The sequence below is a fragment of the Bos mutus genome, chromosome 29 (assembly GCF_027580195.1).
Source record: "Bos mutus isolate GX-2022 chromosome 29, NWIPB_WYAK_1.1, whole genome shotgun sequence".
Taxonomy (NCBI): domain Eukaryota; kingdom Metazoa; phylum Chordata; class Mammalia; order Artiodactyla; family Bovidae; genus Bos; species Bos mutus.
The window spans coordinates 26917660-26989748 of NC_091645.1; the positions used below are offsets into that span (position 1 = coordinate 26917660).

Sequence of the window (72089 nt, forward strand, 5' to 3'; positions counted from 1 at the left end):
ATGTGTATATTCAGTCACACTTTTTATTGTTATAAACCTCTGCCTCTACACTGGGCTTTTGTAGTTCTGTGAAGTTTGTTTGTTTGTTTGTTTGTTTTCTCTCTCTCTTCTTTTTTTTTTTTTCTCTTTTTTATAATTTAAATTTTTAATTTTTAAGCCCATTATACTTTTTCTATATGTATTCCTTTGTTTGCCTTTCTTACTGTTCTTTTCCCTTTGCAGTTAATCTTTAATGTGTATAAATCTTCTTAATCTACCTGTATTTAACTTTGCGTATTGATTCATTCTTTGTTTTCTTTCTTTCCTTTCTTCTCAACATATTTGTTAGTTGTTTTTCATTGCTTTATTCCACACTTGGCACCTTGCTTTACTTTTGTTTTCCAGTTTGTGCTTTAGTTACTTTTGTTCATAACTAATAAATATACTTTTTTATTTCCTTTGTTTGCCGGGTCAATCTATTGTGCTTTTTGTTGGACTGTTTTGACTTTGCTCATGGGTGTATACGTATATGTGTATATTCCAGTATTTTAATTATTATTTATCTGATTTTGTAACTTCCATTTGTTTGTGGCTCATCTTTGATTTCTCCTTTTTGGGTATTTGCTTTAATCTCATTTAATGCCATAACAAACCACTTGTGGAATCTTTGTTCCTGATCAGAGATTAAGCCCTGAGCCTTTGGAGTGGGAACACTGAATCCAAGACCCGAAACTACCAGAGAACTAACCCTAGGGAGAATCAAATAGTGAGAACTCACACAAAGGAAACCACTTGAATACAAGACCTGGCATCATGCAACCAACAGTAACACTCTGTGCCTGACACCTCACCTAAACAGCAAACAAAACAAAAATACAAACCCAATCATCAACAGACAGGATTACAACCTCACTCAGCCTTGCCCATCAGAGGAAAAACAAACAAAAAAAAAACAAAACAAGCAAACAAACAAACAAAAATTTCAGCACAAATCTCACCCTACACTAAACTTACACAAACCACTGGACCAACCTTAGGAGGGCAGAAACCAAAAGCAAGAAAGAATTCAACCTTCAAGACTGGGAAAAGGAGACCTCAAATACAGTAAATCCAGCAATCCCACTGCTGGGCATACACACTGAGGAAACCAGAAGGGAAAGAGACACATGTACCCCAATGTTCATTGCAGCACTGTTTATAATAGCCAGGACATGGAAGCAACCTAGATGTCCATCAGCAGATGAATGGATAAGAAAGCTGTGGTACATATACACAATGGAGTATTACTCAGCCATTAAAAAGAATACATTTGAATCAGTTCTAATGAGGTGTATGAAGCTGGAGCCTATTATACAGAGTGAAGTAAGCCAGAAAGAAAAACACCAATACAGTATACTAATGCATATATATGGAATTTAGAAAGATGGTAACAATAACCCTGTGTACGAGACAGCAAAAGAGACACTGATGTATAGATCAGTCTTATGGACTCTGTGGGAGAGGGAGAGGGTGGGGAGATTTGGGAGAATGGCATTGAAACATGTATAATATCATGTATGAAACGAGTCACCAGTCCAGGTTCGATGCACGATACTGGATGCTTGGGGCTGGTGCACTGGGACGACCCAGAGGGAGGTATGGGGAGGAGGAGGAGGAGGAGGGTTCAGGATGGGGAACACAGATATACCTGTGGCGGATTCATTTTGATATTTGGCAAAACTAATACAATATTGTAAAGTTTAAAAATAAAATAAAATTTTAAAAAATAAATAATAAATACTGTAGGCAGAGAAAGATTACACAAATGAAAGAAGAAATTAGAAACACTGAAGTACCAATAAATGAAGAGTAAATAGGCAAACTATCTGAAAACTAATTCAAAATAATGATAGTAAAGATGATCAAAAACCTTGAAAACAAAATGGAAATATGCAAGATCAATTAACAAAGACCTAGAATAATTACAGAATAAACATATAGAGACAAACAAAACAATTTCTGAAATTAAAAATACTCTAGAAGGAACTAATAGCAGAATGTCTGAAGCAAAAGAATGAAAAACTGAGATGGAAGATCAAATTATGGAAATAACCTCTGAAGAGCAGAATAAAGTAGAAAGAATGAAAAGAACTGAGGACAGTCTCAGAGATCTCTGTGACAATATCAAATGCACCAGCATTTGAATTATAAGGGCCCGAGAAAAAGAAAGCATATGAGAAAATTTTTGAAGAGATTAAAGTTGAAAATTTCCCCAACATTGAAAAGGAAATAGTCAATCTAGTCAAAGAGGCACAAAGATTCCCATACAGGATAAACCCAAGAAGAAACATGCCAAGATACACACCAATCAAACTAACAAAGACTAAACACAAAGAAAGAATATTAAAAGCAGCAAGGGAAAAGCAACAAGTAACATATAAACTCCATATGCTCAATAGCTCATCTTTCAGCAGAAACTCTGCAGGCCAGAAGGGAATGGCAGGATATATTTAAAGTACTGGAAGGGAAAAATCTACAACCAAGATTAGTGTACCCCACCAGAATCTCATTCAAAATTGATGGAGAAATCAAAAGATTTTTCACACAAATAAAAATTAAGAGAAAAGAATACCACAAAACAATCTTTACAACAAATGTTTAAGAGACATATATAGTCAAGAAATACAAAAGAAGAAAAAGATCTACAAAATCAACCCCAATTAAGAAAATGACAATAAGAACACATATACCAATACTAACTTTAAATATAAATGGATTAAATGCTCCAACAAAAAGACACAGACTGGCTGAATGGATACCAAAACAAGACCCATATTTATGCTGTATACAAGAAACTCACTTCAGACCTAAAGATACAAGGAGACTGAAAGTTACAGGATAAAAAAAATATATCCCATGCAAATGGCAAACAAAAGAAAGCTGTACTAGCAATCCTAATATCAGACAAAATAGGCCTTAAAATAAAGAATATTACAAGAGCTAACCAAAGGACCCTAAATAATGATCATAGGATCAATCCAAGGGAAGACATAAAAATTGTAAATATCTATGCACATTGGAGAAGACTCTTGAGAGTCCCTTGGACTTCAAGGGGATCCAACCAGTCCATTCTAAAGGAGATCAGTCTTGGATGTTCATTGGAGGGACTGATGTTGATGTTGAAACTCCAATACTTTGGCCACCTGATGCGAAGAGCTGACTCATTGGAAAAGACCCTGATGCTGGGAAAGATTGAGGGCGGGAGGAGAAGTAGATGACAGAGGATGAGATGGTTGGATGGCATCACCGACTCAATGGACATGGGTTTGGGTGGACTCCGGGAGTTAGACAGGGAGGCCTGGCGTACTGCAGTTCCTGGGGTCACAAGGAGTCGGACACGACTGAGTGACTGAACTGAACTGAACTGATGGACTCAACACAGGAGAACCTCAATACATAGGACAAACATTAACAAATGTTAAAAGAGAAATTGATGCAACACAATAATAGTAGGAGACTTTAACACCCCCCTCACACCAATGGACAGATCATCAAAACAGAAATTTAATAAGGAAACACAAATCTTAAATGATACATTAGATGAGATGGATCTCATAGATGTCTTCAGAACATTCCAACCAAATGCAGAAGAATACACTTTCTTCTCAAGTGCACATGGAACATTCTCCAGGATAAACCACACCTTGGGTCACAAATCAAACCTCAGTAAATTTAAGAAAGTTGAAATCATATCAAGCACCTTCTCTGAACACAACTCTATAAGACTAAACATCAATTACAAGAAAAAAAAAAAAAAAAAAAAAAAAAAAAGAAACACATGGAGATTAAACAATACATTTCTAAATAACCAACAGGTTACTGAATAAATTAAAAGGAAAATTAAAAAAGTTCTAGAAACAAACGACAATGAAAAAACAACAACTCAAACCCTATGGGATGCAGCAAAAGCAGTTCTAAGAGGGAAGTTTATACCAATACAATCCTACCTCAAGAAACAAGAGAAACATTAAATAGACAACCTAACTACACCTAAAGCAACTGGAAACAGAACAACAACAACAAAAAAAAAATAGTAGAATGAAAATAAATCATAAAGATCTGAGCAGAAATAAATGAAAAAGAAATGAAAGAAACAATAGTAAAGATTAATAAAACTAAAAGCTGGTTCTTTGAGAAGATAAACAAAATTGACAAACCTTTAGCCAGACTCATCAAGAAAAAAAGAGAGAAGAATCAAATAAACAAAATTTGATATGAAAAAGAAGAGGTTACAACAGATGATACAGATATACAAAGGATTCTAAGAGACTATTATGAACAACTATAGGGCAATAAAATGAATAACCTGGAAAAAAAATGGACAGATTCTTAGAAAAGTTCAATCTTCCAAGACTGAACCAGGAAGAAATAAAAATTATGAACAATCCAATTACAAGCACTGAAATTGAAGTTGTGATAAAAATTTTCCAAAAACAAAAGCCCAAGACCAGATATCTTCACAGAAGAATTCTATCAAATATTTAGAGAAGAGCTAATGTTTATCCTTCTAAAACACTTTCCAAAAATTGCATAGGAAAGAACACTTCCAAACTCATTCTACAAGGCCACCATCAACCTGATACCAAAACCAGACAAAGACAACAACAAAAAAAGAAACTGCAGGCTAACATCACTGATGAATATAGACGCAAAAATCCTCAACAAAATTTTAGCAAACAGAATTCAACAACACATCACAAAGCTCATACACCATGATCAAGTTGGGTTTATTCCAGGAATGCAAGGATTCTTCAATAAATGCAAAACAATAAATATGATACACCATATTAACAAACTGAAAGACAAAAACCATATGATAATCTCTGCAGATGAAGAAAAAGCCTTTTATAAAATTCATCACTGATTTATGGTTAAAACTGTTCAAAAAATGGACATAGAATGAACCTACCTCAACATAGTAAAGGCCATATATGATATGCCTACAGCAAACATTATTCTCAATGGTGAAAAACTGAAAGCATTCCCCCTAAGACCAGAAAGAAGACAAGGGTGTCCACCTTCCCCACTATAATTCAACATAGTTCTGGAAGTCCTAGCTAAAACAACCAGGGAAGAAAAGGAAATAAAAGAAATCCAGATTGGAAAAGAAGAAGTAAAGCTCTCAGTGTTTGCAGATGACATGATACTGTACATGGAAACCCCTAAAGATAGTATTAGAAAATTGCTAGAGCTAATCAGTGAATTTAGCAAACTTGCAGGATATGAAATCAATTCACAGAAATCACTTGCATTTCTACATGCTAAAAATGAAAAATCAGAAAGAGAAATTAAGGAATCAATCCCATCCCCCATTGCAACAAAAAGAATTAAATATCTAGGAGTAAACTTACCTAAGGAAACAAAGATCTGTATTCAGAAAATTATAAGACACTAATGAAACAAATCAAAGATGACATAAAAGGTGGAGATATATTCCATGTTCCTAGGTAGAAAGAATCAATATTGTAAAAATTACTATACTACCAAATGCAATCTAGAGATTCAATGCGATCCTTGTCAATTACAAATGACATTTTTCACAGAACTAGAACAAAAAAATTCACAATTCATATGGAAACACAAAATACCCTGAATAACAAAAGCAGTCTTGAGAAAGAAGAATGGATCTGGAGGAATCAAGCTTCCTGACTTCAGATTATACTACAAAGCTACAGTCATCAAGAGAGTATGGTACTGGCACAAAAACAGAATATAGACTAATGGAACAAGATAGAAAGCCCAGAAATAAGCCCATGCACCTATGGGTACCTTATTTTTGACAAAGCAGACAAGAATATCCAATGGAGCAAAGACAGCCTCTTCAATAAATGATTCTGGTAAAACTGGAAAGCTACATGTAAAGGAATGAAATTAGAACACTTCCTAACATCATACACAAAGATAAACTCAAAATGGATTAAAGACCTAATGTAAGACCAGAAACTATAAAACTCTTAGAGGAAAACATAGGCAGAACACTAGATGCCATAAATGAAAACAAGATTCTCTATGATGCACCTCCTAGAGTGATGGAAATAAAAACCAGAGTAAACAAATTAGACTGGATTAAACTTAAAAGCTTTACACAGCAAAGGAAATTATAAGCAAGGTGAAAAAACAACCTGCAGAATGGGAGAATATAATAGCAAGTGAACAACTGACAAAGGATTAATTTCCAAAAGACATAAGCAGCTCATACAACTCAATGCCAAAAAACAAACAACTCAATCCAAAGCTGGAAAGAGACCTAAACAGACATTTCTCCAAAGAAGACATACAGATGGCCAACAAACACATGAAAATATGCTCAACATTGCTCATTATTGGAGAAATGCAAATCAAAACTACAATGAGATATCACCACACACCAGTCAGAATCAGTTCAGTTCAGTCATTCAGTCCTGTCCGACTCTTTGCGACCCCATGAAGCACAGCACGCCAGGCCTCCCTGTCCATCACCAACTCTCGGAGTTCACTCAGACTCACATCCATCGAGTCAGTGATGCCATCCTGCCATCTCATCCTCTGTAGTCCCCTTCTCCTCCTGCCCCCAATCCCTCCCAGCATCAGAGTCTTTTCCAATGAGTCAACTCTTCGCATGAGATGGCCAAAGTACTGGAGTTTCAGCTTTAGCATCATTCCTTCCTAAGAAATCTCAGGGCTGATCTCCTTCAGAATGGATTGGTTGGATCTCCTTGCAGTCTAAGGGACTCTCAAGAGTCTTCTCCAACACCACAGTTCAAAAGCATCAATTCTTTGGCGCTCAATTTCTTCACAGTCCAACTCTTACATCCATACATGACCACTGGAAAAACCATAGCCTTGACTAGATGGACCTTTGTTGGCAATGTCTCTGCTTTTCAATATGCTATCTAGGTTGGTCATAACTTTCCTTCCAAGGAGTAAGCGTCTTCTAATTTCATGACTGCAGTCACCATCTGCAGTGATTTTGGAGCCCCAAAAAATAAAGTCTGACACTGTTTCCACTGTTTCCCCATCTATTTCCCATGAAGTGATGCGACCAGATGCCATGATCTTAGTTTTCTGAATGCTGAGCTTTAAGCGCTAACTTTTTCACTCTCCTCTTTCACTTTCATCAAGAGGCTTTTTAGTTCCTCTTAACTTTCTGCCATAAGGGTGGTGTCATCTGCATATCAGGTGATTGATATTTCTCCCGGTAATCTTGATTCCAGCTTGTGCTTCTTCCAGCCCAGCGTTTATCATGATGTACTCTGCATATAAGTTAAATAAGCAGGGTGACAATATACAGCCTTGACATACTCCTTTTCCTATTTGGATTAGAAGATGTTAAAGGAACTCTGTATCTAATACTTTGTCAAGGAAAGAAAGTTCTAACTATTTTTGTTAATGTCACAATCCATACAGATATATGTGTTTTTAACATTTACTTGAAATATGTGAAGTTTCTAACAGAACTGAATTAAAACTTGTCCCAGTCTTGGTACTTTTTATTTAGATTTTTCTAAGAAAAGAGAGTAATGCAAAGAATGTAAATGCAACCAAAGAAAAATTTTAAAAAAGAAAAAAAAGATAAGGAACGTTATGTAAATGTAGGCTACTGTCTGAGAGTATTGCTTTATTTGAAGCCTGAAAAAAATTAGGGGTAAAAAGTGTGCCAATGTCAGTGTGTTGGTAGAATTTGAGGAAGAGAGAAAAGTGAACAGTTAAGTACAGGTGTCTTCTAGGTCCTAGAGTCTGTGGTGAATTATCTTCAATTCATTATGACGGTTACTCTGTTGGTTTACTGCTCTGGGTGAATTGCAGTAGGAAGTAAATCAAGAAGGAGAGGTGATAAAGAAGAGAAGTCCATCAGCAGATGAATGGATAAGAAAGCTGTGGTACATATACACAGTTGAATATTACTCAGCTATGAAAAAGAATGCGCTTGAATCAGTTCTAATGAGGTGGATGAAACTAGAGCCTATTATACAGAGTGAAATAAGTCAGAAAGAAAAACACCAATACAGTATATTAACACATATATATGGAATTTAGAAAGATGGTAACGATGACCCTATACATGAGACAGCAGAAGAGACACAGATATAAAGAACAGACTTTTGTACTCTTTGGGAGAAGGTGAGGGTGGGATGATTTGAGAGAATAGCATTGAACGCGTGTATTACCATATGTGAAATAGATTGCCAGTCCAGATTCTATGTATGAGATGGTGCTCAGGGCCAGTGCACTGGGAGGACCCTGAGGGATGGTATGGGGAGGGAGGTGGGAGAGGGGTTCAGGATGGGGGACACATGTACACCCATGGCTGATTCATGTCAATGTATGGCAGAAACCCAGAGAAGGCAATGGCACCCCACTCCAATACTCTTGCCTGGAAAATCCCATGGATGGAGGAGCCTGGTAGGCTGCAGTCCATGGGGTCGCTAAGAGTCAGATACGACTGAGCGACTTCACTTTCTCTTTTCACCTTCATGCATTGGAGAAGGAAATGGCAAGCTCTTGCCTGGAGAATCCCAGGGACAGGGGAGCCTGGTGGGCTGCCGTCTATGGGGTCGCACAGAGTTGGACACGACTGAAGTGACTTAGCATAGCATAGCATGGCAGAAACCACTAAAATATTTTAAAGTAATTAGCCTCCAATTAAAATAAATAACTTAAAAAATAAGATAAATTAAAGAAAAAGGAAAAGAATGGAGAAAAGGCACTAAAAATCCTTAAGGTCTAGTTCAAAATATTTTATATAACAATAAAAATGGCAAATCCAAACTTTATTGATAACTTTTCACATACCAGGAACTGCTTTAAGGTATTTGTACACATCATACCTGATTGATCTCATCCGGTCCCTTGGCTTTTAATGTCATACATGCACCGATGATTCAGAAAATAATGTCCAAGACAGACCTCACCTCTGAACTCCAAACTCATACCTTCAGTTTCCTACTCAATATATCCATTTGGTCATATAATAAAACATCCAAATTAAAATATTAAAAACAGGAAACTGCCTCCTAAACCTGCTCTCTACCATGACGATTGATCCAACCTCAGGCCCATATCCTCCATCCTATCTCTGCCACTCTTTCTCAGATGCCTGTATCCAGCTTGTAATCCAGCCCCAATTTTTCCAACTACTTCTCAATATCCCCGTCATTACCAATCTGGCCCAAGCTATCATCTCTCAACAGGAGCACATTTTATCTTCTATCTAATTCCCTGAATCTCCTTCTTCACTCTTCCATGAACATTCTTGACAGAGCAACCAGAGCCTGAGGGATCCTTTTAAAAATACATCAGAGCATAGAACACTCTGCCTTCTGCAAACTCTTCAGCGTTGCCCCATCATACATGACATGAGATTCACAGGTTTTACAAATACCTGCAGCCACACACAGCCCCATTTACAGCCTCCACTTGTCTTTCAGGCTCTGTCTAGTCCAGCCTCACTGGCCTCCTAGCGTTCCTCCAACACGCCAAGCATGTTCTCTGTCAAAATCTTTACTCTGTGTTCTCTCTGCACAGAACAATCTTTGATTTTCAGATTTATCTAGACATACAACATTGTATTAGTTTTAGGTGTACAATATGATGATTCAATATATGTATATACTACAAAATTATCACACTAAGTTTTGTTAACATCTACCATTTCACCTACTTACAATTTTTTCTTGTAATGAGAATGTTTTAGATCCACTCTGTTAGCAACTTTCAGATATACAGTATAGTAGTGCTGCTGCTGCTGCGAAGTCGCTTCAGTCGTGTCCGACTCTGTGCGACCCCATAGACGGCAGCCCACCAGGGTCCCCTGTCCCTGGGATTCGCCAAGCAAGAGTACTGGAGTGTGTTGCCATTTCCTTCTCCAATGCATGAAAGTGAGAAGTGAAAGTGAAGTCGCTCAGTCGTGTCCAACTTTTCGCAACCCCATGGACTGCAGCCTACCAGGCTCCTCCGTCCATGGGATTTTCCAGGCAAGAGCACTGGAGTGGGTTGCCATTGCCTTCTCCATAGTAGTGCTAACTGTAGTCAAACATGCTATATATCATATCCTTAGGAATTTTATCTTATAATTGGAAGTTTGTGTCTTTTGATATCTTTAATTCATTTCACTCAGGATCATCTATTTTTAAATATTTATTTATTTTTAATTGAAAGATTTTTGCTTTACAATATTGAACTGGTTTCTGCCATACATCAACTTGAATCAGCCATAGGTATGCATATGCCCCCTCCCTCTTTGTCCTCCCTTCCACCTCCCACCTCATGCCACCCTATCCCACCCCTCTTAAGTTGTTAAGTGGCTGCCCCTCCACTGGTTCTCAAATTGGCTCCCATTCATAGAGGACAAAAAAAGACTGAAAATAGAGGCAGGTCACTTCAGATTGTTAGGTGGCAGGTTTAATAAATGAAGGAACTAATGAAGCTTGTCTGGTGACCACATGGCAGTAGATCTCCACACCTGCCCCCAAGAATCTTAAAGGTTTATTTAGTGAAATAAAGCAGTGAAAATATTATTGCTTTCAAATTGTCTGATTTAAGGCAAGAGTTTACTTAACTTCTTTCTCAATCTCTCAGTCAAGAAAAAAACAAAGAAAAAGTCAAGATATCTTGGAGAAAATAAGCACTTTGAAATTGGAGCCAGAGAAGACCAAATTAAAGGTGTTAAAGATGCCAAAGCCAAGAGGAGAAATGCAAGAGATACCAGCAAGAGACCAGTTATACTCGCCCTTGAGACATTGGAAGGAGGGAATAGATTGCTGCAGATTGAACATCAACAAAACAGGGCAGCAACACTGAATGGTTTCTCTAAAGGTGTCTGAACTACAGAAAGGTGGTTTTCCATTAATTGTTGTTGTTCAGTCACCCAGTCATGACCATCTCTTTGTGACCCCATGGACTGCAGCATGCTAGGCCTTCCTGTCCCTCACCATCTCCCAAAGGTTTCCCAAGCTCATTTCCATTGCATCGGCCATACCATCCAGCTATCTGTCTGGATGCCATGCCATTCATCCATCCATTAATAGGGGAATCTAAAATTCAGTTTGTAAAGACAAAGTGATTTTCACTCCTAAATGTCACTTGGGAATAGTAAAGACTGAAGCCAAATGAAACATCAACATCTTGAGAAAGTCTTTGATCAAGAGTAGATTTTAGTGTCTTGTTTCCTGAAATTCTGGGTCCATTAGAAACTATATCATTCATCAGATCTTGGATTGTTAAATCTTGTCAGATGACAATATTTGGCCAATGAGACTCTCTTCCCCGAACCACACTGGGACAAGAATGGATACAGGAAATCATTCTTCGGTAACTGAATTCATCCTTGAAGGGTTAACAGATCAGCCAGGACTCCAGGTCCCTCTCTTCTTCCTGTTTCTATTGATCTACATGGTCTCCATAGTGAGCAACTTGGGCTTGGTCATTTTAATCAGGATCAGTTCTCAGCTTCACATGCCCATGTATTATTTTCTCAGTAATTTGTCCTTCATAGATCTCTGCTACTCCTCAGTCATAATTCCAAAGATGCTGGTGAACTTCATGTCAGAGAAGAATTTCACTTCCTTTCCTGAGTGCATGGTCCAGCTCTTTTTCTTCTGCTTCTTCGGTATTAATGACTCCTACATGCTGACAGCCGTGGCATATGATCGTTATGTTGCCATCTGTAACCCCTTGCTCTACACTGTTACCATGTCCCACAGAGTCTGTTTCCTACTGGTCACTGGTGTGTATATAGTGGGGGCTGTTGGAGCCTCAATTCACACCAGCTTCATATCTAGTCACTCTTTCTGTGGCACTAATGTCATCCACCATTACTTCTGTGACATCCTTCCTCTTCTGAATATATCTTGTTCAAGAGACTACACCAAGGAACTTTCTGTGATGATTTTGGCTGGATTCAATGTCTTTGTATGTGCTGTAGCCATCTTCATCTCTTGTTGTCATCCTTCCCAGCATCTTGTGCATCCACTCAGCTGAAGGTAGATCTAAGGCTTTCAGTACCTGCAGCTCCCACCTTGCAGCTGTTGGGGTTTTCTATGGCTCCATCATCTTCATGTATTTCAAACCATCTACCAGTGGCCCAGTGCAGGAGAAGGTGGCCTCTGTGTTTTATACCACAGTGATTCCTATGCTTAACCCCCTTATCTACAGCCTTAGGAACAAGGATGTCAACAAATCCATTTAAAAAGTTCTGCATGGTGGGATACTCCCCAGGTCTGTGTAGAAAACAGTACTTTTGAAAAGAAATAGCACAAATAGATCTTGTGTTTTCTTTTAACTTGTTTTTAACAGTAATTATTTTCAAACCAAGAGCCATTTTAAGCTAAAAGATCTGAATAACTTATTTTCAATTACTGTTCAATTACTATTCCCAATACCAAGTGTCTTTTTAGTCTCCTAGCTACTCAAGAAACAAACTTCTTACCTACATTTTCACCCTTTGGTGTAAGCTTATAGGTATCTCAGAACTCTTTCTTTTTGTAATTTTTCTTGCTAAACTGGAAACTCCTGACCAAACTTTCTAAAGTTGTAATATCTAATGATAAGTAAATATGTAAATCCCCTTAGGTATTTGTATTTTAATACACAACAGAGTTTTAGAAGCAATATACACTCCTTTGTAAAAATTTTTAAGGAAACCTGTGAGTGCTGCAGTCATATCTGACTCTTTGCAACCCTACCCAGTTTCTAGTAGATAAGAAGAAACAGTATTTTCCTAAGATTTCTAGCCATTGTTATAACCATCAAAAATAAGATCCGTCTTGGGGTGGTCTCAAGTAGGATGGAGGTTGGGATGGGCATGGCCCAAAAAAACAAAATTGTTTATAATTTTAAATTTTCACTGAAATTTTAACTCACATATTTTCTTTCCAACTTACTGCATACTTTAAGTTGGATCTTAATATGACCTTCTTCTGGATGACTTCCTTAGTCAACCCCTACTTATTTTCTCACTATTCATAATAATTTCTGTGCCTCACTATACCATTATAGTTTACTCTTCCAGTCAATAAATCAATCAATTATTGATGGACAACTATGTGCCAGACAGACAAAATCCCTACCCTTGTAGGGAACAAATAATGAAAAAGAAAACATGGACTCTGCATATAAGAAGCAGAAATTTTAAAAGTGTGCTTTAAACAGGAAAAACAAGTGTCAGAGTAATGGAAGGTGACAAAGGGATGGTGGGGGAAGAGGGCAAATATCTGTAGGGCTTTATGGGAAAGTTTGAAAGTTTTGACTGTCCTTCTAAATGACATGGAAAACCACTGAGAGTGTGAACATAAAAAGACCTGATCTGATTAATGGGTGACTCTTGCTCTTTCTGCTGAACGGGCCTAAAAGCAATGAAATCCAAGTAACAAATATCTTACTATCATCTAATGATATTTGGCTTCTAACCATCACATTCCACTAAAATAAACCAAGGCTTAATGGAGAAATGGCAGATTCCAAGGTGGGATATCTAAAATTCAAGATGAGTCTAGAGAATCTCAGTATTTCCTAGAGGAAGAAAGTGCCCAATAGTTATGGAGATGTATCAAAGGAAAGAGCCCTATTGGACAAATTTAGGACAATTTAAATTGCAGAATGGATGGCTTATGAGATTCTAGGAGTCCCTCCTGATACAAAAATAACAACAATGACAATAATAAAATTTAAAATAACAGAAAAGGGGAAGCACTTCTTTACAGGATGACATCAATTAATGATATAATTAGAATGATATCATTCTATACCTATATAAATCTATATCTGATATAAATTTATATATATAAAGTATATATAAATATATATCCATCATATATTATATATTAATTTATATACTTATAATTATACTTATTGTATATAAAACATTTACATATATATTTATACATATAAATATAAATTCAGATTTAAATCTATATCTGAATGATACAATAGAAACTTATCAAGTTGCAATGACCATACTAATTGAATTAGGTAAGAATCATCAATGGAAACTAAAATCAATGGGTTAAAAGAAACTCCCTCTTAAGGGAATAAGAGCAAGAGAGACCTACAATCTTAAGGTATCATGTCGCAGATTACTCATTCATAATAAAGGGGAAAGGAGTACCTCTACAATAATAAATTTTAATGGAAACCTTTTTAAACCAAACCATTAAATTTAACATTAGCAATAATGGAACAAATTGATGTATTATGCCTCCTGCTGTGATTTTCTGAAAGAAATAACACAATGTCACTTAAAGTAGCCATCTGAGCCAAAGATGTTTAACCTGAATTTAATCACAAGGAGTTAGACAAATGGAAACTGAAAGATCTTCTATAACATAACGAACCATGTTCTTTTTAAATGCCAATATCATCAAAGACTGAAAAAGGCTGGGGAAAAGACTTTAAATTATGTATACTAAAGGGAAATGTCAATTAAATATCATGCTTAGTTAGCTCTTAGATAAAAAACAAAGCAAAAATAACCTATAACACACATTATTGGGGACAATTGAGGATATTTAAATGAGGGTTATGTGTTCATCAGTAAAACTGAGTCAATGTAGAATTTACTGAGTGAATAGTTGCATTATGATTGTATAGGAAAACATCTCCTTTCTTAGGGGACTTAAGCCAGACTGTTTAAAGTGTAATGATGGATTGCGAGGAGTCATTTTCCCAATGAGATGGCATTGTGTGCATGTGTGTGTGAGGGGCGGGGGTTTCCCAAATTAAACACAGTTCAGTTTTATGGTGACAATGGCCATGTTTTTCTTGTGTGCCTTTCTATCTCTAATATCTAGGGTAACAAATGACACACAGTTGTTCAAACAATATGCACTGAATGACTCAACAAATCTGAGAATAAGAGTGACAAGCAAGAATTTAATAAATGAAAAATAAGTACAGGTAATGTATGCAGTCAAACTCCTAGATGCATATATTTCTGTCTTCTGGGAATATCCCTGTCTAGTCTCTGTCTCTAGTTCAATATATTTCTTACACCTCTTCCTCAGTTTTCTCTTTTCTGCCTGAACAAATTGTTCTTATTCCCAGGTCACAATACAAGGGCTAGGCTGGAAGTGAAAGACAAATTGATACCCAACAACTGAGTTTCAAAAATATTAAAAGCTAACTTATTAAACACCACTTTATAGACATTACCTCATGTCATTCAGACAAAAGTCCCATGATCGAGAATCTCAATTTTTTAGGGTAAATAAATGGGAAATTTTAGATTCAGCAGAGAATAAGTTACTTATTCTCTGCTGAGTCTAAAATAAAGATCTCAGCTGATAAATGGCAAAAGAAGAATACTTTGCAAATTTATATATTCTCTGTTATCTTTATGAATATAACCATATTTGTACACTTTTTCCAAAAAATTAGAATTTTGATTTTTAATTATGTCTGTTTTTTTACTCTATTTTTTTATATATTTTCTCTGGTGCATTTTCTGATTTATTAATTTTTTTCTCATTTTTGGAATTAAGAATTTAATTTATATTCTAGTGTTTATTTTTGAGATATTATTTACATGCAGTGAAATGAACAGATAGCAAGTATGCAGTTGGATCAGTTTGAAAAATGAACACTCTGTGTAGCCTATACCCAAAAAAAGATGTAAAATATTTCCATAACTGAGAATGTTCCTTCTTGCCCATTGCTCACCCCCACCTCCAAATCACTACTGTTTATTAATTTTTAACCATAGCTGAGTTTTGTCTGTGGTTGATCTTCATATGAATTTAGGGGACAAGTTTTTCTCTCTGAGATAATTACCAGTAATCTTAGTTCATCCATGCTCTCTTCTGTTGGTACGAAAGCATGAAGTATAATATAAAATGTGCTCAGTCATGTCTGACTCTCTTCTCCCCCCCAACACACACACTGCAATCCACCAGTATGTGGTTCTTTGCTATAAGTACTGCATCCTCACAGCTCGGTCATGATATCAATATTCTCAATATTTCACTATAATGGCTTGGGGATAGGAAAAAAAAAAAAGCTTCCCTTGGAAGTTTAAAAATACCTCTCTTTCTGCCTTTCAAGATGTTGAATCAGTTAACATCATCTGTTTTCAAACACAACCTTGAATCCACTTATTTATCAAGCACTTTCAAAATTGATATCTTCAACATATTCTTTTTCGTTGTTGTTCACTAGCCCTCCCTCTTCTGCCAAATCCTGTTCCTTGAATACAAGTAAAATTTCCAAATATTATATTGGCTATGAGAAAATCTTATTGTTTGATAAAAATGACCAAAATGCCTCAAACATTCTCAGGTACAAATATATATTTTGTAAGTAACAGTGCCTTTTGTCTCTAGACGAGAAAAAGAAATAACACAGAGCTCATGACAATTTTCCTCTGGTTCACTTCTTCCTCTCCGTGGAAATCTCCTTTGTTGGGGTGACTACTTTCCCCTAAGCACCTTCCTCAGTGCATTCTTCACATCCTTGTTCCTTAAACTGTAGATCAAGGGGTTCAGCATGGGGATCACGGTGGTGTAGAACACGGAGGACACTTTCTCCTGTTCCATAGTATTGCTCGAAGTGGGCTTGAAATACATGAATGTTATAGACCCGAAAAAGATAACCACAGCCATGAGATGGGAGCTGCAAGTGCCAAAGGCTTTGGACCGTCCCTTGATGGAGTGAATACAGAGGATGCTAGAGAGGATGAACGCATAAGAGATGAGTACAGCCAGTGTCGGTGCCAAGGTATTAACTCCTCCAATAATAAACAACAGTATCTCATTAATGTGGGTGCTGGAGCAAGAGAGACTCAACAAGGGAAGAATATCACAAAAATAATGACTGATAACATGAGACCCACAGAAGGACAACATTGACATGCGGACAGTATGAACTGTGGCCCCAAATAAGCCCAGTGAATATACTACACCCATCATTATGGAACAGACCCTATGGGACATGATAATATTGTAATGCAGTGGGCTGCAGATTGCAACATAACGATCATACGCCATGGCAGTGAGAAGATAACCTTCTGCTATTACAAAAATAAGGAAGAAGTAAAGCTGAGCCATGCATTCCAGGAAGGAAATAACATTCTTTTCTAACACAAAGTTCACCAGCATCTTTGGAGTAATGACAGAGGAGTAGCAGAGATCAATGAATGACAAATGGCTGAGAAAATAATACATTGGAGAGTGAAGTTGAGAACTGATAGCGATTAAGAAGATCATGCCCAGGTTCCCCACCACGGTGACCACATATATTCCAAGGAACAGGAGGAAGAGTGGCAACTGAAGCTCTGGGCATTTTGTTAACCCTTCAAGGATAAATTCACTCACTGAAGAATGATTCAAAGTAGTCATTCCTTACAAGATATTATCTGCAGAAAGAAGTGAGACAAAATAGGTGCATTAGAGTTATTTTCTGATTCCCAAAGCAGCATGAAAGGTCCTATCTTGATTGGGTCCATCTTTCATCTGTCCCATGTCTTTGTCCTTTCCAGTGATCTCTTAAAAGCTCAAGGACATGGTACCGATCAACCTACTTGCAGGGCAGGAGTAGAGATGCAGATATGAAAAATGGACTTGTGGACATAGCTGGGGCAGGAGAGAGTGGGACGAATTGAGAAAGTAGCATTGACATATATACACTACCATGTATAAAATGGGCTCCTCTGGCAGCTTATCTGGTGAAAAATCTGCCTGCAATGTGGGAGACCTGGGTTCCATCCCTGGATTGGGAAGATCTCCTGGAGAAGGGAACAGCTACCCACTCCAGTATTCTGGCCTAGAGAATTCCATGGGCTGTGTAGTTTATGGGGTTGCAAAGAGTCAGACACGACTGAACAACTTTCACTTTCATGTGTAAAATGGATAGCTAGTGGGAAGCTATCCATTTTACACGTGGTACTGTATAGACATCAATGCTACTTTCTCAGTTAGTATAGCCAGCATTGTAGAGCCCATCCTGGCACTCTGTGATGACCTAAAGTGGTTGGGGTGGGAGGGAGTCTCTAGAGGGATGGGATATACATATAACTATCACTGATTCAATTTCTTGTATGGCAGAAGCCAGCACAACATTGTAAAGCAGTTATCCTCCAATTAAAAATAAATAATAATTTAAAAGTAATAAGAATCTACCAAAAAACAAAAACAAACAAGCACTCAAAGACAAAGACTAGAAGTATAGCCCAGAGCCTCAGTGCTAACACGCAAATACCTGCCCTGTAAGTCATAGCCTTTTCATTTTACTCCAGGCTTAAGCCAACAACTACCTCACTTTGAAAAAAAAAGCACAAACTTTTAATATCTAATTAGTCTTTCTTTAATATACTTAAAGGAATGTTGCCCATCCCTTTCTCTGACATATATGAATAAGAACCTTCAAATTTGGTTGAAACATGGCTTCTAATCTAGCTCTAATGAAATGAAAGTCATCCTTTTCAATATCTCAACCCATCTATATGAATCATCATAATATTCTCTGAAACTGGGAATCTAGAAACATAATAGACTTATTAAAGAGATTGTTTATACAAAAAGAAATTCAATCAGTGCCTTTAATCAATTCAGACTCCCACTTATCTCTCTATTGTTCTCTGGATGGAAGACTTTAGTTAAGCCAGGAAACTCTTTTCATCCTCTGTCAGCAGATGTGGTTAACAGAAATAAGGTGCCAAAGGCTGTTCTTAGGCTGTATTTTAAAACTTTCTTGTTCAAGGAACAGCAAAGAAGGAAGATTAGCTTTCAGGTATACTTCCTGAACCATCAACAAATCAGTGTTTTATCCCTGGCTCTTCCCTACTGTCCGTAATCAGAGGCCAAACTTGCACTGAACTTTCTCTCTCAAAGCTGTTATATCAGAAACTGGAGATTTATCCTCCACTGACTTAGTTTCCCCTAAAGAGGAATCAGAGGAAAGAGATTCCTGCTTTCAGTGCATGCACTCTTTATTACCTAAAGGAATCAAGCTTAATAACTTTCCATTGAGTGAAAAAAAAATCAATGGAGAAAATTTTCTGTACATAGAGTGATACAGAATTTGATTTTGTTTTGCATGAAAAATAAAAACAAATTTGGTTTCATCACAAGCAAAAATTTATAAAACTTTGCTTTAATTTATTTTCTCTCTCTACCTTCCACAACATGCTGAGGGTGCTCAATACATGTGTTGATTAAAAGGCTTAATTACACAGGGTCATTATCTTTGAGAGCACATGAGAATAAATATGTTTTGAAATTGCTTAGATGTGGAACCTAAACTATGACACAAATGAACTTATTTGTGGGACATAAACACACTCCAGACAGAAAACAAGCTTGTGGTTCCAAAGGGGAAGGAGGTAGGGCAGGGATAAATTAGCATTAGCAGACATGCACTATTGAATATAAAATAGATAAACAACAAGGCCATACTGTATAGCACAGGGAATTATATTTAATATCCTGTAATAAACAGCAATGGAAAAGAAAAATAAAGAATAGATGAGAAAAAAACATGGTTCTGAATTGAGAAAATTAGATAAAACTTAAGAAAAGAGAATCAGAGTTGCCAGGATAGAACTCAAAGTAACCAGATTAGCAAAAACCATGAAATTCAAACATCTCCAGGTAGATGCTCTGAATTTGTCCAAATAGAATTAAGACTGAAGGCGGTGGTTTTTGTTATTCAAACCAAATCAACACTCCATGAAAGGGAGAGGTGGGACATTTTGGGTTGAGATTCACTTTGGGTTGAGTACTACAGTTTTTAATAGGCTCACACATAAACTGACTAAAATTCTTTTTTTAATCCCAAATAATAATAAAATCATTACCAGTAAGAAGGGTTGTCCAGAGGTCAGAACCAAAAAAAGATTGTTTTCCTTGTCCAGATATTCCTGCTGATGTTGAGACTCAAGTTGCTGATCTGTCAAGTAAACAAAGCCCATTATTATATTATGCTTTGATGGAATCCAGTAGAATAAGAAAAGCAATATTATATGCATTAACTCTTCACTTGTTTAGAGATATTTATCTAGTAACTTACAATTTACCATGAAACTGAAGGTAAGTAAAAATACCTTGAAAAGTGAAAGTCATTCAGTCAAGTCCAACTCTTTGTGACCCCATGGACTCTATTGTCCATGGAATTCTCCAGGCCAGAATACTGGAGTGGGTAGCCTTTCCCTTCTCCAGTGGATCTTCCCAACCCAGGGATCAAACAGGGTCTTCTGCATTGCAGGCAGATTCTTTAACAACTGAGCAATCAGGGAAGCCCCAAATACCTTGAAGACACCAATATAAATGTCACACTATCATTTAATAAAATTTTTCCATTTGTCAATCCACTTAGGTTTCTCTTAGTGCCCTGTTATTCTTTTCCTTAAGAAATACTTCTAACAAACGTGGAGGAGATCAGAATGAAGTCAGAATTTTAAAAGGGGAGGGGAGACATGAGAAAGAAGCCTCAGGATAGCAAGAAGAGCAGCTTAATAGCAAAAAAGGAGGCCTCCAGAAGAGTGCTTAAAAAAACAAAAGGAAAAAATCCTCAAACTGCATAGATATATAGGACTCGAGAAAATTTGAATATATCAAAATGCAGATACATGCACAAAATACCTCATGTGCATAAAAATAATTGCCCTGAATCACCAAAAGAAAGTTAATTTTTAATATATTTAACTCAAAATGCCAGGGGAGCATGAAATGCAATATTTAAGTTTCCTATCAAAGTAATTCAGTAAATGAAACAAGAATAATGATATATTTACATATGTGAGATTTTTACTGGAAGTGAAATGTTATTATGCCAAATGAAATGAAAGTGAATAGCTACTATATATGTAGGTAATAGGCTTCTCTGTGGGGAGAGAAAAAAAGACAGTACTTTGTTTCCCTTTGAATTTCTCTCCCCCATAGCTAGTGGTCTAGGATGCTACTATTTTTAAACTTTTATAATACAACCAATAGTGCAGGCAGAAATGTGCCAGCTCCTATCCTTGGAGACCGTAAATGGAAGTAGGATCATTAACTACTCAAGGATGTAAGAATACTGCTCCTTATATCCTTCATCAAGTTACCCATAAAAGATTCAAAATTAAAATTTAAATATCTATACAGTATAAGTGTGCTTCCCTTGTGGCTCAGCTGGTAAATTATCCACCTGCAATGCAGGAGATGTGGGTTCCATCCCTGGGTTGAGAAGATCCCCTGGAGAAGGGAAAGGCTATCCACTCCTGTATTCTGGCCTGGAGAATCCCATGGACTGTAGCATTTGCATATGTGTATGTCTGTGTGTATGTGTCTGTATGCCTAATTAATTTTTTTTTAACTCTAAAGTTTTGTGTTCTTTAACGGAGATACACAAATCTAAGAAAACTCTTCTTGTAAAGGCCTACTTTTTTAACGCAGAATTATTTAGGGCAGATATTGATTTGCTATTTTCTCTCACTGAAAAATAACATAACACTAATAACATTTTCCTAAACTAATTTGTTGCAGGATCTGGAATACAGAGTTATAGTTACGGGAGAAATCCTGTTCTTATTCTTTCTACAATGTAACTTTATTTGAGAGAGAAGAATAAAATTGTCTTAATACCCGAATCTCAAATACTACTGGGAAAGTAGATGCCTGTCCCTTTAGGATCTGATGGAGTGGGTATTTTTGTCAAGAAAGTGGAATTCATAAAGTTTAATCTTTTGGGTAGAGAATGAAGCTTAATTCTTCATAGAAGTCAAATATTGTGGAAAGGAGATATTCCTGTTTGTTTCTTTATCCAAAGCAAATGTTATAAAATATCTGTATGATTTAGAACAAAATCTTTATTAATTTCAAATCTTAAATGCTATGATTGTATAATGACACACAGAGTCTGAAGAGGGGGCTAAGAGCACTTTGTATAGAGTCTGTGTGACTAAAGCAAGTCACTTACCCTCTCTGAATCTTTGTTTCCTCAACTAGGAAGAGTAACTATGAGGATAAAGACTTGTACAGAGATTTGAAAACTTTATAGCACTGGGTTACCATTTGTGATTTCTTACACTTACAAAACATATTCTGAGTTTACTTTACCTGTATATGCCAATGTTCCCCAAAGTAACAGGCACCCTTACCCATGTAATGAAAGTATAGGAGTGTATTCACCAAGAAAAGCATTGTTTGTTCCAGGATCTCATCAAGAAGGGCACTCTCTTTAACAATGAAAAGCAAAAAGTTTTTCAAATTATAATTTAAAAAGCAAAGCAGTCAGGAGATTCCAGGTGTTTCTACAGTGGCTTTGGGAGAACTCTCAAGAGTTTGGTGCACATTTGAGGCTATGAATAACGTAAAGTCTGGATTCAGATTTAAGAAGGAGCTGTTAGCCACTATATCAACTCTGTTCCTGCTGTCGTAGGAACAGATTGCAGTAAACTGCTCAGAAAAGCACTGGGAGCAACAGAAAGATGAGATCATTAAATGCTGGCAATCCCAGATGTGCTGTAATCCATGGGGTCACAAAGAATCCGATACAACTTGGCGACTAAAAAACAGCAATAACAATACAGCTGAGCATTCTGACCTTTTCATATCTAAATATTCTCACCAATTTCTTAAACTCTAACAATGACGGTTAACAGCCCAGTAACCTAAGTCTGATAATTTAGAGCTTCATTTGCCAGTTCTGCCTTGGATAGGGGACCATTTTGCTAGCAATTTCCATCTACATAAGAAAGATCATCTGGTGTTCAGTTGAGCCAATGTAACAGATTTCAGGACAAGAGGAATTTAAAACATTGGGCTCTGTGAAAACTGTTTAGTTCACTGGAGCATCTGATAGGAAATATTGAAACTGAATTGCAGATATTGGGTAATTAAATCAAGAAAATTGTCATCCAGTTTACAGACTGACTAAAAGCAAGTAAGTACATTTAAAGTTCAGGATTACCTTTCTCCAGGCAAAGTTTTCAGAATAATTGGCTTGTCTTGAAATGTATGTCTTTTTCTTCAGTCACTGAAAAATTAAATGAGTATAATATCAAAAAATAAAGAATAGAGTAACATATTGATTAGAGCTTTAATGACACTCTAGCCTCAGTCTTCCTAGAACCATATGTTGGTTTTACCACTTAAGATTTGTGTGATTTGGGACAATTATATCACTTGTTACTCAATGTTTTCATCTGTAAAATCTGTCTCCTAAGATTTTGTAGTTAATAGAGGTTAGTAAAAAACAAAAAAGTGGTACATATTAAGTACTGAATAACTATTTCATACTATTAACCTAATATCATGAACAAAAAATGATTAATTAGGCTGTTTAAATAGAACCAATCCAGACAACACTTTAAACTTTTTCTCTGCTGAGAAGTTGATATACACTCACCTTAAGATATTTATTTATTTACCTTACAATATTGTAAAGTAATTAGCCTCTACTTAAAATAAATTTTTAAAAAAGATATTTATTTATTAACCTTCAAAGACTGCATCTTGATATTGTTTGCAAATATTGAGATGGGGCTTAGAAATACACAACAACTAATTCCCAAAGGTCTACAAATCTCTCAAGATTTGGCCCTATGTGTATTAGGCAATCAATGAAAAAAAAAATCAAAAAAAAAATAGAAATTACATCTCAAAAAGATTTCATCACCCAAGGAACTGGTCTCTGTTAGTAAAACACAATAAAAACCAATACAATATTGTAAAGTAAATAATAACAATAATAATTCATGTTGATGTATGGCAAAACCAATACAATATTGTAAAGTAAATAACCTCCAATTAAAATGAATAAATTTTTATTAAAAAAAAATAAAGTTACCTGGGAGCTTAAAAAAAAACACACAATAATAATACATACATTGTCTTCTGTAATAGAATTTACAAACTGTTTCACCAAACATTGCTCTTAGCAAAAATTTTTTGTCTGAATCCACTCTAGTTGTTCTCAGACAGCCCCAAAGAGATGTGCTATCTAGGAAAGCTTTTGAATTTTTTCTACTTAGTAGTCCATCTGTTTTCTGTCATAAAATTAACAAGGGAACATAGAGTGTCAAGTATAGTTGTTTCTGGAATAAATTTAATTCTTTTGTGTAGCGTATGATTTCAATATTTTAATTACTTTGGGTCACCAGGTCAAATCTCAGCTTCCTAAGCTGTGAAATAATGCTAGATAATTTAAGTATTTCTGTAGCATAACAGCAAAAGTAAATTTCTAATGCTTCTAAACAGCGTGAAAGTCATTCAGTCATGTTCGACTCTTGTGACACACGGACTCTATACAGTCCATGGAATTCTCCAGGCTGGAATACTGGAGTGGGTAACCATTCTCTTCTCCAGGGTATCTTCCCAACCCAGGGATCGAACCCAGGTCTCCCACACTGCAGGTGGATCCTTTACCAGCTGAGCCACCAGCAAAACCCTCCATATAGGTTGCTGCTGCTGCTGCTAAGTCGCATCAGTCGTGTCTGACTCTGTGCGACCCCATAGACGGCAGCCCACAAGGCTCCCCCATCCCTGGGATTCCCCTGGCAAGAACACTGGACTGGGTTGCCATTTCCTTCTCCAGTGCATGAAAGTGAAAAGTGAAAGTGAAGTCGCTCAGTTGTGTCCGACCCTCAGCGACCCCATGGACTGCATCCTTCCAGGCTCCTCCGTCCATGGGATTTTTCAGGCAAGAGTACTGGAGTGGGGTGCCATTGCCTTCTCCATCCATACAGGTTAGGTTGCCTTATTAATAGTTCTTTCTTATACTATCATCTTTTGGTGAGCTCTTAGTGTTATTGTTAACAATTTGAGGGAGCTATCCCTCTAGTTCTTCTCCTCAAAAATGTTCACATAAATTAGAGATATCTATGTTTGAAGTTATGTTATAATTTATATGTAAAATCACCACAGAATTTTTGTGAGGACAAAATTTTAAAATTTTTTAAAAACTGATTTGACTTTTTTTATTGTTTAAAGGTTTATTCAGACTATTTTAAGCTATTTTTAATTGAAAGATTATTACTTTACAATATTGTTTCATTTCTGCCATTCATTAACATGAACTAACCATAAGAGGGGACATATGCACAGACTATTTTTTGAAATGAGGTTGTGATAAGATGTCTTTTTACACAAAGTTACTGGTTGTATCTGAGCTTTCAAATTTATGTAAAATTATTCATATTCTCAGTATTTTTTTTAATATCTGACATTTTAAGTTTGTAACACTTCCTAATACATGATTATATAGTTGTTATTCTGGTCACCATGCTTCTCCCTGCAGTAGGAGGGCCTGATCTTTGGGATCAAGGATCACAACAGAGCACATGAATGCCAAAGAATTGATGCTTTTGAGCTATGGTGCTGGATAAGACTCTTGAGAGTCCCTTGGACTGCAAGATCAAGCCAGTCAGTCCTAAAGGAAATCAATTCTGAATATTCATTAGAAGGACTGATGTTGAAGCTGAAACTCCAATACTTAGGCCACCTGTTGCAAAGAGCCAACTCATTAGAAAAGACCCTGATGCTGAAAAATCAAAGGCAGGAGGAAGAGAGGATGACAGAAGACAAGATGGTTGGGTAGTATCACTGACTCAATGGACATGAAGTGAAGGAAGTTCCAGGATATGGTGAAGGACAGGGAAGCCTGGCATGCCGCAATCCATGGGGTTGCAAAGAGTTAGGTACGACTGAGTGAAGGAAAAAGGAGAAGGTAAATGTTCTTCCCAATCAGGTAATGGCTAGCAAAGGGCGAGGTGATTTCACTAATGTTCCTACTCCGTATGGAAGGAAATTCTGAAAGCAGAGACTAAGTATCCCCTTATTCTCTTTTCTTGGCGTCCAAGTAGTCCCACAATATATTTTATAGATTAATATTCTACCAGTAAAATTGTTGAAGTTCTAATGTATCTGTTTGTTGTTTGTGCTACTTCCCACTCACACTGAATCATTCCTTTTTCTGTTTAAGTATTCAATTTCCCCTGAGAAAATCCCCTGCAGACTGACAAATGAGAAATTTCCACCCAGAGAAGTTTTGCATATTTTTCAGGCACCCCAGTATTATTATCTAAGATGAAGGAGCAATTGAATTCGAAGAAGAGAAAGACATTAAGCAAATATACACAGTTAGATATTTGGAATATTTCAGGGAAAAGTGGGTTTTGGGGGAGAGGGACTAGAAGGAGGCAGTATACCACGAGAAAATGCTATAGCTTTGATAGAGGCCAAATTATGAAAGGCAGTGTGGTTATGGTATTTATTTTGAAATAGACATATGCTATGCTAAGTCGCTTCAGTTGTGTCCAACTCTGTGCGACCCCATAGATGGCAGCCCACCAGGCTCCCCCGTCCCTGGGGTTCTCCAGGCAAGAACATGTTTTGATAAGATGTCTTTTTACACAAAGTGGGCTACACAAAGTGGAGTGGGTTGCCATTTCCTTCTCCAATGAATGAAAGTGAAAAGTGAAAGTGAAGTCATTCAGTCGTGTCTGACTCTTAGCAATCCCATGGACTGTAGCCCACCAGGCTCCTCCGTCCATGGGATTTTCCAGGCAAGAGTATTGAAGTGGTGTGTCATTGCCTTCTCCGGAAATAGACATACACAGCGGCTATTTTTAATTTTTCCATATTATCTTATTCTGATAATTTAATGTAACCTACAAATCTGTACATGGTATATTAGTTGATCACTTTTGAACAGATATAAGACAGATTTGGTAAAAATAAATAAAATGTAAATATCCTGGATGATAAATTTAGAAGCATTGGGATTTCTGAGATAGGTTTCAAAATCATCTTCTTTGAAATACATCAGTAGCATATTTCTAAAGCAACCAGCTATATTTGCCCTTGAGATATATTCTTAGAAATTGCTACCAGTGTTAACAAAACATCTCTAACTGTTCTAAAACTCTTTTAATTTCTTTCTGCTTTTCATTTACCCTCAATAAAATTCCTTGATTTATATTTCCCTAAACAATTTCTCTTGGGAATGAGAAAAGCAATATGCTTGCCATGTGTTAATATTTGAAAATAGTCCTCTTATTTCAAACAACCTCTAAGACAAATATTCACCTAATTCATTGTCATATCAAAATGGAATTGTTTCTTGTCAGGAGTTAACAAATACTTTCATATATCTTATTTATGCCTTAAGATATGAAACTGCAACCACTTTTTAAAAATTTAAATTTATTTATTTTAATTGGGGGCTAATTACTTTACAATATTGTATTGGTTTTGCCATACATCAACATGAATCCACCACGGGTGTACACGTGTTCCCCATCCTGAAACCCCCTCCCTCCTCCCTCCCCGTACCATCCCTCTGGGTCATCCTGTATGCGAGAGAGCAAAAGAGACACAGATGTATAGAACAGTTTTTTGAACTCTGTGGGAGAGGGAGAGGGTGGGATGATTTGGGAGAATGGCATTGAAACATGTATAATATCATATGTGAAACGAATCGCCAGTCCAGGTTCGATGCAGGATACAGGATGCTTGAGGCTGGTGCAACCACTTTTATAATGATTTTTAATAAATTCATGCTCTAAAACTACAAAAATAAAATATACATGCATCATTTATATTGACTTTCTGAAAGTTTTAAATAAAAATATCACTAAGTTTAGATGCAAAGATAGTGCAGAATTGTTAAGCATCTTAATTATCTCTTAAAACTTTATATTAAGCAATATATTCTTCATACTGAATGGTTGAAACACAAAGTTTTATGTTTTAGAAGCAAAAAATATCATAATGTATTTTATATTACAATATTAAGAGTATAAAACACTGAATGATTTCCAAACAAAAACTGCATCAACACCAGGAATACAAAGATGAAAAAACAAAAACAGTCTGAGTTTTATAGGATTTCATAATCTATTAGGGGTAGCAGAGAAATAATTATTTTTCAAGATTAACTGTGTCAGGTAGTATAATAGGGTTAACAAAGACTACTTAAAATGATGAAAAACAGACTGATGCTAGAGAAGTTGATAGAAAGAAGACTGTGAAAGGCAGCGTTCACCATAGTACTTATTTTCAACACACATCTACACTAACAGCCATTTTATATTTTTTCATCTAATAATTTATACAGACTAACAGAAGTTGGTAAAAGTTTTGCAAAAGTTAATAAAACCAGGAAAGAATGAAAGCAGTAAATTACAAAAGCTCTTGTTCACTGCTTTTGTTTCTGTGAACAAATTTGAAACTGTGTTCAAATTTTTATATTCTTTGCAGCCAAAGATGGAGAAGCTCTATACAGTCAGCAAAAACAAGACTGGGAGCTGACTGTGGCTCAGGTCATGAAGTCCTTAGCCAAATTCAGACTTAAATTGAAGAAAGTGGAGAAAACCACTAGACCATTCAGGTATGACCTAAATCAAATCCCTTATGATTATACAGTGGAAGTGAGAAATAGATTTAAAGGACTAGATCTGATAGATAAAGTCTGCAACTGGTTAGTAAGAGAGAAGTCTGGCTCTACACAGAGTGGAAATAAATTGAGAGATGACTCAGATTTCCTTCTACCTGGTTAAAAAGAAACAAAAAAATTGTCAACAAAATTATTATGATTAAACACAGAACCTTTCTCCTGTGACCAACTGCACAGACAGATACCCTAGTATATTCAAAATTCTCTCCTACTCAGAGTTTTTCCTCAGAGCAGCTTTCACATTTTTATTTCTCAAGCTATAGATTAAGGGGTTCATCAAGGCAACCACATTGGTATAAAAGAGAGAAGAGACTTTTTGCTCATCCAGAGATCCAGCAGAAGATGGCCTGAGATACATAAATGCACATGATCCAAAGGACAGAGAAACAGCAATGATGAAGGAACAGCAGGTACTGAAGGATTTGGACCTGCCCTCCGTGGAGCTAATGTAGAAGATGCTGGAGAAAATGAGACCATAAGAGACAAAGATGGTGAGACTGGGCACAATGTTATTGATGTCACCACAATGAAAAGTACCAGTTCATTGATGTAGGTACTTGTGCAAGAGAGCTGGAGCAAAGGGTGGACATCACAGAAATAATGGTTGATGGTGTTTGCATCACAGAAGGTCAGTCTCAGCATGCATCCAGTGTGAGCTATGACACCAGATAATGCCATCAAGTAGGAACCAAGCATAAGGCTGGAACACACTTTAGGGGACATGACAACATTATACAAAGATGGCCACATAGCGATCATAGGCCACTGATGTCAGCACACAGAATTCAGAAATGACAAAAAAAATACAGAAAAAGTAAAAATGCAGCTGAATCATGAACCTCATGTGAGAAATAATATTCTTCTTCAATGAGAAATAAATCAGAATTTTGGGTATAAACACAGAATAATAACAGAGGTCCTTGAAGGATAAGTTGAAGAAAAAGTACATAGGGGTATACAGATGTAAATTCAGTGCAATTAGGATTATCAATCCCAAATTTCCCAGCACAGTGACCATACACATTCCTAGAAACAGAAAGAACAGAGGGAGTTGGAGATCAGGTCAGTCTGCTAATCACAATAGAATGAATTTGGTCACAAAAGAGACACTTCCAGTAGCCATTCTTCTCAAAGGGAATCTGTGGATACAGGAGGAAAGTGTTCCATTAGAGAACAACTCAGCTCTTCCCACAAAAGATCTCATCCTACAAAAGTATATTTTTTTGTTGTTGAGTTGCTAAGTCATGTCCAACTCTTTTGTGACTCCATGAACTGTAGCCCACAAGGCTCCTCTGTCCACAGGATTTCCCAGGCAAGAATATTAGAGTGGGTTGCCATTTCCTTTTCCAGGGGATCTTCCCAACCCAGGGATTGAATCTGCATCTCCTGCCTTAACAGACGGATTCTTAACACTGAGCTACCAGGAAAGTTCAGCACTAAAGAGTGCACACACTGCGGATGCCTGACACTATCCCAACCTAGTCCCATAGAATCTGCCTTCACCTTTGTCACAATATGGAGTGATGTGGACTTGCCCTTAATTAGAGCTTTTATAATCTAAATATAGCAAAGGATATCACAGACAGCCTACACAGGGAAGACCAGTGATACCATACACAACCATACCTGCTGGGAAAGCCAAGGTAGAGGAGGGGTGGATTAGTGCACTATCATTCTACTCTCATCTCAACATTTCCTCATTCACTTGAGCTCTTCCCTCACCAGTAGAACCACAAGTAGTGACCCTAGCAACCTGGTGCTGGCTTCTAATGCACATTAGACTTCATGTGGTCAGAACCAAGAATTCTGTTTCTAATCCAAGAAGATAGTCTATGAGAATTAAGTAGCTTCCCTTGTCATAAATGTAAAAGAGTGAGAGCTTTATTCTCTTACAGGAAACTTCCTGACATGTTTTGAGCCCACTCATGTCTTGGAACATTCTCTGATCTCTTTCCAACAGATTCTCTCGGTTCACTTGAGTCTCAGAACCACACAAAATGAGAAAGATTATGCATATATTAGGCTCCCCAACTTTCATCTCAAAACAAGAAATAAGTATTGTAAATTGAGTTAGGTCTGTAAGTTGAATTCAGAAACACTCTTCTTAGTTCAGAAAACCACAGAGCTGGTTCCCTTAGCATTGATTGTCACTCTGTTGGTATTGAAAACGTAACTTCAGGTTCTTGGGGCTTGATTTCTTTGATTCTAAGAGGAGACAACCTAGACATATGCCTAGGAAATGTTTATGATCTAGTGTCATTTCTGATTTTATTAAGTCCTTTCAAGAAGTAGAAAAAACAAAGCCTTTAATTACACACTTGTTAGTAATAGACAACAGAAGATTTAATGTGAGTATAATGATGTAAAGCTGTTAGTTAAAAACTTGGTAGAAGCTTTCTAAGTCTCTTCCTGGAGTAAAGAATATATATATAAATGGAATAAGGAAATTATAGATTCCAGTGTGTGATCTGTCTTTAGTTCTTATAGACCTACTCTTCTACTCATTTTTGCTTTACTCTGGGAACTGTACATCCCTCAGGTAGATCCAAAGTGAATTCCCATCTCTTCATTATCTTCACCTCTGAAGGGAAAGCTAGGACACTGCTTCAGTCCCTCTCTATGCCCATTTCCTAAGTGGACATATTTCCATAAGAGTCCTAATCCAGGTCTGTTTATTTCTTTATCTGAAATTTTTCAAATGTTGCAGTGTTCAAGTTTTGCAATAATATGCTCCATATTATACACATAAGCATCCTAACTTGATTCCCCTCCTTTTATCGAGGTCCAAGGAATGATGCTAAAGCTGAAACTCCAGTACTTTGGCCACCTCATGCAAAGAGTTGACTCATTGGAAAAGACTCTGATGCTGGGAGGGATTGGGGGCAGGAGGAGAAGGGGATGACAGAGGATGAGATGGCTGGATGGCATCACTGACTCAATGGACGTGAGTCTGAGTGAACTCCGGGAGTTGGTGATGGACAGGGAGGCCTGGTGTGCTGCGATTCATGGGGTCTCAAAGAGTCGGACACAACTGAGCGACTGATCTGATCTGAAACAGATACACAGAGCTTCATTTGCTAACAAGATATAATAATTAACTTGATTCCTTAAACCATTGCCAAATGTAAAGTTTAGAAGTATTATTTAAACTTCTATATTATTTTATACACAATATTCTGATAGAATGAAATCTAATTTGACAGAAAGTTTATTTTTAAAAAAAATGAAACAAATTCTATTTTGAGGCTTCTAAAATGGAAATCTTGTGACCAACTTTAACATATTTTAGCACATCAATTAATGCTAAAATACAAAAGAGTGGCTGTACCTCTGTATGCCTACAAGGGTTCCCAAATAGTGTAATTATTATTTAGTTCTTTAGATACACTTCTTTTTCAATAAGGAAGACAAGTTTATAAAAAAGGGGTAAAATATAAATGAAAAAAATTGCCAACTAGGTCAACTATTTTATAAATATAGGCCTTGGTATGTGAAAATAATATATGTTGATATTGAGATCAAGGGATGTGGTATGAGTAACACTGAAAACAATAAATCAAAGATATAGCAAGGAGTTAAAAAATGTAAGTCAATGCTGAACATCTAAACTTACAACAAAAGCAAGCATATCAGTGTTGCTAAATTCATAATATCTAACTCTTCAGAAGAGGTTAGAAAGCAAGAAAAATTTTAAAATATTATTAAAGTTATCTTTTAAAATGCTGAAATTGCCACAAGTAAGACAAGCATTTTAATAACCATTTCCCCCTATTTTCTCAAAAGAAAAATAATCCAACATTCTATTCCAGAAAACACAGCGTCACAACATTTGATTCATCCACCAAATGTTTCTTGCAAATTATCATAGTTCTCATCATCCTAACTGCAGACTTATTTACAATTTCATGCCTTGAAATCCATAAGTACCATATGGAAGCCAACAGAAGCAGGAGTGATTTAGCTGTGCCCAGGTTACACCAAATGGATGCAGGTTCATGGGTTTAACTTTTTCTTTAAATATCAAACATTTTAAGTTTTTATCCTATCCAGACAAATCCTATGATCTTTATAATATTTCTGTGGCTGTCTAGAAACAGGAGACTTATAAATAGAGGTTTCTGTTTTCTATCATATTTTTCTAGATTCCATCCTTCTAATTTGAGCTTTAATTACTACTCACCATCTAATCTTATGAAAACGTATCCTATGTCTTTCTGGTTTTCCACAATTATGGCACAGCTTGTTCACCTTTATTCCTGCAAATACTACTGCTGTATGGTCACTATGCATTATAAGTTTAGAAAAACTTTATGGACTGGATATATTCACCTCACCAGATGGAACAGAATAAACATCCAGATTAAAATGCAGATCCTAAGCCTCACGACTACTCTCCACAGGGTCTTCTTATGTATTGGCCATGGATCTGTTGAGGTCCAGCCTCATGAGAGATTTCTGGGCTCCTTTCTCTCCCATGTCCTGTTCTCTGAATTACAAACATTGCAAGCATTCCAAAAACTAATTTTTAAATTTTGTGAATGAAGAAACATTCTTAGTCACCAATCTTCTCCCCAGTATACTAGCCCAAAAGGCATTATCTTTCCCATAAACAACTATAACAAAACCCCTGATGAAGTTTTCCTCAAAAATTTAAATAAAATTTAAAAAGAGCAATATGCACTCTGAGAGAAATTCATGTAACAACCTGAAACAAAGCATACTCAGATTAAAAACTAGGATAGTTTTTCCTGTGCCACGTTTACATAAACAAAATTAAAGAGATACAATAGAAGCCAAGTATATTGAGAAAAGTAGTCTTGAAATCAGAAACCTAAACTTATTCTAGACTATTTCATTAAAAACACATATGATTGTAAAAAAGTCATTAACCACTCTATGTAATGACCATATAATGAATACATTTTGACAATCCATTACATGCAGATAACAAAATCCTTTGTCAAAGGAGGCATTCACAGTGCTTACAGATACAAAGTGGGTTATACTTAACAGTCACTATAAAGTCTTCCACTTCAGAAATTAAAAGTGATATAATCTTGCTCAATGAAGCCTGGAGAGATGGAAAGAGGAAACATTCTCAGATTCATACTTCTAATGGCAATTGGCAGATAAGACATCCCCAGTGACATTATGTCACCCTCAGTTTCAGTCACTCAGTCATGTCCGACTCTTTGTGACCCCATGGACTGCAGGACACCAGGCATCCCTGTCCATGGTGAACTCCTGGAGTTTACTCAAATTCACGTCCATTGAGTCGGTGATGCCATCCAACCATCTCATCCTCTGTCGTCCCTTTCTCTTCCTGCCTTCAATCTTTTCCAGCATCAGAGTCTTTTCCAATGAGTCAGTTCTTTGAATCAGGTGGCCAAAGTATTGGAGTTTCAGCTTCAGCATCAGTCCTTCCAATGAATATTCAAGACTGATTTCCTTTAGGATGGACTGGTTGAATCTCTTTGCAGTCCAAGGGACTCTCAAGAGTCTTCTCCAACACCACAGTTCAAAAGCGTCAGTTATTTCACTCTGTATAATAGGCTCCAGTTTCATCCACCTCATTAGAACTGATTCAAATGTATTCTTTTTAACGGCTGAGTAATACTCCATTGTGTATATGTACCACAGCTTTCTTATCCATTCATCTGCTGATGGACATCTAGGTTGCTTCCATGTCTTGGCTATTATAAACAGTGCTGCGATGAACATTGGGGTACACGTGTCTCTTTCCCTTCTGGTTTCCTCAGTGTGTATGCCCAGCAGTGGGGTTCCTGGATCATAAGGCAGTTCTATTTCCAGTTTTTTAGGAATCTCCACACTGTTCTCCATAGTGGCTGTACTAGTTTGCATTCCACCAACAGTGTAAGAGGGTTCCCTTTTCTCCACACCCTCTCCAGCATTTATTATTTGTAGACTTTTGGATCGCAGCCATTCTGACTGGTGTGAAATGGTACCTCATAGTGGTTTTGATTTGCATTTCTCTGATAATGAGTGATGTTGAGCATCTTTTCATGTGTTTGTTAGCCATCTGTATGTCTTTTTGGAGAAATGTCTATTTAGTTCTTTGGCCCATTTTTTGATTGGGTCGTTTATTTTTCTGGAGTTGAGCTGTAGGAGTTGCTTGTATATTTTTGAGATTAGTAAGCCAGAAGGAAAAACATAAATACAGTATACTAATGCACATATATGGAATTTAGAAAGATGGTAACAATAACCCGTGTATGAGACAGCAAAAGAGACACTGATGTATAGAACAGTCTTATGGACTCTGTGGGAGAGGGAGAGGGTGGGAAGATTTGGGAGAATGGCAATGAAACATGTAAAATATCATGTAGGAAACGAGTTGCCAGTCCAGGTTCGATGCATGATGCTGGATGCTTGGGGCTGGTGCACTGGGGCGGCCCAGAGGGATGGTATGGTGAGGGAGGAGGGGGAGGGTTCGGGATGGGGAACACATGTATACCTGTGGCGGATTCATTTTGATATTTGGCAAAACTAATACAATTATGTAAAGTTTAAAAATAAAATAAAATTGGAAGAATAAAAAAATAAATAAAAAAAAATAAAAATAAACTGAAGTTCCTGGGAAAAAAAATAAATAAATAAAAATAAAAAAATTAAATTAAAAAAAAAAAGCATCAGTTATGTCACCCTAGTGTTCCTTAATTTGATGATTTGTTGACCAGTCTTCAATTTCCACAGGTAAAGGTAAGTTCAGACTAATGCAGAAAATATATTATAATAAATAATTTGATAAATAAACAAAATGATTATAATGAATGATAAGATGATAAATGTTCTTCTTAGTAGTATTAATAAATGGGAACATGTGAGGAAAGGAAATTATGCAAATGGTAAATAAGGAGAGAAGTCTACTCTGTGATAAGTTTAAATAAATTGAAACGTCAAAAAAGTCTTTCATATGATACAAACTAGAATAATAAGAGTGCTAATAAGATCATTAAAATTAAAAAGAGAATATCCCTATCCTGTGATTTTCTGCACAAAAAGGTGTTGTCTCTAATCAAAACTGTATTCCACTTACAGTTTTTCTCAGAGCAGTTTTCACATCTTTGTTTCTCAAACTGTAGATTAAGGGGTTCATCATAGCAACCACATTGGTATAAAAGAGAGAAGAGACTTTTTGCTCATCCAGAGACCCAGCAGATGATGGTTTAAGATACATAAATGCACATGATCCAAAGAAGAGAGAAACAGCAATGATGTGGGAACTACAGGTGCTGATGGCTTTGGACCTGCCCTCTGTGGAGCTGATGTGGAAGATGCTGGAGAAAATGAGGCCATAAGAGATAAAGATGGTGAGGCTGGGCACAGTGATGTTGATGCCCACCACAGTGAAAACAACCAACTCATTGACATAGGTACTTGTACAGGAGAGCTGAAGCAGAGGATGAATATCACAGAAATAATGGTTGATGGTGTTTACATCACAGAAGGTCAGTCTCAGCATGCATCCAGTATGAGCCATGGCACCAGAAAATGCCATTAAGTAGGAACCAAGCATAAGAGTGGAACACACTTTAGGGGACATAACAACATTATACAAAAGTGGGTTACAGATGGCTACATAGCGGTCATAGGCCATTGATGTCAGCACATAGATTTCAGAAATAACAAAAAAACAGAAAAAGTACAGCTGAGTCATGCACCCCATGTAAGAAATAATATTCTTCTTTGATATGAAGTTAATCAGCATTTTGGGTGTAAACACAGAAGAGTAACAGAGATCTATGAAGGACAAGTTAAAAAGGAAAAAGTACATGGGGGTGTGTAGATGTGAATTTAGCAAAATTAAGATAATCAAGCCCAGGTTCCCAATCACAGTGACTATGTACATTCCTAGGAACAGGAAGAACAAGGGGAGTTGTAGATCTGGTTGGTTTGTTAAACCCATCAAAATGAACTGAGTCACGAAAGACCCATTTCCAGGAGCCATTCTTCTCTAAAGGAATCTGTGGATACAGGAAAAAGAGTCCCATTAGAGAGCAACTCACCTCATCCAGTGCCCCATTCTCCAAAACAAAATACACACTGCAAACGCCTGACACTATCCTGACTCAGTCCCATACAGTCTGCTTTTTCCATTATCAGGATACAGAGTGATGTGGACTCACCTATATAGAGTTTCTATAAGCCAAATATACCAAAGGAGATCACAATCATACTAGAGAGGGAAGACAAGAGATGCCATATGCAAATATACCCTCTGGAAAAACCCAGGGAAAAGAAGGATGGACAAGGATGCAACTCTTCTACTCTCTTCTCAGCATTTTCTCTTCTCAGCATTCCCTCATTCCCCTGAACTCTTCCCTCACCAGTACAACTGGAGGCAGTGACCCTAGCAACCTGGCGCTGGCTTCTCATGCAGATACACCTTATGTGGCAGGAACCAAGAACACTGCTTCTAAACCAAGATGAGGGGACCTGAGTCTAGGAGAATTGTTACCAACCTTGTCACAGAGTGAAAATCATAAAGGAAGAAGAGTGAGAGATCAACCTACTTAGAGGAAATTTCCTGACTGATATGTCCTTTGAGCCCCTCTAATATTCTCTGATTCCTCTCCAACAGATATTTCTAGATGTTTACTTGCATCTCAGCTACACAAGACAAGAAAGAATGGACATATAATAGGTCCCTGAACTTTGAACACCAAACAACGAATAAATATTGTAAATTAAATTCAGAAACTCACCCAACTTTGATCTTAAAACTGCAGGACTGTCTCCCTTATCCTATGTCTTTACCCTGTTAGTTCTGGAAATGTCATTTCACGTTCTCCAGGCTTGATCCCATTGATTTCAGGGGAGAGGAGCTAGACATTAATTCACCTATGCCCTGGAAATCTTTCTGAGCTTTCATAATTTCTGATATCTTCAGCGTTTTCAAGCAACAGAAGAAAAATAATCCTTTTATTGTCATACTTGCTACTTGATTAGACACAGATTTAATGTGAGTGCAGTGATGTAATGCACTTGGTGAAATGTAGGTTAGAAGCTTGCTTGGTCTCCTCCCCAGAGTGTAGATTATATGTACAATATGAAATAAGGGAATTATGGATCCTGGTTCATGATCTGTCTTTAGTTCCTTAGGGGCTCACTCTTCCACTCATTTTTGCTTTACTCTGGGGACTGTACATCCCTCAGGTAGATCCAAAGTGAATTCCCATCTCCTCATTATCTGCACCTCTGAGGGGAAAGCTACTATATTGTCTCATTTCCCTCTTTATTCACATTTACTAAATGGACCTATTTCTACAAAAGACCTACTTCCAGGTTTCTTTATTTCTTTATCTGAACACATCAAATGTTGCAGCAACTAATTTCAGTTGTTCTCTTTGTGAGATGTCTTTAAAATAATTTCAATATAGTATAGCCCTTCTATCGTTTATATTTTTTACATAGTCCTGAAATTTCTACCAGACTCGCCTGCTGCCTAATTTTCTGTAACATTTCAGTAAGTGAAGTTATCAGTTCTTCTCATCATAGAAAAGAGTATGGGTTATGAGTTAGAGTGCTATGAATCCTACCTTCCTTCTTCCACTTTTACACACTATAACCCTTTGGAAAAGTTATTGAATCCCTTGGTTCTCCTATGTAAAATAAGGAATGTAAAAATAGCATCTCTTTCATTGAGCTGTTGTGTTAATCAAATGAAAAAAAAAAAAAAAACTAAAATGGTTGGGCCAGTATTGGCATATGAGTGTCAATAAAAGTCAGCTGTTATTACTCATGTTCTCATAAATTTCAGTAGATTCTCTTTCAGAATACTCATCAGACTTTTCCCCTTTAATTCATGCTTTTCTATAAACTGTATATTCTATGAGGACAAACATCTATTCTATCTTGTTAACTATTTGGACCCAGAAACTAAGAACAATGTTGGAACAATGCTGAGAACACAGAAAGAATTCAATGAATACTTCTGAAACTTAGAAAGATGGTAATGAAACTCATCTTATTTTTATCTAAGAGCTTTCAGAATACATTCAAAACTTCTCTTGTGCTAAACCACAACATCTGCAACCACAGTGACCTGCACCCATCTGTCCCCAGCCACCGCACAACTTCTGGCTTTATGATTAAACTAAACTAGTGTAATATTGAACTATAGTAGCTTCTAACTATTATTTTCACATTTTCCCACATATTCACTCTTATTTGGTCATGAATAATGCTACTAGATAACATCTGAAAACATGGCTCTGTGCCTCCCTAGTTCAAGAACTTTCAGTGGTTCTCCATTACCCACTTGAAAATTGAAGCTATGTTGTAAAAACGTAATTCTCAAAACTATGATTAACGTTTGGTTAAAATTCAAGAAGAAACTGAGTCAGAGTTAACTTTGATGAGAAGCCTGAAAGTACCATTCTGATTAGTATCTTGCACACTTTAAATATGGTACAAAACTTTAACTTTATCAAAAACATAAAAAAGTAAGTAGGAGAATGTTTACTTAACAAAAACCATTCAATTGTCTTGGGAGATTCAACCCATTTTAGAAATATATATGTTTTTGTGTGAAAAATAAACCTACATGAGTCTATCTTTAAACACACTACTTATATTGAGTGGAAGGAGGGAGAAGAATATCATTCTAAGATAATGGAGTGTTCTCTCTCTTATTGATAGAAAAGCATCAAATGCTCAAAAATATGCCTTCAAAATGCTCCAGAAAAGAGGGCATCCACAAACAAAATAATGGCTTGTGCAGCTACCAAAATTATAGAATTTGTTTGTTTGTTTTTAGTGGGGCAAAACTTAAAAGGGAGATGGAAGAAACCACTAGGCACTGAATTTCTGAAGGACGAAAATTAAAATCATGCCATGTGAATATAAGCTTCTTTGAAACATCTTCTTAGTTCTCTATGTCTTGTTTAGAATCTTCCCAATATATTGTATAATATTTTAAATCACTAGCTAGCTAAATTAGGAAAGAAAATATATATTCATGATGCAACATTTTGGAAAAGAATCCAATTTCACAGCAATTTAGAAAAAGTTCTGTCCTGGTTGATGGGCAAAGGAGAAACCAAGGGCTTACAAGGTTGACTTTAAGATTGAACACCTTCAGCAGAACTGTAACTTCCCTCAAAACCTGTCAGTGCCAGTCACACAACTCAAGAAAGGAAGAACTACAAAGAGATCAAACCAGTCAGTCCTAAAGGAACTCAGTCTTGAATATTCATTGGGAGGACTAATGTTGAAGCTGAAGCTCCAATACTTTGGCCACCTGATGTGAATAATGGAATCATCAGAAAGGATGCTAATGCTGGGAAAGACTGAAGGCAGGAGCAGAAGGGGACGACAGAGGATGTGATGGCTGGATGGTATCACCAAATCGATGTACATGAGTTTGAACATGCTCCAGGAGTTGGTGATGGACAAGGAAGCCTGGAGTGCTGCAGCCCATGGGGTCTCAAAGAGTGAGACACAACTGAGCAACTGAACTGAACATTTAAAACACCCTGGCTTGTCTTTTGGACTCTGTGGGAGAAGGAGAGGGTGGGATGATTTGGGAGAATGGCATTAAAATATGTATAATATCATATATGAAACGAGTCGCCAGTCCAGGTTCGATGCACGATACTGGATGCTTGGGGCTGGTGCACTGGGATGACCCAGAGGGATGGTTTGGGGAAGGAGGAGGGTTCAGGATGGGGAACACATGTATGCCTGTGGCAGATTCATTTCGATATATGGCAGAACCAATACAATATTGTAAAGTTTAAAAATAAAATAAAATTAAAAAAAAATAAAAATAAAAATCATATTAAAGTATAATAAAAAAAAATACTCTGGCTTGATTCCCCCTCCACTCAAAAGAAGTCCAAACACAGAGATGCACAGTTCCATTGCTAACTGAAACAATTCCATTGCTAACTGATTAATTTGCTGAACAATCAGCAAAGTTGCCTCCTTTACAATGTTACTACAGGTAATTATTACAAATTGTATTTTAAGTTACTTATAATTTTTTCAAATTAACCAAAGACATAAATTACTCATTTTAAAGAGTAGTTCTTTTATGTAAATGAACAGATTTCATTCTAATTTTGAGGATCATGAAATGAAAGATTAGTGCCAGGCTTAGTTCACTCCTAGGGATACTCAAATTTTTACAAAATACATAATAGAGCACATGCAGCTGTATTCTATAGGTTTCCAAATGACCCAGTTAATTTCACTTGTTTAGATACATTTCTTTCCATTCAAAAAAAAAAGTTTATAGAGGGAAACATGAGTTTAAACAAAAAAACACAAAACTCTAACCAAGATCAACAATATTATGTAAATAGAACTTGTTAAGGAAAAATCAGTCATGTTCATATTGCAATCAGGAGATGAAATATGAGTGGTCATCTAAAAATATCAGCCAAGGATTAAGTTATGCTGAACATCTCAAACAAAAACAAGTCAAAAATCAGCTTTGCCAAATTTCAAAATACATAAATACGGACTGGAGATTAAGAAGAGTGTTTAGTAATTAATATTTTTCAAAATATCTTGGAAAATGATTACAGGGTCACTGATACAGCATGTTGAGGATTTTTAAAGTAGCACACTTTTGCTTTCAAAAAATAATCCAACATTCATATCATAACTTGCTTTACTCTCCAAATATTTCTTTCACATTGGCATTATTCTCCCAGCTGCAATTTAATGTTTCTGTACCTAAAACTCCAATGAATGTAGCACACAGAGGCCAACAAAACCAAGAATAATCTACTTGTTCAAAAGGCATCTAGTCCTGTTGGTTTAACATTTTAAATCATAAATAACTTAAGCTTTCATCTTATATAGAGAAATTCTGTGATCTCAATAGTGTCTAGGGTCCTGCACAAGGAGTGAGTCCATAGGTAAAGGTTTTCTACTGAAATAGAATAACATTATCAGGAGTGTATAGAGTATACTGAAGAATAATATACTTGACTTGAAGTCAAAATGATAAGACTTTAGTCTACAATTTTTCTTTCTAAAGCTGTGTAACTTTAAGTAAATCATTATCCACTCTTGGCTTCACTTTCGCACCCATGCAAAACATGTATTTTGATGACTGGTTATGTGTCAGTTCTACTTACAAAGGTGAAAAATAAAACTCTTTGCTAAAAGAAGTTTAACACTAAAGGTTTACATATGGGAAATGGATTATCCTTGATACTCTTAGAACCATCAATCTCTGGTATTTCAAGAAGGTATATTATTGCTAAGTGAAATATGGAAAGATAAGAGTAGAAACAGAGTATCTTACTTATCCTTCTTATTGCAAGTTGACAGATTAAAAATAACCCATGTGATAGGTTTCAGTCTAATGTTATGTAATTCATTATTTGGAGGCCATTCATCTTTTCCCAGTGCAAAAATAATTTCAAAAAGATAAGGAAAAAAGATAATATATTCACTATTTAATGTTAGTACTATGCAAGAAAAAGAGATGATATGTATTTTTAAAACACTAAGAAAAACATATAAAAATGGAAATAAATTATTCAAACAGGATTTAAATTTCTTTAAGATACTAGGTTAAAAAAAGGTAATAAAAAATATGGTAAGAAGGTTTCCATTAAAATTAAAAACAATATATCACAATAAAAGTTACTTGTGCACACAGGCAGTTCTAATTAAAACTGTCTCCTACTCAGAGTTTTTCTCAGAGCAAGTTTAACATCTTTGTTCCTCAAGCTGTAGATTAATGGGTTCATCATAGGAATCATATTGGTGTAAAAGACGGAAGAGATTTTCCCCTCATCCAGAGACACAGCAGAAGGTGGTTTGAGATACATGAATGCCCCTGATCCAAAGAAGAGAGAAACAGCAACGATGTGCGAACTGCAGGTGCTGAAGGCTTTGGACCTGCCCTCTGTGGAGCTGATGTGGAGGATGTTGGTGAGGATGAGACCATAAGAGACAAAGATGGTGAGACTGGGCACAATGATGTTGATGCCCACTACAATAAACACTTCCAGCTCACTGACATAGGTACTTGTGCAGGAGAGCTCGAGCAGAGGGAGAATGTCACAGAAATAATGGTTGATGATGTTTGCATCACAGAAGGTCAGTCTCAGCATGCATCCAGTGTGAGCCATGGCACCAGAAAATGCCATCAAGTAGGAACCAAACATAAGGCTGGAACACACTTTAGGGGACATGGCACCATTATATAAGAGTGGCTTACAGATGGCCACATAGCGATCATAGGACATTGATGTCAGCACATAGCATTCAGAAATGCTAAAAAAACAGAAGAAGTAGAGCTGGGTCATGCACCCCATGTAAGAAATAATATTCTTCTTTGATAAGAAGTTAATCAGCATCTTGGGTGTAAATACAGAAGAATAACAGAGGTCTACGAAAGACAAATTAAATAGGAAAAAGTACATGGGGGTGTGTAGGTGTGAATTCAGTGCAATTAGTGTTATCAATCCCAAATTTCCCAGCACAGTGACCATGTACATTCCTAGGAACAGGAAGAATAGAGGGAGTTGGAGATCTGGCTGGTTGGTTAATCCCAACAGAATGAATTTGGTCACAAAAGAGCCATTTCCAGGAGCCATTCTTCTCTAAGGTGATCTGTGAGCACAGAAAAAAAAAAGGTTACATCGAGAACAATGTTTTCACACAGTATCTCCTCTCACAAGTGTGCTGCTTGGGCTGGAGATATCTGAGAGTAACCCAGCCTGGACTCATGGAATTGTCTTACCTACTCTCTCACGGAATTGTGTTACCATTATCCTGAAACTGAGTGACAGGGAATTTCACTTTTTGGTGTCTTTATAAACTAAGTAAGAAAGAGTATCAAAACTTAGCCTACAGAAGAAAGAAACCACTGCCCTGTGCAGACTTGACTGCTTGGGATAAAAAACAAACAGTGGATAAAGGAGAGGTTTGGACGAGGACTGACTCATTCTTCCCACATCTCAACATTTCTCCTTTCGCTTGGGGTCTCCCCTCACCATTAAGACTATGGGCAGAGACTCTAGCAATCAGGTGCTGGCCTTTAAAGCAGATTAGACTGGTGGGGTGAGAACAAAGGAAATTACTTCTTAACTAAAACTAAATGGCCAGAGTCTATGAGAGGTTAACTCTTCACCCCACATTACAGAGTAAAAGCTGTAACTGTAAATGAGTGAGACTTCCGTCCATGGAGAGGGAACTTACTGACTGATCTAATGCATCCTTTTAGGCCCCTAGTGTCTCTGAGTGTTCACTGATCCATGTCTTGAATAGACATTTTTCTAAGTTTTATTTGAGTCTCAAGGTGCTAAATTGGAAATAAACTGTGATATCTTAGATCTTTGAACTTCAATTTCAAACAAGAAGGACGTGAATAAATGGAATTCAGAAACTCACCTTCCTTTCTCCAGAAAACCCGAGGTCATTGGTTTTACCCTCTGGGCTTAGTAGGGCAATTTCAGGTTCTGAAGCTCTGGTTCCTTTGATTCTTAAGAGAATGCGGCTCACATATATTTTCTGATTTGACTTCAAAATCTTTTAGAAATATAGATCATAATTTCTGTTTATGACTTTCAGTCCACTCAAGCAGCAGAGAAAAATAAGCATTCTTATTATTATTTTTGCCACTTGGTAAGTCACAGATTTAATGTGAGGGTGATGCTATAATGTACTCAGTTATAAATGTGGCAGAAGTTTATTCAGTCTCTTCCCCAGGGAAACACTCTATGTATAATAGGGACCTGGGGGGATTGCATTTGCATCCTGTACCTTAATCTGTCCTTTGTCCCTTAGAGATTCAATAGTTTACTCAAGTTTTCCTTTCACTTAGGGATTGTCCATTCACCAAAGAAGAGCCAAATCTCCCATTTTTTGTATGTGTAGATTACAGAAATGAAGAGGAAGCCCTAGTCTCTTTTTTCCTACAAAAAAACAGCTGATTCAAAAACAATTTATGTACCGAATATGTAGGATTCAGAAACTTGTTAAGAGAGTCTTTCACCCAGTTCATGGAAAAAGATATACCACACAAATAGAGACCAAAAAAAAGCAGGAGTAGCAATACTCATATAAGATAAAATAGACTGTAAAACAAAGGCTGTGAAAAGAGACAAAGAAGGACACTACATAATGATCAAAGATCAATCCAAGAAGAAGATATAAAAATTATAAATATATATGCACCCAACATAGGAGCACCGTAATATGTAAGACAAATGCTAACAAGTATGAAAGGGGAAATTAACAATAACACAATAATAGTGGGAGACTTTAATACCCCACTCACACCTATGGATAGATCAACTAAATAGAAAATTAACAAGGAAACACAAACTTTAAATGATACAATAGACCAGTTAGACCTAATTGATACCTATAGGACATTTCACCACAAAACAATGAATTTCATCTTTTCTCAAGCGCACACGGAAACTTCTCCAGGATAGATCACATCCTGGGCCATAAATCTAGCCTCAGTAAATTCAAAAAAAATTGAAATCATTCCAAGCATCTTTTCTGACCACAATGCAGTAAGATTAGATCTCAATTACAGGAGAAAAACTATTAAAAATTCCAATACATGGAGGCTGAAAGACACACTGCTGAATAACCAACAAATCACAGAAGAAATCAAAAAAGAAATCAAACTTTGCATAGAAACAAAGGAAAATGAAAACACAACAACACAAAACCTGTGGGACACTGTAAAAGCAGTGCTAAGGGGAAGGTTCATAGCAATACAGGCATACCTCAAGAAACAAGAAAAAAGTCAAATAAATAACCTAACTCCACACCTAAAGTAACTAGAAAAGGAAGAAATGAAGAACCCCAGGGTTAGAAGAAGGAAAGAAATCTTAAAAATTAGGGCAGAAATAAATTCAAAAGAAACCATAGCAAAAATCAACACAGCCAAAGCTGGTTCTTTGAGAGGATAAATAAAATTGAAAAACCACTAGCCAGACTCATCCAGAAATGAGTCCTAGAAAATCAGTGCTGGTGCTGTGCTTACTCACTCAGTCTTGTCCAACTCTTTGTGACCCCATGGACTGTAACCTGCCAGGCTCCTCTGTCCATGGGGATTCTACAGGCAAGAATACTGGAGTGGGTTGCCATGCCCTTCTCCAGGGGATTTTCCCAACCCAGGGATCGAACCCATGTGCCCCTCATTGCAGATGGATTCTTTATTATCTGAGAAACCAAGGAATCCCAAGAATACTGTAGTGGGTGGCTCATGCCTTCTCCAGGGGATCTTCTTGACCTAAATAGAACAAGGGTCCCCTGCATTGTAGGTGGATTCTTTACCACCTGGGCTACCAGGGAAGCCCAATTAACTGGCCTATCAATGACTCACTTATAGGAAAAATGTTCCCTCTGAGATTTTCTAATCCATCAATTCTCTACACAGTCTAGAAATTACCTCTTATTAAAGAGTAAAGGAACAATGGGTCTTCAGGTAAAAGCTTTCTTATAATTTAAATGGTTCTGAAATAACAATTTTCTTCTGTATCAGAACTTGAACAGTGCAAAAAACTCAGGTTCTTGAGCACCCTCACCGTTTTTGGTTTCCACACCGAGGTAGAGTTTATAGTGAGACTGTATCTCAGCCTGTTATATCTACCTCTATGTGGCCTTTTTCTCACCTTACAAGGTGAAGAAAGTGCTCAGCAAGTTTTCAGATCTTTTTCAGAGGTGATTGTTTCATATATAGCTGTAGAATCACTGCATTCATGGAGGGAGGTGAGCTCAGGATCTTCCTATGTTCCCATCTTGAACCACGTTCCCTAAAACTGGGCTTCGCTGATAGCTCAGTTGGTAAAGAATCCGCCTGCAATGCAGGAGACCCCGGTTCAATTCCTGGGTCAGCAAGATCTTCTGGAGAAGCAATAAGCTACCCACTCCAGTATTCTTGGGCTTCCCTTGTGGCTCAGCTGGTAAAGAATCCACCTGCAATGCAGGAGACCTGGGTTTGATCCCTGGGTTGGGAAGAACCCCTGGTGAAGAGAAAGGCTACCCACTCCAGCATTTTGGCCTGGAGAATTCCATAGACTGTATAGTCCCTGGGGTTGCAATAAGTCAGACATGACTGATTAGTTTTCACTTTCACTAAATGTATACAGTCAATTTTTTCTCAATAAAACTGCATAAGTATGAAAAAGTTACTAAATAAGATACTTTATTTTTTTAATTTTATTTTATTTTTAAACTTTACATAGTTGTATTAGTTTTGCCAAATATCAAAATGAATCCACCACAGGTATACATGTGTTCCCTTATTTTTAAATGACAGAAAATGTATGGCCATCGGACTTCTACCACTTTACTACTGGTGGCCCAGTAGTAAAGATTCCACCTGCCAATGCAGGGGACATGGGTGCAATTCCTGATACAGGAAGATTCCACATGTGCTGGTACAACTAAGTCCATTCACCACAACTACTGAGCCCTTGGGCCACAACAACTGAAGCCCATGCTCTAGAGTCCAAGTGAGGCAATTCCTGAGTTTGCAAGCCACAACTTGAGAGTAACCCCCACAGGCCACAACTAGAGATAGCCCAGATACATGTTTGGAAAAACTTAAGTATGGGATTCTGTCTCTTCAACTGTAAATTTAATGAAATTTAAACAGAGGTCAAGTGCTCTTAATTTTTAAAATTTAGTGTCACATTGATCTGGGCTGTTCTGACAACACTTTGAAGGCTTAGTACAATAAAAGGTAAAAATATCTTAATTTTTATATTGGTTTCATGATAAAGTGATAATATTTTGGCTCTATTGAGTTACAGGAATCACTATTGTAATTAACGTCACATCTTTCTCTTTTATCTTTTTAATTCGGCTAGCAGAAAATTTGAAATCACATGTAAAAGGACTTGAAGTATATTTAAATTGGATATTGCTATAACCACTCTATTTTTTTTTTTTAATTTCCTTCCCATTTAGGTCACTACAGAGAATTGAATAGAGGTTTTTGTGCTATACAAGAGGTTCTCATTAGTTATCTATATTATACATAGTACTGTTTATATGTCAGTCCCAATGAACTAATTCATCCCACCTCCTCTTCTTATTTTTTTTGTTGTTGTTCAGTTTCCCAGCCTTGTCTGATACTTTGTGACCCCATGGACTATAGCATGCCAGCCTTCCCTGTCCTTCACTATCTCCCAGAGTTTGCTCAAACTCATGTCCATTGAGTCGATGATGCCATCCAACCATCTCATCCTCTGTCATCCCCTTGTCATCATGTCCTAAAATCTTTCCCAGTATCAGTGTCTTTTCCAATGACCTCATTCTTTGCATCAGGTGGCCAAAGTATTGGAGTTTCAGCTTCAGCATCAGTCCTTCCAATGAGTATTCAGGGTTAATTTCCTTTAGGATTGAGTAGTTTCATGTCCTTTTTGTCCAAGGGACTCTCTGCAACCCCATGAACTATAGCCCACCAGGCTCCTATGTCCATGGGGATTCTCTAGGCAAGAATATTGGAGTGGGTAGCCACTCCCTTCTCCAGGGGATCTTCCTGACCCAAGGATCGAACCCAGGTCTTCCATGTTATAGGATGATTCCTTACCTATCTGAGCCACCAAGGAAGCTTCTTCCCTTCTTAGTACCCATAAGTTTGTTCTCTACATCTGTGACTTTATTTCTTCTTTACCATTTTAACTAAAGGTAGTTAATCTCTGCCATTTTTCAGGATGTAATTTAAGAACTTTCTGGTCTGTGATTCAGAGAACCATTTTTGATAAAACTAGAAAACCAGACCTTCCAGCTCTGTTTAGTACATAAGTATAGTCACATTCCATAGTTTACCTGATGGACTCTCAGTTGTGAAAATTTCAACAATTTCCCTTGTTACTTTTTTGCTCCATTCACATACGTTAAGAAAGCAAAACCAACTAAGAATAACTATGCTGTGCAAGCAAAATACCCTGACCCTCTTTTGAAGGAAGTTCAAATAGACAGACGTTGTACTTATTTCTAACTAAATTGTGTTCAAATTGCTCAACTCTCTGCTAAGTTATCTCTTTAGAAATGTCACCACTCTTTATTATAACAAATACTATTTAAACTATTTTATTAATTTTTTCCAATCAGTCAAAGACAAATTACTTTCAAGGAAACATTTTCTGTAAATGAAGCACATTTCATTTGCATTTTGATGTTCATGAAAGATTAGTAACTGGTTTTCAGCCACTCTTGCGACCACCTCAAATTATGATAGAACATATAATTTAGTGGACACACCTCTGTGATGTCCACAGATTTCTAAATAACACTGATATTATTTATACCTGTTTATATATACTTTTTTTTCAGCAAAGAAAACAAGTTTTTAAAAATGAAGAGTAAGTAAAAGAAAGGGAAAAAAGCAAAAAGCTGCAGCCAAGATCAACTATTTCACATAATTAGAACTTGTAAAGTTAAAATAAATTGTGTTAATATTGGAATCAGGGGAGGGGATGAGTGGTCTTTTTAAACTAAGACAGGATTTAACAATCACAACATTCAAAAAACTAACAGACAAACCAGTTATGCTGAATTTTAAAATAACTGAATAATGAGTGGAGACTAGGAATGTGGCAAATGGTGAATATCATCAAAGGTATCTCAGAAAATATTTAAATTATCACTTGATACATTGAGTTGAGGGTTTTTAGAGTTTCCTTTTTTAACCTTTTTTCCCCAAAATGATAATAATTCAGGATCCTTTCCAGAAGTCATGGTCACAACTTGGTTCATTCATCCAATATTTTTTTTTTAATTTCTTTAATTTCTCATTGCCATACCAACTGCAGTTCAAGGTTTTCATACCTAAAAATCCAAATGGAAATAGCATATGGAAGCCAACAAGAAGGTGCTATTTAGTCATTTCCAAGTCCTCCAGTTCTGTGGGTTTAGTTTATTTCTTCTTTTAATTAGAGTAAATTATGCTTTTATCATCCAAATAAATTATGTGACCTCCACAATATATCTAGGGCCTTTCAGAATGGAGAAAGCTATGGGTAAGGGCTTCCATTATCTACCATTCTTTGTTCTAAATTCCTTTTTCTTAAATTGAGTTCCAGTTATCCCTAGCTATTTTATCTCCTGGGGCTTCCCAGGTGGCTCAGTGGTAAAGAATCTGCCTGTCAATGCAGGAGATAAAGGTTCCATCCCCAGGTTGGAAGATCCTCTGAAGAAGGAAGTGGCTACCCACTCCAGTATTCTTGCCTGGAAAATCCCATGGACAGAGGTGCCTGGCAGGCTAGAGTCCATCAGCTTGCAGAGTTGAATGTGACTTAAGCTACTGAAAAACAATTTTATCTCCTGAAGAGCTGTCCTTTCTCTACCTGCTTCCCCAAACATGACTATAACTTTTCCATCTTAATTTCCAAACACCACCAATGTATGGACACCGTACATTATAATTTTATCAAGCCTTTATGGACACTGGAATGTATTTATGATACTCAATGGGATATAAATTCAGATTGAAACTGTATCATGACCACTCCCAAGGGGAACCTCTTATTTACTGCCCATGTGTCCTGACATATTGCATGATTTAGTCTCCTTTTTCCCACATGTGCTGTTCCTGAATTACAGATAGTTGCAAACTTTCTAAATTCAAGTCTTTAATTTTTTTTTTTTCAGAAAAAGTAACTTCCTTGTTTGAACCAATCTGCTCCCCAATATATTAACCCCAAAGTTTTCCTAAGTCCCAAGAAAAAGAACAATAAAGCTATTTTTCGACAAAATAATTTTAAAAAGTAATAGCCACACTGAGGGAAATTCATTTATCATCTTGGGACAAGACAGAGTCACCTTTGAAATTAGCAGTGTTTTCTCATATTCCCCCATAACTGAAATAAAAGTAATAGAAGAAAGTAACAGCAAAATAGATTACAAAGTAGCAAACTTGAAATCAGGTTTTCTTTGTAAAGTTAGGTGACTTAAGTAAATCTAACCACTCTAACCTTAACTTTTGCTTGCATACAATAAATGTAGTTTGATGACCTGTTATGTCTATGCTTGACTGTACAAAGGTTAAAAAAAAAACTCTTTGCCCTATCCTTGATAGTCATCATAGAACTTTTAAACTCTGGCATTCTTGAAAAGAGCATGAAAAGAGTAGAAATATTTAATTCATGCTTTTAATAGCAAGTGGCCGATAAAAACACCCTCAGTGATACAATGTCACTCTATTGTAGAATGCCGTTATTTGAAGACCATGCATAATGTTCCAAAGGAAAAAAAAAAAAAAAGAGTTCAAAAGTGACAACGAAATAAAAAGATGGAGACAATGTTATGATTTAATTAATGCTATTACTAAACAGGAAAAAAAAAAGGTAGAGAAGATATTTTGGTAATAGTGAGGAAAAAAAAAAAGACCCACTCCAAAAAGACTAGAAATTACTTATGAAAAAAGACTCAAGTTTCTTTTATCAGGTTAAGGAAAAAAATAGGATTAAAAGGCTGCCATAAATAATATATGATTTCAGCAAGAATCTCCTTGTCATATAACCAACTGCACAGACAGATACTCTTTGTTCATCACTATCTCATACTCAGGGTATTTCTCAGAGCAAGTATAATGTCTTTGTTCCTCAAGCTATAAATTAAGGGGTACAGCAAGGGAACGGTGTTGGTATACAAGACAGAAGAGATTTTTCCCTCATCCTTGGACCCAGAAGAAAATGGTTTGAGATACACAAATGAACCTGATCCAAAGAACAAGGAAACAGCAATTCTGTGGGAATTGCAGGTGCTGAGGGTTTTGGGTTTTCCTTACATGGACTTGATATGGAGGATGCTAGAGAAGATGAGACCATAAGAGATAAAGATGGTGAGACTGAGCACAATGATATTGATGCCCACTGCAATGAAAAGTACTAGCTCATTGACATGGGTACTTATGCAGAAGAGCTGGAGAAAAGGGAGCATGTCACAGAAAAAAAATGGCTGATGATGTTTGCATCACAGAAAGTCAGTGTCAACATAGAGTGTGAGCCATGGCACCAGAAAATGCCATCAAGTAGGAACCAAGCACAAGGCTGGAACACACTTTAGGGGACATGGCATTATACGAAAGCGGGTTACAGATGGCCACATAGCGGTCATAGGCCACTGATGTCAGCACATAGATTTCAGAAAGAGCAAAAAAACACAAAAAGTTAAGTTGGGTCATGAACCCCATGGAAGAAATAATGTTATTCTTTGATATGAAGGTAACCAGCATTTTTGGTGTAAACACAGAAGAATAACTGAGATCTATGAAGAACAAGTTAAAGAGGAAAAGCACATGGACGTGTGCAGATGTGAATTGATCCCAATTAAAGTTGCCACGCCCAAGCTTCCCAACACAGTGACTGTTTTATGTTACTAGGAACAGGAAGAACAAGGGGAGTTGGAGATCTGGTTGGTCTGTTAATCCCAATAGAAGGAATTCAGTCACAAATGAACCATTTCCAGAAGCCATTCTTCTCTAAGAGAATCTGTGGACACAGGAGAAAGAATTACACAGAGAAAAATTCAACTTTCCCACAACATCTGTTCTCAAAAGAATGCTGCATGCACTGGCAAGATCTGAGACCCGACCAATGTGGACCGTTGCCTATTTTACCATTATCATGAAACTGAGTGACATGGGCATTCCCTTGTTAGTCTTTATAAGCTGTATGAGCAAAAAGTATCAAGACTTAGCCTACAGCATGAAGCACTTTGCTTCCAGATGCAAACATGACTGCTGTAAAAACCACAGGATTGTGGAGAAGTTTGGACAAAGACATAGTCACCCTTCTATCCCTCATCAATTCTTCCTTCACATGACCCTTCTCTTCACAGTAAAATTGGAGACAGCAACCCCACTAACCTGGTACTGACCAACACAGATTTGACTTGGTGGAGGGGGAATCAAGAGGATTTTCTAAACCAAAACTAAGGGACCAGAATCTAGGAGGGATTAAGTTACTGCTCCATGTCACAAAGTAAAAACCATAAATATAGAAGAGTGAGATGTCTTTGATGCAACTGATTGAGATAACACATTCTCTGAGTGAAATAATGTCTTTAGTCTTTCCTGGCACCCTTCCTTTAATGTATCCTTCTGCCAGTTTCGCTGAATCCCAGGACTACAAAAATGAAAAAGAAAGTCATCTATCTTAGCTCCCTGAACACTCATCACAAAAGGAGGGCATTAATATAAGTGGAATTCAGAAACACACCTTATTAGGCCATCAAACCATGCAATTGCCTTATCTGAGTTCTTACCCCATGTCTTAGAAGAGCAACTTCAGGCTCTGAGGCCTTCTTTCCTTTGTTTCTAAGAGGATGCAGCCTACACTTAATGTCTGATATGCCCCATAAATCTTTCAGAACTACAGCTCATAATTTTTGAGCAAATTGAGTTTTAATTATTATTATCTTTGCCACTTGGTAAGCCACAGAAGATTTCATGTGAGTGTAATGATGTCATACAATCAGTTATCACAGGGTAGAAGCTTGCTCAGACACTTCCTCAGGAAAACATTCTAGGTGTAATAAGGACCTGAGGGGATTTTATTTACAAATATGACCATTATGTGTTTTTCATCACTTAAGGATTCAAATGTTTACTCAAGTTTTCCCTTCACTATAGGTATTATTGTCTTCCCTGGCAGTCCAGTGCTTAAGACTTTGAGCTTCCAAAGCAGGTGGCCGAGTTCAATCCCTGCTTGGGGAACTAAGATCCCACATGCCACGTGGCGCAGACAAAATACATTTTGGGCTTCCCTGGTGGCTCAGCTGGTAAAGAATTTGCCTGCAGTGCGAGAGACCTGGGTTCAATCCCTGAGTTGGGAAGATTCCCTGGAGAAGGGAATGGCTACCCATTCCAGTATTCTGCCCTGGAGAATTCCATGGACTGTATACTTCATGAGTTGAAAAGAGTCAGACACAACTGAGTGACTTTCACTTTCATAGAGATTATACATCCCCCAAGGAAAAGCTGAAAATAAATTCCTGTTACCTATTCAGCAAGATGATAGAAAAGGAAGCCCTAGAACTATCTACCCACCATGAACACACTGATTCAGAAACATTTCAAGTACAGATTTCCTTTGTAAGAAATCCAGAGTCATTAAAAAGGTCCAGCTCCTAGTAATGTATGAAACCAGTTATATAGAAACTGTTAGGGAAATTCAGGAAATCCTCTTTTCATAGGACTTATTCTTCCAAAGAACCTTCAGGTTGGGACCAACTCCCCAGCTCTAGCTTCTCCCTGGGGAAGGAAAGGTATGCACTATGTGGCCAATGCCCCAACTTTTCTTCAGGCTGCGCAGGAGACTGGCTTCAAGACAGCCTGTGTGTCAGAAAGCACAGGGGACCCAGGATAAAGAATTAGTAGCTATCCTGGGTGAGAGAGAACCACCCAGGGCTGGAAGCCACCATAGCTCCCCCTCACCAGATCAGCTGAGAACAAAGTACTGAAAACCCCTCTCTCACAGCTTTCCCTGGAGAGGAAGGAAGTGCACCATACATCTCAGGACACAGCATATCTGAGGGCTGCATGTGGACTTGGCTTCGGTCTTGCTTGTTTAGACCACTGAGGGGACCAGCACACTTGGAATACCTGGAAGCCCACCAAGAACAAAGAGAGAAGGCTGAACTAACAGAAAGGTTGAGCAGTCCACACTGGCCAGGCTTATTAGTGCTTTCTCCAGCACAAGGCCAGCCCATGAAAATTAGGACAGGTGAGTGTTTTGTGCAACATGCAGACACCAAAGCAGAGTCAATGAAGATGAAAAATAGTTGAAATATTTTCCAAAAGAGTTTAAGATAAAGTACTCCAAACTGACTTTAATGGAATGGATATGTAAATTACCTGACACAGAATTCAAAAAAGTATCACGCTTACTATAATCAGAGAATAATACATAAACAAAGTGAGAATTTCACAAAGATACAGAAAACTTAAAAATACTAAGCAGAAATCATGGAGCTGAAGAATAGAACAGAGAGAACATAGAATGTCACTCAGTCATGTCTGACTCTTTGTGACCCCATTGACTGCAGTCTGCTAGGCTCCTCTGTCCGTGGAATTCTCCAGGCAAGAATACTGGAACTGGTTGCTCCTTCTCCAGGGTATCTTACCAATCTAGGGATTGAACCCACACACTGCAGGAGAATTCTTTACCATCTGAGCCAACAGGGAAGCCTAAAGAACACATAAGTATGTGTTTATTTACACACATACACATATTTAGTAGGGCTTCCCTAGTGGATCAGTGGTAAAGAATCCACCTGTGAGACATGGGTTCAATCCCTGGGTCAGGAAGATACACTGGAGAAGAAACTGGCAACCCATTCCAGCATTCTTTCCTGGGAAATCCCATGGACAGAGGGTCTGCTGGTCTAGAGTCCATGGGGTCACAGAAGAGTCAGAAAAAACCTAGAGAATAAACAACATTTAGTAGGAAAAAACAGTATCATTTTTACCTATATAGCAGGGTACCCTTTGGAGAAGGCAATGGCACCCCACTCCAGCACTCTTGCCTGGAAAATCCACGGACGGAGGAGCCTGATAGGCCGCAGTCCATGGGGTCGCGAAGAGTCGGACATGACCGAGCGACTTGACTTTCACGTTTCACTTTGATGCATTGGAGAAGGAAATGGCAACCCACTCCACTGTTCTTGCCTGGAGAATCCTAGGGACGGGGGACCTTGGGGGGCTCCCGTCTATGGGGTCACACAGAGTCAGACATGATTGAAGCGACTCAGCAGCAGCAGCAGGGTACCCTTAGTAGTAAAAGAAAATACCAGACTCTCTGAAATTTGTCAAACTGCACAGAATAAGAAATGGTCACAATTCAAAACCCAGAACAATGACCTGTGCTACCACAAATATGGGATATTTTTTGCAAGGCAACTCTAAAGGGAGACATATTGAAAAGATTAAAAGACATTGTATGATTCCATTTTGGCTGCTACAATAAAATCTGGGGCTTCTCTGGTGGCTCAGATGTTAAAGTATCTGCCTACAGTGTAGGAAACCCAGGTTCAATCCCTGGGTTGGAAAGATCCCCTGGAGAAGGGAATGGCAATCCACTCCAGCATTCTTGCCTGGAGAATTCCATGGGAATTCAGGACAGAGAAGCCTGGTGGGTTACAGCCCAAAGGGTGGCAAAGAGTCAGACATGACTGAAAACTAACACACACATGCACACACACACACACACACACACACACACAGTAAAATCTACAGATTGGGGGGCTTCATAGAAAAGTAAAGTTTATTTCTCAAAGTTCTGGATCCAAGGAAGTCCAAGATCAAGGCCTTGGAAGATTCAGCATCTGGTGAGATCCCTCTTCCCAGTTTACAGCCTGCCATTTCTTGCTATATCCTCTCAGGACAAAAGAGAAAGGAGACCTCTCTGCTGTCTCTTTTACAAAAGCACTGATCCCATCTATGAGAGCTCTATCCTTATGATGTAATCAACTACCACAGTTCTCACCTCCTAAGGCCGTCACCTTGAGGATTAGGTTTCAACATATGAATTTCAGGAGGACACAAACATTCAGTCTATAGTAATCGTCACTCAAAGATTACACATTCTGACATTTTAATTTTAGGTTTCACTTTGAATTTTTTCCTTCATTCTTTGTATCAACAACCTAAGATCTATGTTTAGGATCATTCCAGTATATCGCATTGGATTTTGAAAATGCTATACTCACACAATTAGGTAGAATGGGGAAATTCATGATGTACTATTTTGGAAAAAAATCCAAATAAATAGACAATTATTAATTATGTGAATTGTGATTAAATATCCTGCTATGAAACTCCAGAAATGTTTGTGATATTAAAAAGAGACAGCAGACTCTCTTCAGAAGAATAATTTTAACAACCAAAACTCCCCATTTCAAAGCAAATAGCCATGATTGAGGGATATTCTTTTAGTCAAAACTTGTCATATTTTGAATTTTTAAACAGAAAAAAAGAATAGAAATCCTAGGTGCAAATGCAATGAATAATTGCATTTCTGGGCAACAGAACTTAGAAATGTGTTCTGGCAAATCCCACAGTGTTACCGTACGTGTATTATTAGAAGAGAAGTGCAGTTATCTGCGGTTTAACCTACTATGCATATTAACAGTCCTATCAATGACTTGTAGGATAAAGGTTTTCTCTTAGATTCACTAGTTCATATACATAAATTATCTACATAGTCTAAAACATAACTCTTGGCAAAGGAAAGGAAGAACACCAGTTTTTAGGGGACAGATTTCTTAAAATTTCAAGTATCTCAAAATAAGCTTTTCTTCTGTATCAGAACTACAACCTTGTGTGAAAACAAATAATGTGTTAATTGTCCCTGTGTATTAAGGAATAGAGTTGTGAGGTATGAAACAGTCCTTATCAGTGAAGAGAATTAGTCTCAATTGGAAATTGTTTCAGCAATAATCTAAGTAAACAGCTCCCTCTGATGGGGACTTCTGTCTTAAATAATATTGGAACTAACTTAACAGAAAAAAAATTGCTGTAAAAAATATACCAAGAGTATAGATGAGATTTTCCTAGAAACACATAACCTACCAAAAAGTAATCAAATAAAGATCTGTGGCAAGCAAAAGAGTAAAATTAGACCATTATCTTACACCAAACACAAAATTAATTCAAAATGGATTGAAGAATTAAGTGAAAGAACTAACACCATAAAATTTCCAGAAGAAAACACAGGTGGTTTTCCATAACATTAATACTAGAAATGTTTTTTAATTAATTAATTTTTAATGAAAGCATAGTTGATTTACATTGTTATATTAGTCTCACATTAGTTATATTAACAGCATAGTTACTCATTCATTTAAATTTTTATATTTCATTTATAAGTTAAAAATGTACAATTTATCTTTCTCTATATGACTTATTTCACTAAGCATAATAACCTCCCAAGTCCACCAGTCTTCCAAATAGCAAAGTTTTTTTTTGACTGATTAGTACCTGCTGCATATATATTCCAAATCTGCTTCATCCCATTCATTTACTAATGGACACTTAGGTTGCTTCCACATCTGGGCAGTTATAAATAATGCTGCTATGAACAATGGGGTTGGAATTAGTGTTTTCATTTTCTTCAGATATATACCCAGAGTAGGATTTGCTGGATCCTACAGTGATTCCATTTTTACTTTTCTGAGGAACCTCCATAATGCTTCGCATAATGGCTGTATCAGTTTACATTCCAACCAGACTCCATGTGGGTCTCTCTTTACAGCCTTGGTTGTGAACAGCTGTTCTGCTAGTCCCCACGCTGATTTCAGCAAGAGTTGCTCTATGTGTGGTTGTAGTCTGATATGTTCTTCAGGGAAGGTGAACCCACTGTCTTCCTACTCTGGTACCTTGATCTCCCTTTTCATATTTGTAGTTTTGATTGTTATAGGCAATCTCTGTGCTGAGGGTCAGTCTCAGGCAAAACAAGTTCTTCTCTGGTCTGTTTGAGCTTGCACCTCTCACTGTACATGCGTGAAGACTTTCTAATTTTTTGTGTGTATGTTTCTTAAAAGTCCTAGTCTTTAATGTCAGGCTCCCAAAATACCAAAAAAAAAAATGAAGATGGGAGGGATACAAGGTCAGTTCAGTTCAGTCGCTCAGTCGTTTCCGACTCTTTGCGACCCCGTAAATTGCAGCACGCCAGTCCACCTGTCCATCACCAACTCCCGGAGTTCACTCAAACTCACATCCATTGAGTCGGTGATGCCATCCAGCCATCTCATCCTCTGTCGTCCCCTTCTCCTCCTGCCATCAATCCCTCCCAATATGCTATCTAGGGATACAAGGTGCTCTGCTGCTGCTGCTAAGTCTCTTCAGTTGTGTCTGACTCTGTGCGACCCCACAGACGGCAGCCCTCCAGGCTCCTCCGTCCCTGGGATTCTCCAGGCAAGAATACTGGAATGGGTTGCCATTTCCTTCTCCAATGCACGAAAGTGAAAAGTCAAAGTGAAGTTGCTCGGTCGTGTCCGACTCTTAGCGACCTCATGGACTGCAGCCTACCAGGCTCCTCCTTCCATGGGATTTTCCAGGCAAGAGTACTGGAGTGGGGTGCCATTGCCTCCTCCGGGGATACAAGGTACTGATCTTTAAATTCCCTGAAACTCACTTCAGCTGGGCTGGGGAGGGGCAAAGCCATGGTGGGGAGATGCACCAATTACAGCTGCTCTCCTCTCTGCACCTCTGATTCAGAAGCAACAATCAATAATCAGAGAACAGATATTGGATATTTGGAGGAAAATGTCCTATTTACCACCTGCCTCCCATAAGCATTCTTGCAAAGTTCAACTGGAACTTATGCAGGTGGGTTAGCCATAGAGTTATGTGGGAGCGTGGGTAGCTGCACTATAGTGAAAATGACTGAAATCAACCACAATTAACTATCCAAATGTCCCGGAATTTGGGCTTCAATAGACTACACAGCTCCAAAATAGTTATATAAGGTAGATTCTGGAAGTGCAATTGTTTTTAAGTGGGCAAATATTTGCAGGGCTTCCTGTTTGCCCTCTTCCCAGGATCCTCCTCCTTCCCCTTTTACATAGCCATCTGTTTCCTTTCACAGCTACCCTCCAGCTCATCAACCCAGTTACACATGATTAAACCTAGCATACCCTCTCATATTTTCTTACTTGTTCAATATACTCAAATACATTTAGAGGGGCTATGTCTTTGATTTAAAATAAACATTATTTAAAAGAGCATCTGACCTTTTGTTTTTGAAGAGCATTTCTGACCATTTAAAACAACTTCATTGAAACCTCTTCAGTGTTCTATGCTGTAAACATAATTTATCCAACCATCTCACATAGACAGAGATTTTATATACTTCCAATTTTTATCATCAAAAACAATGACAAAATAAACACCAGTATACATACGTCATTTTATGCCAGTACTTTTACTTCAATAACATCCCAGAAGGTTGTCTTTCTGTGTGTATATAAATCAAATATTTCTCTGAAGTGAGTCGGTCAGTCAGTTCAGTCACTAAGCCTTGTCTTTGGAATCCCATGGATGGCAGCATGCCAGGCTTCCCTGTCCGTCACCAACTCCCAGAGTTTGCTCAAACTCATGTCCGTAGAGTCATTGATGCCATCCAACCATCTCATCCTCTGTGTCCCCTTTTCCTCCTGCCTTCAATCTTTCCCAGCATCAGGGTCTTTTCTAATGAGTCAGTCCTTCACATCAGGTGGCCAAAGTATTGGAGTTTCAGCTTCAGTATCAGGTCCTTCCAATGAATATTCAGGACTGATTTCCTTTAGGATTGACTGGTTGGATCTCCTTGCTGTCCAAAGGACTCTCAAGTGTCTTCTCTAACACCACAGTTCAAAAGTACCAGTTCTTCAGCACTCAGCTTTCTTTATGGTCCAACTCTCACATCCATACATGACTACTGGAAAAATCATAGCTTTGACTAGATGGACATTTGTTGGCAAAGTAATGTCTCTGCATTTTAATACGCTGTCTAGGTTAGTCATAGCTTACCTTCCAAGGAGCAAACATCTTTTAATTTCATGGCTGCAGACCCCAGCTGCAGTGATTTTGGAGGCCCAAAAAATAAAGTCTCTCACTGTTTCCAGTGTCTCCCCAGTAGTTGCCATGAACTGATGGGACCGGATGTCATGATCTTAGCTTTCTGAATGTTGAGGTGTTTTTTTGTTTTTAATTTATATTTAATTGAAGTATAATTGCTTTACAGAATTTTGTTGTTTTCTGTCAAACCTCAACATGAATCAGCCATAAGAAAGAAAAGAAAGAAAGTCACTCAGTCGTTTACAACTCTTTGCGACCCCATGGACTGTAGCCTACCAGGCTCTTCTGTCCATGGGATTTTCCAGGCAAGAATACTGGAGTGGGTTGCCATTTCCTTCTCCAGAAGATCTTCCTGACCCAGGGATTGAACCTGGGTCTCCCACATTGTAGGCAGATGCTTCACCATCTGAGCCACCAGGGAAGTCATAGGTATACATATATCCCCTCCCTTCTGAAACTCCCTCCCATCTCCCTCCTCATCCCAACCCTCTAGGTTGATTCAGAGCCCCTGTTTTAGTTTCCTGAGCCAAATTACCAATGGCTATCTATTTTACATATGGTAATGTAAGGTTTCATGTTACTCTTTCCATACATCTCACCCTCTCCTCCCCTTTCCCCATGTCCATAAGTCTATTCTCTATGTCTGTTTTTCCACTGCTGCCCTGTGAATAAATTCTTCAGTACCATTTTTTCTAGATTCTGTATATATGTGTTAGAATACAATTTTATCTTTCTCTCTCTAACTTACTTCACTCTGTATAATAGGCTCTAGGTTCATCCACTCCATTAGAACTGACTCAAATGTGTTCCTTTTAATGGCTGAGTAATATTCCGTTTGCATATGTATCATACTTCTTTACCCATTCATCTGTTGATGAATATCTAGGTTGCTTCCACATTCTAGCTATTGCAAATAGGGCTGTAGTGAACAATGGGATACATGTGTCTTTTTCAATTTTGATTTCTTCAGGGTATATGCTTAGGAGCTGGGTCATAATGTGGTTTTATTCCTAGTTTTTAAAAGAATCTCCATACCATCTTCCATAGTAACTGTATCAATTTACATTCCCACCAACAGTGCAAGAGCATTCCCTTTTCTCCATACCCTCTCCAGCATTTGTTTGTAGACTTTTTGATGATGGCCATTCTGACTAGTGTCAGGTGATATCTCACTGTAGTTTTGATCTGCATTTCTCTAATAATGAGGGATGTTGAGAATCTTTTCATGTGTTTGTTAGTCATCTCCATGTCTTCTTTGGAGAAATGTCTGTTTAGGTCTTTCCCCTATTTTTTGATTGGGTTGTTTGTTTTTCTGGTGTTGAGTTGTATGAGCTGCTTATATATTTTGAAAGTTAATCCTTTGTCAGTTGTTTCATTTGCTATTATTTTCTCCCATTCTGAGGGTTGTCTTTTCACCTTGTGTATAGTTTCCTTTGCTGTGCAAAACCTTTTAAGTTTAATCAGGTCCCACTTGTTTACTTTTGTTTTTATTTCTGTTACTGTAGGAGGTGGGTCATAGAGGATCTTCGTTTGATTTATGTCATGAAGTGTTCTGTCTATGTTTTCCTCTAAGAATTTTATAGCTCTGGTCTTACATTTCTGTCTGTAATCCATTTTGAGTTTATCTTTGTGTACAGTGTTGGGAATTTTTCTAATTTCATTCTTTTACATGTAGCTGTCCAGTTTTCCCAGCACCATTTATTGAAGAGGCTGTCTTTGCCCTGTTTTATATTCTTGCCTCTTTGTCAAAAATAAGGTACCCATAGGTGCATGGGTTTATTTTTGGGCTTTCTATCTTGTTCCATTGACCTATATTTCTGTTTTTGTGCCAGTACCATCCTGCCTTGATGACTGTGGCTTTGTAGTATAATCTGAAGTCAGGAAGGTTGATCAATCCATTCTTCTTTTGTGTGTGTGTGTGTGTGTGTGTGTGTGTGTTTATTTTATTTATTTTTTTAAGCATACTCATTTCTTTCTTTTTTTTTTTTTTTACTTTACAATATTGTATTGGTTTTGCCATAGGTGGGAGGGGGGTTCAGGATGGGGAACACGTGTACATCCGTGGCGGATTCATGTTGATGTATGGCATCCATTCTTCTTTCTCAAGACTCCTTTGGCTATTCGGGGGTTTTGTGCTTCCATGTGAATTGTGAAAAATTTTGTTCTAGTTCTGTGAAAATGCCATTGGTAATTTGATAGGGATTGCATTAAGTCTGTAGATTGTCTTTGGTAGAATAATCATTTTCACAATATTGATTCTTCCTAACCAGGAATATGGAATATCTCTCCAACCGTTTATGTCATCTTTGATTTCTTTCATCAGTGTCTTATAATTTTCTGTGTACAGTTCTTTTGTCCTCTTAGGTAAGTTTCTTCCTGGATAGTTTATTCTTTTTGTTGCAATGGTGAATGGGATTGATTTCTTAATTTCTCTTTCTGATTTTTCATTGTTAGTATATAGAAATGCAGGTGATTTCTGTGTATTGATTTTATACCCTGCAAGTTTGGTAAATTCCCTGATTAACTCTAGTAATTTTCCGATACTAACTTTAGGGTTTTCTATGTACAGTATCATGTCATCTGCAAACACTGAGAGCTTTATGTCTTCTTTTCCAATCTGGATTCCTTTTATTTCTTTTTCTTCTCTGATTGCTGTAGCTAGGACTTCCAGGAATGTGTTGAAAAACAGTAGTGAAAGTGAGCATCCTTGTCTTGTTCCTGATCTTAGAGGGAATGCTTTCATTTTTTTCACCATTGAGAATAATGTTTGCTGTAGGCTTATCATATATGGTCTTTACTATGTTGAGGTAGGGTCCTTCTATGACTGTTTTTGAAGTTTTAATCATAAATGGGTGCTGAATATTATCAAAGGCTTTTTCTGCATCTATTGAGATTATCATATGATTTTTATCTTTCAGTTTGTTAATGTGGTGTATCACATTGATTGATTTGTGTATATTGAAGAATGCTTGCTTGCCTGGAAAAAAACAAACTTGATCATGGCATATGAGCTTTGTGATGTACTGCTGAATTTTGTTTGCTAAAATTTTGTTGAGGATTTTTGCACCAATGTTCAAAAATGATATTGGCCTGTAGTTTTCTTTTTTTGTGTTTGTCTGATTTAGGTATCAGGATTATGGTGGACTCATAGAATGATTTTGGAAGTGTTCCTTTCTCTGCAATTTTTTGAAAGAGTTTTAGGATAGGTATTAGATCTTCTCTAAATGTTTGATAGATTCTACTGTGAAGCCCTCTGGTCCTGGGCTTTTGTTTTTTGGAACATTTTGATCACAGCTTCAATTTCACTGCTTGTAATTGGGTTGTCCATAATTTATATTTCTTCCTGATTCAGTCTTGAAAGATTGAACTTTTCTAAGAATCTGTCCATTTCTTCCAGACTATACATTTTATTGCCATATAGTTGTTCATAGTAGTCTCTTATAATTCTTTGTATTTCTGCATTGTCTCTTGTAACCTCTCCTTTTTCATTTCTAATTTTGTTGATTTGATTCTTCTCTTTTTTTCTTGATGAGTCTGGCTAAACGTTTGTTAATTTTGTTTATCTTCTCAAAGAACCAGCTTTTAGTTTTATTAATCTTTACTATTGTTTCTTTCATTTATTTTTCAATTATTTCTGCTCTGATCTTTATGATTACTTTCCATCTACTAATTTTGGGGGTTCTTTGTTCTTCTTTTTCCAGGTGTAAATTTAGGTTGTCTATTTGATGTTTTTCTTGTTTTTTGAGGTATGACTGCATTGTTATAAACTTCCTTCTTAGATCTGCTTTTGTTGCATCCCATAGGTTTTGAGTTGTCGTGTTTCATTGTCATTTGTTTCTAGAAACTTTTTGATTTCCCTTTTGATTTCTTCAGTGACCTGTTGGTTATGTAAAGTTTAAAAATAAAATAAAATTTTTAAAAAAAAAAAAAAAAAAGAATTACACATTAAAAAAAGAAAAGAAACGTGTTGTTTAATCTCCATGTGTTTGTGTTTCTTACAGACTTTTCTTATAATTGATATTGTCTCATAGCATTGTGGTTAGAGAAGATGCTTGACACAATTTAAATTTTCTCAAATTTACTGAGGTAATCCTGGAGAATGTTCCATGTGCACTTGAGAAGATGGTGTATTCGTCTGCATTTGGACGGATGTCCTGAAGGTATCAATGAGATCCATCTCATCTAATGTATCATTTAAACTTGTGTTTCCTTATTAATGTTCTGTTTTGATGATCAGTCCATTGGTGTGAGTGGGGTGTTAAAATCTCCTACTATTATTGTGTTACTGCCAATTACTCCTTTTATATCTGTTAGTGTTTGTCTTATGTATTGAGGTGCTCCTATGTTGGGTACATAGATATTTACAATTGTTATGTCTTCCTCTTGGATTGAGCCCTTGATCATTATGAAGTGCCCTTCCTTGTCTCTTGTAATATTCTTTATTTTGAGGTCTATTTTGTCTGACGTAAGTGTTGCTAACCCAGCTTTCTTTTGCTTCCCATTTGCATAGAATAAATTTTTCTATCCTCTCACTTTATTCTACATGTGGCTTTAGGTCTGAAGTGGGTTTCTTGTAGACAGCATATATATGGGTCTTATTTTTATATCCATTCAGCCAATCTGTGTCTTTTGGTTGGAGCATTTAATCTATTTACATTTAAAGTAATTATTGACATGTATGTTCCTATTGCCATTTCCTTAATTGTTTGGGGTTCATTTTGTAGATCTTTTTCTTCTCTTTTATTTCTTGACTATATAAGTTCCTTTAGCATTTGTAGTGAAGCTGGTTTGGTAGTACTGAATTCTCTTAACTTTTGCTTGTCTGAAAGTTTTTTATTTCTCCATCAATTTTGAATGAGATCTGTTCCAGGTGCAATAATCTTGGTTGTAGATTTTTCACTTTCAATACTTTATATCCTGCCATTCCCTTCTGGCCTGCAGAGTTTCTGCTGAAAGATCAGCTGTTAAACCTATGGGGTTTACCCTGTATGTTAATTGTTTATTTTCCCTTGCTGTTTTTAATATTCTTTCTTTCTATTTAGTCTTTTTAGTTTGTGTATGAGTCTTGGCATGTTTCTCCTTGGATATATCCTCTACGGGACCCTTTGTGCCTCTTGGACTTGATTGACTATTTCCTTTTCCATGTTGGCGAAATTTTCAACTACAGTCTCTTCAAAAATTTTCTCATACCCTTTCTTTTTCTCTTCTTCCAGGACCCCTATAATTTGAATGTTGGTGCATTTGATATTGTTGCAGAGATCTCTGAGACTATCCTCAGTTATTTTCATTCTTTTTACTTTATTCTGCTCTTCAGAAATTATTTCCACCATTTTATCTTCCAGCTCACTGATTCATTCTTCTGCTTTAGATATTCTGCTATTGATTCCTCTAGAGGATTTTTATTTTCAGTAATTGTCTTGTTTGTCTCTATATGTTTATTCTTTAATTCTTCTAGGTCTTTGTTAATTGATTCTTAAATTTTTCTCCATTCTGTTTTCAAGATTTTGATCATCTTTACTATCGTTATTCTTAATTATTTTTCAAGTAGTTTGCCAATTCTTTTTCATCTATTTGGACTTCTGTGTTTCTAGTTTGTTCCTTCATTTGTGTTGTATTTCTCTGCCTTTTCTTTATTTTTTTTTTAATTTTATTTTATTTTTAAACTTTACTTATTGTGTTTGAGGTCTTTTCCCAGGCTTCAAGGCTGAATTCTTTCTTTCTTTTGGTTTCTGCCCTCCTAAGGTTGGTCCAGTGGTTTGTGTGAGCTTCATATAGGGTGATATTTCTGCTGAGTTTCCCTCCCCCTCCCCGCTCTGATGGGCAACACTGAGTGAGGTGGTAATCCTATCTGCTGATGATTGGGTTTGTATTATTGTTTAGTGTTTAGATGAGGCATCTGGCATATGGTGCTACTGGTGGTTGGGTGATGCCAAGTCTTGTACTCAACTGGTTTCCTTTGTGTGAGTTCTCACTACTTGATACTCCTTAGGGTTATTTCTCTGGTAGTCTAGGGTCTTGGAGTCAGTGCTCCCACTCCAAAGGCTCAGGGCTTGATCTCTGGTCGGGAATGAAGATTCCACTAGTGGTTTTCTATGTCATTAAGTGACATTAAAACAAACAACCAAAAATGAGAAACCAAAGACAAACCCCAGACAAGTGGCAGTTTAAAAATCAGGCAAATAATATTTTTTTTTTCAATATATGGAACACTTCACTACTTTTCAGGCCATCCTAGCACAATGGCCATGCTCTCTTCTCTGTAAGGTTCCAGTTTTAGTATATGTGCTGTTGAAGCGAGCACTGAAGATTGAGTTTTAAGCCAGCTATTAGACTCGCCTTCTTCAATTTCATCAAAAGTCTCTTTAGTTCTCTCACTTTCTGATGATCCAACAGATGTTGGTAATTTGATCTCTGGTTCCTCTGCCTTTTCCAAATCTAGCTTGAACATCTGGAAGTTTATAGTTCACATACAGTTGAAGCCTGGCTTGGAGAATTTTGAGCACTATTTTACTAGCATGTGAGATCAGTTCAATTGCACAGTAATTTGAAGATTCTTTGGTATTGCCTTTCTTTGGGCTTGGAATGAAAACTGACCTTTTCCAGTCCAGTGGCCACTGCTGAGTCTTCCAAATTTGCTGGCATATTGAGTGCAGCACTTTCACAGCATCATCTTTTAGAATTTGAAATAGCTCAACTGGAATTCCATCACTTCCACTAGCTTTGCTCATCATGAAGCCTCCTAAAGCCCACTTGACTTCCAATTCCAGGATGTCTGGCTCTAGGTGAGTGATCATACCATCGTGATTATCTGGGTCATGAAGATCTTTTTGTATAGTTCTTCTGTGTATTCTTGCCACCTGTTCTTAATATCTTCTGCCTCTGTTAGGTCCATACTGTTTCTGTCCTCTATTGTGCCCATCTTTGCAGGAAATGTTCCCTTAGTATCTCGAATTTTCTTGAAGAAATCTCTGGTCTTTCACATTCTATTGTTTTCCTCTATTTCTTTGCACTGATCACTGAGGAAGACTTTCTTATGTCTCCTTGATATTCTTTGGAACTATGCATTCAGATACTTATGTCTTTCCTTTTCTCCTTTGTCTTTAGCTACTCTTCTTTTCTTAGCTATTTGAAAGACCACCTCAGACAACCATTTTACCTTTTTGCATTTCTTTTTCTTAGACTTTGGTTTTTTTTTTTTGTTTTTTGTTTTTTGTTTTGATCACTGCCTCTTGTTCAGTGTCATGAACCTCTGTCCAAAGTTCTTCAGGCACTCTGTGTATTAGATCTAATCCCTTGAAACGATTTGTCACTTCCACTGTATAATCGCAAGGGATTTGATTTAGGTCATACCTGAATGGCCTAGTGGTTTTCCCTACTTTCTTCAATTTAACTCTAAATTTGGCAATAAGGAGTTCATGATCTGAGCCACAGTCAGCTCCTGCTCTTGTTTTTGCTGACTATATAGAGCTTCTCCATCTTTGGCTGCAAAGAATAGAATCAATCTGATTTTGGTATTGACCATCTGGTGATGTCCATGTGTAGGGTCTTCTCTTGTGTTGTTGGAAAAGGGTGTTTGCTATGACCAGTGCATTCTTTTGGCAAATATCTGTTAGCCTTGGCCCTGCTTCATTCCGTATTCCAAGGCCAAATTTCCCTGTTACTCCAGGTGTTTATTGACTTCTTACTTTTGCATTCCAGTCCCCTATAATGAAAAGGACATCTTTGGGGTGGGGGGGGGGTGTTACTTCTAGAAGGTCTTGTAGGTCTTCATAGAACCATTCAACTTCAGCTTCTCCAGCATTACTGGTTGGGGCATGACTTGGAATACTGTGATATTAAGTGGTTTGCCTTGGAAATGAACAAAGATCATTCTGTAATTTTTAAGATTACATCCAAGTACTGCATTTTGGACTCTTCTTATGACTATGAGGGCTATACCATCTCTTGTAAGGGATTCTTGGCAGCAGTAGTAGATATAATGGTCATCTGAGCTAAATTCACCCATTCCAGTCCATTTTAGTTCGCTGATTCCTAAAATGTCTATGTTCACTCTTGCCGTCTCCTGTTTGACCACTGCCAATTTACCTTGATTCATGGACCTAACATTCCAGGTTCCTATGCAATATTGTTCTCTACAGCATCAGACTTCACTTCCATCACCAGTCACATCCACAACTGGGCACTGTTTTGACTTTGACTCTGTCTCTTCATTCTTTCTGGAGTTATTTCTCCACTCTTCTCCAGTAGCATATTGAGCACCTACCAACCTGGGGAGTTCATCTTCAAGTGTCCTATCTTTTTGCCTTTTCATACTGTTCATGGGGTTCTTGAGGCAAGAATACTGAAGTGGTTTGCCTTTCTCTTCTGCCGTGGACCACATTTTGTCAGAACTCTCCATCATTTTCTCAAGGGCTATAACAATTCCATTTTCACAGGGAATAAATGAAATATTTATGTCTTCGCCAAACTTTTCTGAATTACATTTCTCTATTATTCAACTTGAGAATCTTTTCATTAATTTCTAAATCAACCTGGGGACTAGCAGAACAGCTGTTCACAATCAAGGCTGTTAAGAGAGATCCACATAGAGTCTGGTTGGAATGTAAACTGATGCAGCCATTATGTGAAACATTATGGAGGTTCCTCAGAAAAGTAAAAATATAATTACTGTTCAGTTCAGTTCAGTTGCTCAGTCGTGTCCGACTCTTGCGACCCCATGAACCACAGCATACCAGGCATCCCTGTCCATCACCAACTAACAGAGTCCACCCAAACCCATGTCCATTGAGTCGGTGATGCCATCCAACCATTTCATCCTCTGTCTTCCCCTTCTCCTCCTGTGCTCAATCTCTCCCAGCATCAGGGTCTTTTCCAATCAGTCAGCTCTTCGAATCAGGTGGCCAAAGTATTGCAGTTTCAGCTTCAACATCAGTCCTTCCGATGAATAGCCAGGACTGACCCCCTTTAGGATGAACTGGTTGGATCTCCTTGCAGCCCAAGGGACTCTCAAGAGTCTTCTCCAACACCACAGTTCAAAAGCATCAATTCTTCGGCACTCAGCTTTCTTCATAGTCCTACTCTCACATCCATTCATGACCACTGGAAAAACCATATCCTTACTAGACAGACCTTTGTTGGCAAAGTAATGTCTCTGCTTTTTAATATGCTGTCTACATTGGTCATAACTTTCCATCCAAGGAGTAAGCGTCTTTTAATCTCATGGCTGCAATCACCATCTGCAGTGATTTTGGAGTCCAGAAAAATAAAGTCAGCCACTGTTTCCACTGTTTCCCCATCTTTTTGCCATGAAGTGATAGAACCAGATTCCATGATCTTCGTTTTCTGAATGTTAAGCTTTAAGCCAACTTTTTCACTCTCTTCTTTCATCAAGAGGTTCTTTAGTTCTTCACTTTCTGCCATAAGGGTAGTGTCATCTGCATATCTGAGGTTATTGATATTTCTCCCGGCAATCTTGATTCCAGCTTGTGCTTCCTTTAGCCCAGTGTTTCTTATGATGTACTCTGCATATAAGTTAAATAAGCAGGGTGACAATATACAGCCTTGACGTACTCCTTTTCCTATTTGGAACCAGTCTATTGTCCCATGTCCAGTTCTAACTATTGCTTCCTGACCTGCACACAGGTTTCTCAAGAGGCAGGTCAGGTGGTCTGGTATTCCCATCTCTTTCAGAATTTTCCACAGTTTATTGTGAACCACACAGTCAAAGGCTTTGGCTATACTTGTTACTTGCAGTTAAATTCAATTTCTTCCTAATCTACTATTGTCCACTGATTTACTTAGGATATATTTTGACAAAAAAAAAAAACATTAAATTTAACTCAATAAAACATGACTACATTTTTATTTATTATATATATATATATATATATATATACATAAGATTAGACTCTCAGACGGTAAAGAATCTGCCTGCAATGTGGGAGACCCAGGTTCAGTCCCTGGGTTAGGAAGATCCCCTGGAGAAGGAAATGGCTAACCACGCCAGTATTTTTGCCTGGAGAATTCCATGGACAGAGGCGCTTGGCTGGCTACAGCCCACGGAGTTGAAGAGAGTCAGACACGAATGAACGACTAACACAACATTTACACAACAACAACATCCTATATATCACATCTATGACACCACTACCTTGATTTGAGAACCATAGTCAGTTACTGTTACTAGTGCTCTACAAACCTCTCCAAAGTAGATCTCTCATTTATTCGTTGCCTTCTACAGTTTATTCCTCCCATTAGAATCATGCTTAAAAATCTTACGTCAACTTATTTTTACTTTTCTGGACTCTATTTCACTCAAAGAAAAAGTTCGATTTTCACAATAACCCCTAAGATCCAAGGTGATCTTCCTCTTGTTACATCCCTGTCCTCATCTCTTTTAACTCTCTCCTTTACTCCATCATTCAGTACAGTAGCCCTTATTATTTCTCAAACACATTAGAAATATCACCTTAGGAGTTTTGTATTGGCCATTAATCTCTCCAAAACTATTTTTGCAAGTATCCACTTTAAACATCACTTTCTCAATGAAACAGGATTTATGTCTAATTTATCTTTGTATCATTGATCTTTAACACATTTTGTGACCTAGGGATTGTGGTATATTTGAATACATTTTCCTTCTTACACGTCACCTAAGCAGGGGTGGGGTTACTGTGAGGATCTCTTAAAATGCAAGGTTAATTTGACTCTCTTTAAAATATTCTGAAGTGAGTGAAAATATTCTAGTAGAATAATTCCTTTAACAGCCTTTAATAATTCCTTTTTAAAAATAATGACGAATTTTTCTAACAACCTTTAACAATTCCTAATAATTAATTAATTAATAATTCCTTTAATAATTCCTTTTTAAATTAATGACATATTTTCTTTTGAAGTTTGAAGAAAATGTATGGTCATTTTTGTTGTTCAGCCCCTCAGTAATATCTGACTCTTTGCAACCCCACGGACTGTAGCACATCAGGCTTCCCTGTCCTTCACTAGTTCCCAGAACTTGCTGGGAATGGATAATACCGTCCAACAATCTCATCCTCTCTTGCCCCCTCTCCACCTGCCCTCAATCTTTCTCAGGATCAGGGTTTTTCCAATGAGTTGGCTATTCACATCAGGTGGCCAAATTATTGGAACTTCAGATTCAGGATCAGTCCTTCCAAGGAATATTCAGGGTTGATTTCCTTTAAGATTGACTGGTTTGATATTGCTGTCCAAGGAACTCTGGTCATAAAACAGATAATCAAATGTCAGGAGCAATGCTGATTATATAAGGTGAATTTTAGAATTCATTTCTGTGTAAGATATTATTCTATTGTGTTGCATTATCAAAATCTGTCATTTATCAGTCTCTTACATGGTCATTTTTATGTCTGTCAAATACAGCATATTGCAACACATTACTAGGGTCTCAGTGGATGAAAAAAAAAAAGTTGCTGCTGTTGGGTTTTTATCTAAGCAAATTAATCTCTGAAGCAATAACTATACCTTCTGATTAGATTCAGCAAGTACTTCTCACTCAGTCTGGGAGCTGGAGCAGGAACCATCTACCTGAACGTGCTTGAAAAGATTAAAAGTGGGCTCCACACCATGCAATAATAGACAGTGATCTCATCAAATACAAGACTTGAAGACACTGTGTGTGTGTATGTGTGTGTGTGTGTGTGTGTGTGTGTGTGTGTGTGTAATCCCTGTAAAGGAAAAATAGAGGATGAAATTCAATATAGTGCAGTTTCAGGAAATAAACCGGTAAACAACTCAAAATTCCTTTTACTTCTCGTTTCCATCAACCCTTAACCACAGTGACCCTTATCATGCTCACTCCAAACCTGATCTTGAGTAATTAATAATATCAGCTCTCTCAGAGAACATTATTGAAAAGCAGAGACATTATTTTGCCAACAAGGTCCATCTAATCAAGGCTATGGTTTTTCCAATGGTCATGTATGGATGTGAGAGTTGGACTGTGAAGAAAGCTGAGTGCCGAAGAATTGATGCTTTTGAACTGTGGTGTTGGAGAAGACTCTTGAGAGTCCCTTGGACTACTAGGAGATCCAACCAGTCCATTCTGAAGGAGATCAGCCCTGGGATTTTTTTGGAAGGAATGATGCTAAAGCTGAAACTCCAGTACTTTGGCCACCTTATGCAAAGAGTTGACTCATTGGAAAAGACTTGATGCTGGGAGGGATTGGGGGCAGGA

The 72089-nt window shown here is 37.3% G+C and overlaps 3 protein-coding genes, 1 non-coding gene and 3 pseudogenes across 4 annotated transcripts; 1 reads left to right on the forward strand and 6 right to left on the reverse strand.

Annotated features, from left to right (window-relative positions):
• Window positions 1–11283: 11283 nt before the first annotated feature.
• Window positions 11284–12184, forward strand: LOC102275732 (olfactory receptor 8A1-like; annotated as a pseudogene).
• Window positions 12185–16397: 4213 nt separating this feature from the next.
• On the reverse strand, window positions 16398–17330 carry LOC102279102 (olfactory receptor 8D2). Its single transcript, XM_005902671.2, has one exon. The coding sequence runs from the start codon at window positions 17322–17324 to the stop codon at window positions 16398–16400; it is 927 nt and encodes a 308-aa protein (XP_005902733.2). The 5' UTR covers window positions 17325–17330.
• Window positions 17331–28567: 11237 nt separating this feature from the next.
• Window positions 28568–29118, reverse strand: LOC102278821 (olfactory receptor 8B3-like; annotated as a pseudogene).
• Window positions 29119–35243: 6125 nt separating this feature from the next.
• On the reverse strand, window positions 35244–36328 carry LOC102278548 (olfactory receptor 8B8). Its single transcript, XM_005902670.2, has 2 exons — window positions 35413–36328; window positions 35244–35248 (listed from the first exon to the last, which is right to left on the reverse strand). Exons 1-2 carry the CDS (start codon window positions 36326–36328, stop codon window positions 35244–35246), a joined length of 921 nt encoding a protein of 306 aa, XP_005902732.2.
• A 5017-nt stretch (window positions 36329–41345) lies between these two features.
• LOC102275447 (olfactory receptor 8B8-like) lies at window positions 41346–42944 on the reverse strand. The gene is made up of 2 exons (XM_070364994.1): window positions 42029–42944; window positions 41346–41365 (listed from the first exon to the last, which is right to left on the reverse strand). The coding sequence occupies exons 1-2, from the start codon at window positions 42942–42944 to the stop codon at window positions 41346–41348; spliced, it is 936 nt and encodes a 311-aa protein (XP_070221095.1).
• Window positions 42945–50874: 7930 nt separating this feature from the next.
• LOC102285928 (olfactory receptor 8B3-like) lies at window positions 50875–51796 on the reverse strand (annotated as a pseudogene).
• A 14280-nt stretch (window positions 51797–66076) lies between these two features.
• Window positions 66077–66182, reverse strand: LOC138986287 (U6 spliceosomal RNA). Its single transcript, XR_011463143.1, has one exon. It is a non-coding gene; the product is annotated as a U6 spliceosomal RNA (small nuclear RNA).
• Window positions 66183–72089: the final 5907 nt, after the last annotated feature.

What these genes read in the sequence shown, in the direction of transcription:
- LOC102279102 (XM_005902671.2), bottom strand. Translation starts at nt 17,324, where the DNA reads ATGACTACTTTGAATCATTCTTCAGTGAGTGAATTTATCCTTGAAGGG.
- LOC102278548 (XM_005902670.2), bottom strand. Translation starts at nt 36,328, where the DNA reads ATGGCTCCTGGAAATGGGTCTTTCGTGACTCAGTTCATTTTGATGGGT.
- LOC102275447 (XM_070364994.1), bottom strand. Translation starts at nt 42,944, where the DNA reads ATGGCTCCTGGAAATGGCTCTTTTGTGACCAAATTCATTCTGTTGGGA. An exon ending in TGCTCTGAGAAAAACTCTGA is followed by an intron (nt 41,366 to 42,028) that starts GTAGGAGACAGT and finishes ACACAGCTTTAG; the next exon opens with AAAGAAAAATTGTAGACTAA.